The following is a 60,948-nucleotide window of genomic DNA, read 5'->3' as shown; positions in this document are numbered from 1 at the left end:
TATGCATCGCTCTCAGCACTGCAGGACACCGTGCAGTTACTTGAAAAATATAAACTCCAGCAAGGCTTGTAAGAAAGTTAGTTAATATTCCATGACGAGTACAGTTGATATGCAAAAGAAATAGGAGGACGATAGGAAAGGCGTGAACAAGTTGTTTACTTCCAGCTAAATTTTATTGAACTAAATGGTGTAATTGGCCCCACTCATTGTTTTTCATGGTTTTATTGTTCATTATACAGTTTCTGGTATAATCCCTGTGTACATATTAATTCAGTTTTCCTAAAAAAATTTAGTTTATGATAGCGTTTGTTCATGTCTGCCTTGCCCGCGTCTTTATTTCGCGGTTCAACTTTATTCTTGTTAGGGAACATAAACTTAAGGCCTGAATCAATTTTGCACAGGGATGCTCTAGAGGGAAAATATAGCGGGAAAAGTGACAACCACAAGGACGCCTCCATGTTGCTACTTCTAATATTTGTAATGCTAAAAATAAAACAAGATGGAAAAGCAAGCATTTACACGTAGCACGTACGTATGCATAATGTGTAAAATTCATTCCGTATACTTTTGAGAAAGATCCTATGGTTATTTATAAAATTTCTACGTAGAAGTTACGGTGCGTGAAAGGGTCCGTTTGAAGGCGCCAGAACTAGATGGCACCACCATAAGAAGGAGGCTTGGGATCGCGTTGGTTATACGTCCCTTCTGAATCGCATCTCGTTGTCCGTGCCTGCGCTGCTGTCTAGAGTAGCAACATGGTGGCTACCAATTTCAAAGCATAGATGCTATGGGAAGCTTTGCCTTTAGAGTTGGTTACAATAACTCTGCTATTTTGTAATAACTCTGCAGTTTTCTTCAACATCTATGCTTTAAAGGAATTGTTTGCCCTAATTTCTCGTTTACTGTGAAATAATTATATGCGACATTACGTGAAAATCCGTCGGCGTAGTCGGCGGTATCGATATATGGTACGAAAAATGGCTGACCGCGCCAAGAATAAAAACGCGTCATGAAATGCTTGGATTGTCGTTAAATTTCACCAGGAGGTTCCTGTCAACAAAGTAAATTAATGCTTCGAAAATAAAATTTGGTGAATTTCGGCCTGGGGGGGAATCGCGCTCGAGCTTCCGGGGTGCGAGACGCGCACGTTTGGCCGACGCTACGGTGGCTCCATGGTTCTGGCAGAACGGGACAAAAGAAGACACACCGGGAAACACACAGCGCTGTGTGTGTCCCTGTGTTTCTTCTTTTGTCCCGTCTTTTTATCACGCTACATGCTAGATGCATTACCAACAAGCCCGCATTGCAACTCTCGTGGCAGACTAAAGGTTTGCCTAGTGCCTGCGTGGTGGACACGTGACGGCACAGCCAATGAGAAGGAGGTGGAAATGGATGCTCAAACCAAGGTACTAAAATGACCGCACTACAGTCATCAGCGACGGCAAATAGTGACAGTATTTTTGCCATGTTATGTATATGCTTGAACACGCAACAAACATGACCGGCAGCTTCGTGGTACGTTATTCTATCAGCCTTATGACGTTGGATTCGTATGTACTGAACATAACGTGCTTGATGTGCGCTAGCTCATTTTTTTTTTCATGCAGATGAATGGCACGCCCAACTTCAACAACTTTCGTTGCGGGCTTATGGGTCGAATGACACTGCGCACGCCTCTTCTGCTGCCCTCGAACTGCTCAAGCTGATAACTGAGCCCGAGTCATGGCCGAAAGGCCGTCAGTTGATGTGTTGGAGCCTCATCCGCCAACTGGTCAGTTTTGGTAGGAACCCGCTACTGGCTCTGCTGGCTGAGAGTGACTTGAAGAGCCATTGCATCCAGAAAGTTTCTGAAGTCATGGAACCAGCAATCCAGGGACTTATCCTTTTCAAACGTACGTCTGAATGTCTCTTTCCTTCTCTTATATAGCGGGAATTATCCTACCGATCATTCAGCGACAATCAGATGAAAATATATGTTGTTCCCAGGTGAAAACACTAGCTATGTAAAAAAAAAGGTACAAAACGTGTACTCAAACAGACGATCTGGCGTTTTTAAGCTGAGCGTTATAAGCACTGCCTTCTAGCCGATATGCTCAAGCTAAACTTCAATTCGGGTGTATTGTGTGCCAAAACCACGACTTCATTATGAGGCACGCCATATAGCGAGACACACCAGATTATTTTTGACCACCTGGAGATCTCTAACGTGCACCTAATGCACGGTACACGGGCGTTTTTGCAAATCACTCTGATCGAAATGCAGCCGCCGCGGCCGGGATTCGATCCCGCGCCCTCGGACTTAGCAGTGCAACGCCATAGCCACTACGCCACCACGGCGGGTACCCACATGCGAAAACATATAGGATGATAAAAAATGCAAAAAAAAATCGGAAAAGATTGAAAAGAAGTTCTGACACTATACGCCAATTCGCCCAACATTGTACTCTGAAAAACTAATTGGTGCTCACAGAAGACGTCGCGTTTCGGTCAGAGTATTTCCGAACGTCCGTACCACAATGGTCGACCTTGCACTGCAGGGTGCTGTATGCTGAAGAAGATTCGGTGATCCTATTTTATCTTCTTTGCTGTCCCTTAAGGAGTAGCTCTTACCCGGTTTTAGAGAATAGCCAAATATAAGACCGTCTCAGTGAGACGGAAGTCGCGCTAACAGGCAGTGTCTCGCATGTCCTGCTTGAAAATGGTCGGTGCTGCAGACAGCACACGTTTTTTATGCTCCTTCAGTTTGCAGGGAAGTCTATTAGCGTTTCCCTGGACCGACCAGGGTTATCTTTGCATCACTGGAGTTCTCCCAGTGTTCTTTAGAAATAACCAAAGGCTTTCTTCAACACCACGTGCAATTCTATGAAAACACCTTTGTGCGCTCTCATCATTAGAAGCGGGAACACCTTAGCAGTTATACTGTTGCTTTGTTGCAGTGGCAGATTAATTTAATAGGTTCTTGAATTTTATATCTTGCCGTTCAATTATTATAAAACGAATAGCCCAACAAAAAGCACAGCGAAAGAAGAAAACTAATGTGGCAGTAGTGGCTGATTTTTTCACGACGAAAATCCTTGTTTAGAGAAGCCTGCTTTCCTTATTACCTTCGTTTCGGAGGTGATAACCTGTAGTAATCTATTATTCGTACCCGTGTAGGTAGCATCGAATGCTACCATAGCAGCTAGCATCATCATCAGCAAAACAAGGTATTTAATCCTGCATTTACCATAGCTGCTGTCCCGTCGAACATCAACAGGCACTGAAATTATCGCACTGGCATGGCATTGAGAGCGGCCTGCACTAAGGCCTAATGTTGCAGCCACCTTGAATGGATTTTTGTCATATTAACGGTGTGGCGCCACCCGAAATCTACATTTGTACCTTACGTTGCACAGAGAGTAGTCCTGGCCAAAACATGTTACACATGGTTAAAACTAAAATGGATACCGAAAGGTAGCTAAAAGAGCATTGAGCGCGAAGGGAATACAAAGACACACTTAGAAACATGTTTGCAAGACGGCATTTGTCTCGTGTACGAGTTCCAACTTTCTTTGTATTCATTCCGTCCTCATCCTTCTTAATAGGTATAAATTAAATAGGCTAGCGAGGAGCAGTCTTAAACCTCAGGATAGGCACATCAGGCACCTTAGCCTCCATGAGAACCACGGGCGACGCTGGTTATTGCAGCTTCGAGATGGAGGAAGAGAGAGGACAGTGGAAATAAGGCTTGGCTGCCACCTGCAGCATTAAATATGTCGAATACAGCAGTCACCACATCTTTGTATGTTTGTGTATCCCTATCTGTGTTCGTTTGTTTGTTTTCAACGACGCTTTTTCGAATGCAGAGTTCACGTCAGAAGTACGGGAGCAAGTGGAGGCGGTAGCCACCGTTGTCCTCGAGACTTTCACGAAGCATCTGAAGGACCGCGGCAATACCTCCAGGCACCTACACGGCTCTGTTCGGCTTGAAGCGCTGCACAGGCTAGCCACGCTGAAGCTAGACGTTGGTTTTCCCGATCATATTCGAGAGGAATCAGATTTGGAAGCAATATACAGCTCATTCCCACAAGCCAAGGGAACCTTCTGGGACGCTTGGATTCGCTATTCAAATATTGTGCAAAAGCTGAACCTAGAGCGGGTCAGTCAACCGAACGTGACCTTCGAGGCTGCGGGCATGACAGCTGCCTACTCTCCTTGTCTCAACAAGATTGTCATCCCCGCTGGCGTTGGCAGACCTCCCTTACTGATAAGCAAAGGCCCTCCAGCGTATCACTATGCAACACTCGGAATGGTTGGTGCCTTCAATAATTTACGAGTTACTTTCTTTGACTGCTGTGGGGCAACCTGCTTCGATGACTTAGTAGCTAGGTCATTCTATTGATGACGTCAAGAGCCATCCGGCTATCTGCTGCGACAGGCGCATTCCAGTGAAGACAGAATTCAAGAACAGTAGTACATTTCTGAAGCACCCTATCGTGTCACCTTCCAGAAACATTGACGCTGTACTACAAATTCAAGTCTACATACCTAGAATCAAAGTTGTCGTGCTGTAGACAGTCTGGAGGCAGTTGTCAACTTTTATTTACAGTATGAAAAAAAGACCTCTTTCACTGAATGTTTCTACAGCTATTGCTTATAAGAGCTATCAAAGGTGTGTGTACATGTCCGATATTACTATCTTTGCCTTTACTTCTCTCCGCAATGGCGTTTCTTATTGACAATACCTACGATAGGCGAATGTTTACATCCACCGAGCATGATCTTGATACATCTCCTGTTTACTTTTTTGTTGTAGTTTTGAGAATTGTAGAAGGATATTTTAACTAAAAGTAACGACCCTGATTTATTACACAATGGTTAACATAGGTTAAAGGGCATACAAAAATAATGTGTCACGTCTCACGCCAAATTGCATTGAGGGTAAATGCTTATTTTCACAGGGTAGACTGATTTCTTGTTTACCTAACTCGTCTTGTCGTGATATGAGCGCAGATCATCTCTCATGCATTGTTTCGTGGTGACTGCGTTCGGGAGGCGAGAGGCATTGACGCCATGGCAACCGACTGTGAAAACTGGTGGACAGCCGCAGCGCAGTATTATTACTTGCAAGGAACTCGATGCCCTTCGACTGAGCCTCCACCGGTAAGACGTCGGATTTAATGTTAACGGCTTTCAATTTCCTGATCCTCAAACGCTTTTCACCGCCTTGAACAACATTATCTTGTATGTGGCGTCTTTGTCAAAATTTTGGAAGCCAAGGCGCGCGTGACCGCTTCTGTCCTGGGTACGTTTATTGGAACCTCTGTAGAACACGAGTCAAGTTGAAGCCCAAGATATTCAGAGAGGAAGTGCTTTTCTCGTTCCTGAGCTTCGTGACGCCTGGAGTTTCATACACGCGCCAGTACAAGCTCTTGCACCAGATCTCGACCCTCAGTAGTTGTCGATGACACTTTTTGCATAGACTGTGTGCATGAAGCCACACAACAAAAATGCAGCGGCCGCGTGGTTACATCTGGCCGAGCAAACTTTGTACCCGGTTCTGGAATGTAGAATTACGGTTGATGCACAGGTCCTTGAGACCTCTATTCACCAAAGTTGCTTTGACTTTACCGCTACGGATATTACAGTTGTATTTATTTTTCTTCAATTCGAGGAGAAGTGCCTAGAGAGCTAGTAATTCAAGAGAGGCTATTCTTTGCGTCAAGTTATTAGTTCTGTGATGTAATTTAGCTTTCCCAGCTACCTCCTAAGGACGAAAGAGAAACAGATAAAAGGCAGCAAAGTTAGCCCGAAGACTGAGCCCAGTTGGCTAGGTTCCATTTTGATGCGGCAAGACGTGAAGCACCCTATAGAATGTCAACATTGCACCAAGAACATTTATGATGGACAGCAAACATCTCGGATCGCTATGAGTTCGAGTGTCATTGTGTTAGCTTGGAGAGCCGTCATTTATGACTGAATTCTTGACGCCAACATTAACCAAACATTATGCCTCTCATAATGATTTGTTATCTTTTGCACAGCTGAACTACAAAGTCCTACTTTTTTTTTTCTTTCAGCTTGCTGACGACTACGAATACATTCCCAACCTAAATGTGGAACCAGAACTCTTGCACGCGCTAGCAGCGACATCCGCAGCCTACGAAGCCTTCCGCTCGCTTCCCGAGCCGCAGATGAATCGCGTGCTCCCTACGCTCAACTATACGGCAGAACAACTCTTCTTTGTGGTGAACTGTGCTTTACAATGTTGCGACGGTGAAACTTACCGTTCCTACGCTTCATACGATGACCATTCATTTTGCGAAGAAGGCGTTTCTTCCTGTCACTTATCGTCGGGGTGCAACAGCGTCGCCAAGCGGCTTCCAGAGTTTGCCGCTGCCTTTCGCTGTCCAGCAGGATCCAAGATGAACCCCCGTGACAGGTGTACGATGTGAACAGAAACGTTTGCTTTGTGAACGTTTTGAAAAATGCCAAGGACGGAACGGCTGGGGAGGGGACACAGTTATATGGTATATGTGAATACTTTGTATTCTCATTCTTATTACCATCCTTCAAAACGCAATACATTTACATTAGTTCGTATTCCGCATTACGTAGTGACGCCAGCAGCTGCCACGCTACTTGTAAAGAGCCACCGCCACCTTAGTAGCACTGCATGAAAGTTTAATACGCATCTTAGTTCAGCCATCCAGAGGGTGTCCTTAGGTATCATTGTGAGAAGACGTACGCGTCTAACATTAAGCTTGTTTCCTAATGTGAACAAAAAATCACACGAAATTTATGCGTAACATAGGAAGACCATTTGCTGTTGTTATCTGGCTTTTGTCTAAAAATATTACCAATAATTTTTACACAAATATATTTTGGACGATTTGTGCCGAACTTTGTATTTCGCGCTTCCTGGTAGGTGCTGGCACACGCGCTAAGAATGCGCCACCTGATATTTCATGTGTGATTCTTAGAATAAACAAGTCAACAACAAGTGAAGTTTCTTTTTTTGTTGACGCCTAATTGTCTTTATGTTTGCCTGTCTACATAGTCACATCACATATGGCATTACTTCGTTGAAGAATACATATAACTGCCACATTTTATGCATACATCACATTCAGAACCAGACCATTCGCATTATTACCAAGAGTTCTTGTACTCTAATGCTTCTCCGGTCCATCAAGCTAACTAAATTCTTCCTATATCTGGTTTGTTCAAATTTCATTTGCTTATCATGTATAAATTTCTTAACAAAGAGCTCGCGTATCAATTAATAGTATCTAGATTGCTCACAAATACTAATAGCACTATGTTTGCCCATAATCACAACTTTCTATTACCTAAATGCAACATGAACTATGGCAAAACGACATCCTCCTTGTCGGCGATTAAATTGTGGAATTGCTTACCCCGTTACCTTAACTCATCAACATCTTTTCATGCATTCAAATATGAACTTACAAATTTAATTTTGTATAACTAGTTTTCCTGATTAATTTACTATAAATTGTGTACTTCATTTGTTAAATTGGTTTACACAGGTTAGATTGATAATGTGCGAATTTTTTTATCTTACATCTATGACTCCTTGTACAAAAATCGAATGTATTCCTTTCCACTATTTCGTTCACTTTTTATTTACTTGTAGATTGCATAATTTTACACTCCTGTATCAATTAATCATCTTGTACCAATCTTCTTATTAACGGAGGGTGCCGCTGCAGTCGTTGGACTTTGGGACCCTCGCCCGTATACTACGAACAACCAACTATGCATCTTGAATGAACAACAAACAAACTGAAACTAAACATTGGTGCCCTTTGAGAAGACTTCTTCGGCGAATGAATATTTCTTAGTGGAAACCCCGATTATCTACTTCAGATAATACGGTTACGAAAAGCAAGCTAACGTCTTGTTTGCGCAACCACCAATCGGAAGGTTTGGCACTGCCACACTTTGCATGAAGAGCCGAAAGAACCTTATAAACATTAAAAAGCGCACGCACTATACTGATGTTGCAAACGCGCACAGGTGCATAGGAGTTTGTGCCTCAACAGTAGGCGCTTGAAAGGTGATATTCCATTTCATATCAAGAGCGAGAAATGTAGCTGGGCCGACCATGTAATGCCTAAGGCAGATAACCATCGATTTATTAGATTTAACCGACTCGGTGCCGAGGGAAGGGGAGCGCAGTCGAGGACGGCAGAGAATTAGGTGGTGTGATGAAATTAGGAAATGTGCTGGCATGAAATGGAGCTACCTGGTGAAAGACAGAAGTAATTGTAGAAAGCTTGGAGAGGCGTTCTTCCTGCAACGGAGATAAAATAGGCGGTTAATTAATTAATTAGGCGGATCACTCTCACCGTGCAGCATTTGTCTATTTGGTTGCGGACTTGCCATAAGAAGCCTTTTCCACTGCTGGGAGGCTGAAGGTGAACGTTGTGCGGAGAAAGATGTGTTTATGAAACATGTTCTCAGCTTAAATGTCACGTAAGCTTAACCTACCGTGGTATTTTTTCGTTCATGTCTTTACAAGAATCGTTTTTTTTTTTTATAGTCTGAGTCCCTACTCGCCAAAAAACACGTTTTGAGGCACGCCGTAGTGAAATATTCCAGATTATTAATTACGACCTGAGGCTCTTTAACACGCACCAAAATCTAAGTACGTGAGCGTTTTTGCATTCCACGCCCTTAGAAACGCGACCGCTATGGTCTGGATCGTACCCGCGACTTCCAGCTGAGCAGCAGAACATCTTAGCCACTGGGCTACCACTACGGATCAAAAAAAGAAAGCTTCCAAAGTTCATATTGTATGATTTGGTCGCTCACTTTCTTTCTATGCAAAATATTTAATCGCAGCAATTGAAATGTTGATTCCCCAAATGAAGCTCGTATAAGCCGAGATAGACAAAACCGACATGTGAAACTTGCACCGGTTTTTGGCCGTGGCTACGTCTCGGGACGGCTGCGCCAGGTCACTTGCTGGCTTCATGGCCCGATGCAAAGGCTAAAACTACTGCGTACTAAAATATTCTAGTGCACTGTAGTAGAACTAAAATTCATCATCATCATTATTACTTAATTCCACAGCTCTCTCTGGAAAGAAGACAATATCCTCCACCTCATCGAAAATTAAGCAAGGAAGAAGCCACCGCCCTCCGCAGACTACAAACAAATACGTATGTACATGGAATTATCATGCACCGAATGCACCCCACCAAATTCTCATACCTATGCCGGTATTGTGACGTACCAGACACGCTCCCACACATGGTGTTGGTGTGCCCGCACCGCGAGAAAAACAGTGAAGATGATGCCTCAGAACCGCTACAAGCGATCGAAGAAACGTGGGAGGCAATGTTAAAGGCACAGAGCCTGGAAGATCAGCAAAGTCTGGTGGACCGGGCCCGGGCTGCAGCATTAGCCAACGGCTTTCTGGACTGAGAGAGCCGCCCACCTAGGGCGAAGAAAGGACACTTTCTCGCTGTTTCTTACAATAAACGTTCATTCCTCCTCCTCCTCTCTCTGGAGGGATGACTATGCGCCATGTACGATTATGGTAATTACTTAAAAACTATAATTTCTGGTAGGACGCACTTTTCATATTGAGGGATCTCCGCTGGTAAATATTCAGTATTTAGGAATCTTTAATAGTTACGGAAGTTCTAAGACTTATTAAATAAGTATGAAGAAAATTTTCTTGTCACCACCTTCACGATTCGAAGCACTAGTCATTTACGTCTCCACACCCTAAGCTTAGAGGCGTGGTACTGCGTCACATGTTTAAATGTATGGTTACGAACAACGCTTTTAAATTAAGCGCAACACGTGGCCCCTTTCCAAGTCCACCGCATACGCCCACAGCTGTAGGGAAAGTCACGTTGCGGTAGGAAATGGAAAGGGGTGCTTTGATAGGCAGACGAGGAAAGGTTCATTTTAAGCGCTAAAGTTATATGGTCTACTATTATGAACTTATGGGAGGATTGGCCAAGTAGATAGAAATTTTGTTTATTTGTACTTAGGACGAAATTGTCTAAGATAAAGAAAGGACCGATTATAATAAGGAAAGAACTGCAGTAATTTATATACGAACCCCACAGACGATGCCTTTAACTTTGTAAGCTATTAAATGCGACGGCGCTAAGAATAGCAGTTACAGGAGCGTGTTTCAACGGATACAACTAAACAAACTACGTCACGTCTAGCCTACCTTCGTTGCCTTCGGTGTGAGGCAGATTTGCTAGGCGGGCACACTTCGGTGGCAACCACACGCTATGCGCAGGCCTCCCTTAAACGCCCGATCTTGAGGATTATGCTGCCTTGGGCATACATCACTGCCGCAACATTAAGAAAATATTCTGTTCTTGAAGAAAATTCCAAATCATCAATCTTAAACAACAATGAGCTTCAGCATCTGACTCCCTCGGTAATGCATGTTATGTTTCACTAGAACATTTGAAGTTTCCTGATCAGAATGCGTTGCCGAATGCCAATGCTTAATTTTTTGTCACACATGTCTGGTTTGGCTCCTCGCCCTCAATGTTAATACGGTAGTGAGCATTAAACCATGAAAACTTTCTTTGTCGAATGTCGTGGGTTTAACATTCAAAGAAAGCTTTTTCTGAAAGTTCCGCTTCGCCAGTTTGGGCTGTGCCTTATGCTTCCCCTTTACTTCCCTATAGTAACGTATGTGATGCCAGTTTTTATATTATAAGTGAAAGGAATGGACTGCCATGTTGCCTCAGTATGTTGTCCCTCATTTTAAATGCCAACATCGCTACCTGCACCTATATATATATATATATATATATATATATATATATATATATATATATATATATATATATATATATATATATATATATTAACAACAATTATCAACCCTTTTTATCTTTTCTGTATTTAACAAAAAGATGTTTTATTCTTATCGCTACTACCGCACAATGCATACCCTATTCCTCCTAGAGAGTATAGCAATAACAAAAGTATGAAACCAAGCTCATCGTGTAGGCGATCCAACATGTTGTGGCCCAGTTGCCGCGGCGCACAACTGCAAGTTACGTCGTGGAAGCACAAAGCGCCTTTATATACTGTCGGGTTAGCATTTCTAATTATAAGTCATGCAATGAAGGCTAACAGACGCAGCAAAGGAATACGGGATGATCGTTCAGTGGCAGGGTTGATGGCAGGCGCTGTCATCAGCAAGTTTTAGTTTTAAATGTGGCCTCCTGTCGGTCTTCATGCCATGAATGTGTTTGCGCTGGCAGTAGGTTATGGAGCTTCTTCAAGAGATTGGCATTATGATTAACACGTTGATACTATGTCCTCTTATGCGACATATCAGGCATGCATGATAAGTCAAAGAATATCATATAATATAGCCATACACTGTGCACAGTTTAGTTCAACTAGATGTACAAATGAGCAGAAAACACACAGAGACACACAGAAATGACACACAGAGACAAACGACGTGTAATATGAGCCCAATAACAATAGTTTCGGATGGACAGCTGTGTTAGTACGGGATTTCATATTGCACCTTATGAGAGTGCTAGAGCATATTAACAAAAATTGCCAAGAAGGCCATGATGAATCCTTCAACGATGCCAAGGACCTAGAAAGGAAGACATACCGAAAACCAGGATTACGTATACTTTCATCGGCACCATGCATTCATGCATTCTAAATTCCCCCTGTCTTGTTATATAAACCCGTCGACAATGAACATTGCTGTTTGTTTGGAATTAATGGAAACAAACGAGGCTACAAAAGGCAGCGGCTGCTCTGTACCATTTATTACTGTGAATTCACCAGCTGAAGAGAGACGAAGTAAGCCTTTAAGGGGTAAATGCTGCTATCACAGTCCTAACAAAATCAGTATAAAATGCGCACTCAAATTGGAAAAAAAAGTAAGCGCATTCGCCGCCTTATATGCCATGATGACAGAACTGATGAGAACTTTTTCTCGAGCCAAGACGGTAGAAAAGACTACATATAATTTCTCGATATATAATTTCCTGTCGAATGTCGAATTACCGGTAGCCTGATGTGTCAATACACCATGTTCGCAATCTCATGGTAAGCTGTTAGCAAGAGTTTTAAGTTTGTTCCCGTGGATCATTTGCGCTGTATAAGTTCTACTTTATTCGTTGGCGCAGACCATGTAACACCGAATGCCCGGCACAGTAAGTCTTCCATTTGCACTTCCGTTTCAAGATCACCGAGTAGTCACGATGGCGAGGCGCATGTTAGGCCATGCACGAAGGGGTATCAAAGGATTGTAATCATTACCATAAAATAAATAAATTAAGAAATTTATTTTACTTTGAAGTTGTTAAAGCTTCTGCTCGTATTCATGATTCAAATTCACAGCTTTCTCTCTGCGTTTTTCAATCCTCCGTAGGCCTCCATTGTACAAGATTTCAGAAGTCATGGAAAACCAGTGTTCGACCTCTTGGAAGACTTCATCTGCATCATCAAATTATTCACACCACAGCAGATTTTTTATTTTTCGAAGCAAAAAGTAGTCTTTTGGGGCGAGTTTGGAAGTGATGTGGATGGGGGGAATATTTCATAGCTACATTATGCCACTTGGACTGTCGCAGCTTGAGATGAATGATGTGGTGCATTATCGGCGTGAAGACGGGTGCCTTTAGAGAGCCTTAAAACATCTCGTAATTTATTCAGAAGTGAGCATTAATATGTACTGCTTATAGTCAGACCTTTCCTGGCCTGTTCCCAGCATGTTCTTGGTAGTCTACGAGGAACATGCTACGACAATCCCAGAATACCGATATTATAATTTTCGCTGCAGAGATGAGCCCCTCGAATTTTTCTTGAGGGAAATTATAGTGCTTTCACATTTTTCTGTTCTTATTGGTCTCTGAACCAGTGAGGCAAATACGACACTCGTAGATAGTTACCAAACTACAAAAAATATTCTTTGTCGCTCTCCAAAATAGTTAGCAACATCATGTTTGACTGCGAAAAGGAGTTAGCAGACCAGTTACCCAGCATGTAGACACGTTAGACATACGCAGCTTGTAGTGAATTATGTTTTACACACTATAATAGAGTATGCATGTTTCATGCATTATTATTTGAATGGTAACTCATCGATGTTGCAGAATGATATCTTCCCTTTTCTTCACTCTGACCACAGCATCACCGAAAGAGGTGGGCCCTACACTAGACTCGTCAGTGAGAGACACGTTACGGGTAGCGAAATATTTCTTCATCTCGTAGCAGTTTCATATGATTGATAATCATCGCCTTATACAGCCTTTTTTTCATTGTGAATTCGCTGGGCGCTATAGCCCTGCAAACGTAGAAATGTTATAAAGCTGCGAGTTAGAATATTCTCTGTATTATGGTATACTAGCTTCTACCAGCACCCGCAAGAATATAAACTATATATTGGGACTGTACTTTAACAATTATGTACATAGATTTCAATGTCTACACCGGCAAAAATTCATTTGCGTAGCTGTAATAAATAAAAACTCTTGCGTACTCCCACAATACGCGTCAATTTTATTTCCGAACTAGAATGACTGCGGCAGTGGTCAGCATACATTAGGGAATAAAATACTCACACCAATGGACATCGTAAGTAACTGCTGGCCTTGGGTATTGGACACGGAGAGGATTCCTGTGACGAGGAACATGAGAGCACCGCTGCCGTAGTACGTCACAAGCTGTGAAAAGCAACATGGAGAAATAAGTACGTATAGTGTGGTAGTCATGGTTTGAAATCACCGCATTGTCTAGTTGCTGATCGAACCGCAATCAGTGCGACTATCTGAAGGAATACTTCCGTAATGTATCTCGATTTACCAATAAGAAGTCTTGTTCTCCTTTATTGCTTCAAATTGTTGCACCATGCTCTTATCGCCGAGAAACGTAACAATGGCCGACTAATGATGTCACAACTATAGCATACAGTGTCCACGTATTTAATTCCAGAGTCATTGGAAGCTTTCGCCGCAACAAGTGCGCCGCCTATGCTGTCTGACGTCGTCGTCATCATCATCATCATCATATTTATATGTCCACTGCAGGACGAATGCCTCTCCCTGCGCCCCTGCAATCTCCAATTACCCCTGCCCTGCTTTGACCGATTCCAAGTAGCGCCGGCGAATTTCTTAATTTCATCACCCCACCTATTCTTCCGGCGTCCTCGACTGCGCTTCCCTGCTCTTGGTACCCATTCTGTAACCCTAATGGTTCACTGGTTGTCTATCCTACGCATTACATTCCATGCCCAGCTCTATTTGGCTTTGGGTCTGTCGTGTTTCAGAATGCTGTGGGGTATACCAGTGGAAGGGTTCACGAAACTTTTACATCTTTATCTAAACTCGACCTATGCGAAATGAAATCATGGTGTGTATTTACAGAAACGTGGTGTCTGCATAGGGTCTTGCATAGCGCCGGTTTTTAGCGATTTCTTTTAGCTCACAGTGACAGGACGGTAGCCACCGATCTACAACATGTTAAGGTGTTAAATGTTTAGATTTGTTGATGATTTTTTCAAAATTTTAATAGAGAACAGCATAGCTAGCGTTGGACAGGACCTTACATCCTTTTAACACTTTTTAAGCACTGTTTTAAGCCACTTGATTTCACCCATGAACTACCGGCTGACAACGAATTGCAATTCTTGTATTTAAGGTTAATTTTCGCAGAAACCCACATAAGCTCGTATTACCACCCTAGGGTTAACAATCCACTCCTTTCGTATTCATCCTCCCAATCGAAGCTTGTTAAACGGGCAATTGTGAACATGTGCTTCACCAATGCCATGAAAAAATTAGGTCTTGTCATGATATCCGTCAGCCTAAGCGAGCTAACCAGTCTTCTTTGTGCGGCTGGTTATCCCAAAGATGTGCTTGTTTCCGTGGTGGAAGGCTTGGCGAGGAAGTGCAAGAGCCGCGGTGAGCCATTAACCAAAAGGAAAAGGACTAAAAAGTCCTTAAAATGGATATGACATGTATTTCATGTGTAGTTATTCTGCGGCCTCAATTTTCACAATGATATGGTAAGAAAAGTGTTATTTCGATAGCATTAGTGAATTTTTCGCGCAGTTCTGAAATACACCACATCACTCAAAGCTGAGAAATTACGTTTGTAAATTTAGGAAACCTAAGATGAATGGCTCAGGTATGGCTTCAGCATTTTCACACTACCTTGGGCCGGGTACTATGTAGCCTTATCTAGTCCCAAGCATATGCATGGTTTGCGAACTTTGCAAATGAACTCATGTCATCTCGTAAAAGCGCGCCCAACGCCAAAGTTTGCCTCATTATCAGGGCATGCATCTTTGTCTGATAATCGTAGTATACAGTTTTATTTACGCGCATCTCACGGTAGCTGAAAAAATTGGCAGATCTTGTAGCTGAGTAACAGATGCGAAACTTACTCAACCATAAAAGCAATACTTTTCGACTTAACAATCATTAGTTTGCTACCTAAGTACCTCAAGCTGTAAGGATGCTAATGACCGTAGCGGCAACATTGTCTCAACAGTGCACTGAACTCTCCGCAGTGGCGCAGCAGCTATCGATTTCTGCTGCACAGCACTAGTTCCTGGGTTCCACAGCTGGAGGAGGCGCACGCATTGCAATGGGTGCTGAATGCAAAAATGCTTGTACCATTCTTAGAATGAACGTTATAGAGCTACAGGTGGTCAAACTTTTCCCGGAGTTCCTCAGTGTGGCGTCACTCAGAGGGCCTTGTTGCTCGGTAAATTTCTTTTGCCTTAGGAAGTTTATCTCACTCACTCACTCACTCACTCACTCACTCACTCACTCACTCACTCACTCAATTGATCTATAGGTCAATAATAAGGTCATGGATGAGTTGGGGAGGCTCGACTGCCTTGTCCCAGGACGCTTGACTACAGTCCTAGAACTGAAAAGTGCCCCGCATTGGCCACGCTCAGGGGGCCGAACCCGCTCCCACCACCACCAAATTCACCGTTGAACATAACATGCATGAACTGCCATTTCATAAAAATTATTTTCGCCGTTGCTCACCCGATACTCACAAACTTGTTGGTGGGATCCATGTCATTCATGAGGCCGTGCAAAATCAGGAACGAACCATTGAGCATGTAGGTAAAGCTCAGGTAGTGCATCATGTGAAAAGGCCCGTGTATGTAGAACCTTCCCACGTTCAGCAACAAAAGTATTGTGAAAGACATGATCTGCAGAACGCAAAAGGATGGCGCTAAAGAACGCGATCTGACTTCAATGTTTTTGTTCATGAGGAAACCTTATTCAATGCAAGTTAATAAAGAAAAGACATCCTTATGCTCTCAAAAATGTGGGACAATATGCCACTTCAATAATCGCTGGCATCTTCAGCTGCATAGAGCCGTCATTTCCACGTAATCACTGCTTATTTATGTTTGAAGACTGGCGAAGCAATTAGTCAGTAAGACATTTTACTGGCAACCGCTTTCTTCTTGACCGCTAATACAGGTATTTGTCTGCCGTTTATGTTCCCCTCAGAACACATAACGCGTCCCTCCGATTCTTTCTCTGTCATTTGTTGTATTAGACATCAGTATCAGGGCAACTGGAGGTGCAACTTGTGTTAGCTTTACGCAGTGTAAGTTATGCAGCATGTGCGCATTGCCAGCTGTTCCCTTCAAAATACGTGCAGCGTTGTCACCACGTCTTTCACAGGTGGCACACAGCTAGAATATGTTCGCTCAAAAAGCCAAGTGCGCAAGTTGCGCGATAGATGCAGCACCCTTTCACCATCGTATTATAACTGCGGCCTGCGTTAGCCTCTCAGTGGTGGCGGTGAGAAACATTTTGCTTTTCTCATGTTTTCACCGCGAGGTCAGCACTACGTAATTGAATGTCATCCGCGCGCACGACCCAATCCTATTTCGGCCACGCTATGCTTCCTTTCCCATGTCGAAGATAGCTCTTCACCATAACATATATTACAGCTTGAATGCAACATGCACTCACATCCGGTAATGTGAAGTCATCGAAGCTCAAGGTGCGTAAATATATTCAATGCACACTTAAGAAACTTAGGAAACTGAGGAAAATCTGATCACATGCTTTTTATAACCATCGTGACTACGGAGGCTGAATTTTAGCTAGGCATTTCTTTCTTCGTTGAGCACCATGTAGAGACTTTGTCGTACAGAAACCCGTCCACAGGTGACGAAAACTGGCTACGAAGAGCACAGTGATTCTACCGAGTAATCGTGGATAGCAAAGCGGGAGTGTTCGCAAAGCTTCCGCGATGACACCCGTATGCTCTTATACCTCAGGGAATAAAATCATGCGTCTACCATGCCATAATAAACCAGCCCACGCAGTGGTCCTTGGTTTTATTTCTCACTATTCAATGGGCAAATATGTTGGAAGCCTATGGCCCATTGCATATAGGATGGCTGAAAGCAATGGATTACTCACCGTGGTAAGAGCACCTGCTTGGCCTCTCCTTGTCCTGAAGTAACCATTTGAAGTTCCCTGGCGAAAGAAATGAATTGCAAACCCTCTTCAGCAAAGCAATCGTCATAAAATACGATAGTATTGGACGTGCAGCCATGTCGAAAGAACAGAATGCACTTAAGAGTGCAATACTCGTCATACTGTGATTAGCAGTATGACGTAATTAGCAATGAGATGTCACCTAGGTCGCGGTAGCGCTGCATTGATGGTCTATACGAAGGGTAAGACTAAGTGGCAAGCACGTGAACTTAAACCAGGATACGCAAAAAATATCAGTCACATGTGTTGGCATACTGGAGTATTGAAACAAACATGATCTGGTTGTATTACGAATCCTAAGAAATCTAGCATTTGGAGCACAACCAACGTAACCTTATTTCATAATTCTCCACCAATTAGGAGTACTTGCCTGTTTGTTAAAGTAGACATGTCCTCAGCCATCAACTGTTTCAGTCCATAATTTCTTAGTATGTGAATGGCACTACACAATCTACCGCAACATCGGCTGTGAAGCTCAGTAGACTCGCGGAAAATACGCGTGTATAGAAAGCGCATTTTCACATGCAAAATGCTAGCAGCAGATAAAACATCTCTTATTTAAAGCCCAAAACTGATGACTTGAAAAGAGAAGAGTATCTTAGGCCCATAAGATGTTACCTTTCCCATTTTCGAGGCGATGTTGCTGGTTCGTTCTTTTCTTTGTCTTCAGCTGCAATTAGATGGCACGGCGCGTTCTGTTCTTTTCTTCTTCTTCTTCCATCTTTCAAGCAGATGAGAAACATTAACTTTGGGGATGGATAGAAACGAGGAAGCGTGTAGGGATATATAACCTGATAAGCTAGCCATGTTAGCTATTACACAAGCTGCTAGCTAGCGCCCCCTACCTTGTACACCACGATCGGTGGCCGAGACGCGCCTAGTGGTGAGGTGGCGGCAAGGAGGTTTTTCTTTAACCTCTTTGGGTGGCGGTGGGATTTCGTTGCTGTTGAGAGTTGGCGTTCGATCGTGCGATGACGAGGCTGAGGGAGTGTGAGCGCGGGAGACCGTCTGCGTGTTCGACGGACGCCATGTGGTAGTTCGTGTGCGACAAACTTGAGCCCCTGCGTTGCTTCCTGTGAGCATCCTTTCTTTTTTTTTTCACTGAATAAATTCACTTTGAATTCCATCAAGCACCACTACGACCTGTGAGACTCGGCTTGACTCCAACAGTTATGTAGACGCAAGGGCTGCGTGCACAATGGTGCTGAGTGTTGAGGAAAAGTGCTGAGAAAGTTCACATGTACGTCGCGATGAATCACTTATAGCTCACTCGGCACGTTCATTTAAGTTCGACAATTAAAATACGCAGCAGAAAGTAAATTGCTGAGGGCAATCCTAAGGATGCTCCTGTGTGTCACTGAAAACCGGGGTTTTCGTCCCCATGAAAAAGACAACGCCAACAATGGCAAGACTGCTCACATGTCACAAAGCCTACATCTAGAACTCGGTTGACACATATAGATAATTCTTCCGCGGCAACCACTGCCAAGAGATATAATGTTTATACCAGCAATATGGACATAATATAAAGCAAGGCTGAGCTTATTTGAACGTGATTACTGTGTGATGAACATGTCTCAAATACGCATGCCCCTGATAGACATCAGATGAATCCACACAACACCACAAGAGGTACATACACACACAGAGCACACTTTGTATGAGTATGCGACTCTCCTTTTGTCTTGTGTAGGTTATTGCGCTATCTATCGCCAAGTACACTATACAAACTCGTTCAATCTTCAACATTCTCAAGTGTGCGACAATACAAACCAATGACTCTATGAACTGTTAGGTTGTATGATACTGAGGCTATAAACATCAGTATCGAAGGGCTGAGAGCAATGCATTGTTTATTTAACGTCATGCGCTTGCCTATTTAGTTTCAAAGAGACGTACTATCAAAAAAAAATTTCTTCCACCAACGACGTCGTGCATATTCTAAATATCATGCGCTGTGAAGTGAGCCACCCAGTTCCGTTCACTACATTTCAGCTTGAGTGAAGCCACTCATCTCCTAAAAAGCGCGAATATAATTCAACCGAAAATATCCGTACAATACTAAAGAAAACCGAAACGCGGATACCGTGAAGAAACCATGTAAAGAAAACGATGGCTTTTCTTTCTTTGCAGCTTTAGCGTTTGTAGGTAAGCTCGTTGAGGCAGCCTTACTAGACAGGTCACTCTCGCGAACACTTTGCAGGTCTAGACCCCTAGGCTTAGTTAGCCTTAGCAGACGTACCATACACGTAGAGGGGCCTACACATGGATGAAGGAAAAAGATAGGAGGGAGCATTCCGTCGCGCAGTCAGCCTTGGCATGCAAACGCTCCGTCAGTGGTGGCCCAAGACGTGACCTCTTGCATCGAGCACGGAGCAAAATCGAGATTTGCCGAGACGCTTGGTTACCGGTAGCTATTATTTTATTTTATTTATTTGTTCGGTACGCGCTCGGCTTTTGACTCGTTTGAAAGGCCCCCTCTCTGATGCGGTTCGCTGAGCGGACACACATAGCGCAACACTGTGATTCGACAACACAATCCAGAAACTTGAGCGCAGCATTAATCAAAAGTGCCGCGGTGTTAGCCATGTTTTTGTTTATTTGAAAAGTTTCGGATGGTTTCCAATTGGTATCTAAAAGAAAATCTACCGGAAGTACTAAAACCTACCGTGCACTCTGACGTTTTCACCACGTGTTGGGCCACTACACTGGCCTCAATGGCCGTTGCCATATGCTCCCTCTTTTTCCTTCCTCCATCGGCCTACTGGTGCGGCGCGCGCTGTCGCCGCCTGAACTCGGAGGCCGTAGACACGGAAAGTGTGTCGACTTCCACCTAACAGATGGCGCCGCAGTATTCAGCATCGATGAACGCTGTAGCCATGTGAGCCACCTTTTAGATGTTCCGTGTCGATGGCGTCCCTCTAGGCCTAGCAGCGTCAAAATAAACAATCAATCTGTATAATAATGACAGAAGAGTCCTTAAACTTTGTCCACAGCGTGAGATGAGCTTACGCGATGGCTGATTTTATATTGATTTCTTGCTCTCCCAAAGAAAAGCCCCTGTCACTGGCAAGTCAGTATCGACACGGGCAGCTTAACCGATGTCATATTGTTGCCCAAATACGATATAAGAAGGAGAGTTTCGGTATACTTATACCGGAACGTGCTGTGTTTAATGGTCATCGCCTCTGTAACGTGACAACAATGAATTTCTTACATTTATGGCCCTGCTTGCGGAAGAGGTAAAACCTTTTAAGCGCTTCATATAACGCTTTTAACCGGCCTGAAAATGAGCGTTTAACAATTTTCATTTAGGCTAGAATTGATACAGACATTTGAATATGTGGCTTATACACACCCGCTCACAATTCCCGAATTTCCTAAAATAAAGAGTTTGAGTCTTTATATCTTTCATAAAGTTGTGAAAATTGACATATAACGTTGATGAGCGCTTCTACTCGTATTAATGGCTTTGCTGTAAAATCACACCATGGTCAACCACTTCAGTGCTCGCGAATACAGTTTTATGGTAGGACAAGCGAGGTTTCATTTGTTTCATGGAGTTTCCAACAAAAATTACAATGAGAAACATTGGCGCTGCGATGTTTATTAGAACTAGATCTGACCTTCGTGCTTGTGGCTTCAACCTTTATTTTATTGAGTAATCATTCTGCATTACTAAAGACTCACAGGATCCAAAGCATCTTAAGCTAATTAGTCTGCGCACAAGCGTAATCAGTGCAGATGATGAATTTCAAAGTTAGAAAGCCTTCTCAAGCCATAGGAAGAAATGTTAGCCAAATCCACAAACTTACCCATATTCCATTGCTGGCTGAACCGCCACATAACTTGTACATCCCATAGACAATATCTTCATAATACCGTCTAGTAATTTCTGCAGGAAACTGATTTGTTTCATTCTAGTCCAGTCTGTACGTACAATTTTCAGTGCAACTCTAATTATATCCGCCGATAGGTCAAATCCTACGTCACAGTTCGCTTATTTCGAACTCAGGAGTGCAACTCAGCTGGTACCGAATTCTAAGAATAAAAAGAAGATTTTCTTTTGGTTAAACGGCAGGCTCCAGATATTGCAAGGAGCTTCAGAGTGTAAACGAGTTGAGGGGAGGAAATCCCACGATTTCGCAGCCATTATTTGAAACCTCTAGACTTCCAGAGGGTATAATGAACAATCTTTTCGAATAAAGCAAGAGATAGTGGAATAAACACACGAATGCAAGGTATGTTCTCACGAGCGTTAAACAAAAGAGCGTGGATATCTATTATTCTTATGCACTAATGTCTAGGCATGCTATTATTTGGGCCCAACATTAGGTTTATTTGAAATCCCATATATATTGGCTGAAAAAACGGTGCAAATGTGTGTTGGCACCGGAAAAATAAATCTAGAATGATGTGAATTATAAGAAATTTCAAACCTCTTCGTATACGTCAACTACGTATACTCGAAATACATTTAACCCAAATAATTTTTTGCAATGCATGGCACAAGAGCACATCAGAAAGAACGAGCCTAGTCATCAACGAAACATTCAAATGTTAAAAAATATGGCAAGACTGGCGGTAACCAATTGTTCAACAGCTCCAGCAACGGTTCACGTAGCACAGTTTCAACAGAAGTTTTCAACCCAGTGTATTCAACTGAAACATTTTCTGCGAATACACTGGGCCCTGCCATGTCACTTCAACCGCATTCAGGTGGGTTGCAGTCCTTCCGCGAAACATTTGAACTCGCAGCTTGTGCGGAAGACTTCGTGATTATTTCTGCTACCGCTGCTGCCCTGGTCGTCACTGCCTCTGCTGAACACTGCACATCTGCATCCCCCATGGCCACCGATTTAGAGGACATTCGTGGCCTGCACCAAAGGGGGATGAAGCCAGAAGATTCAGCTTTCATGAGGGAAACAGCGATTGACTTAGCTCAAAAAAGACAATTAACACACGGACTGGTACAAGAGCGTTCGTGAGACCGTGCAATAATTTAGATTTTATATAGTTTTGCGTATTGCGTTGACCATTGTGAGCCTAACTAGACGAGAATTTTAGCCCAAAGCTGTCATCGGAATGCGACGGTCGCGAACAGGTACCGAATTCATGGCCTCAATCTCGTCGGTGAAACTGAGAAGTGCCTGAGGTACCACGGTGACTCAGTGAAAACGGACTACAAGAAGCAAGAAAAACAAAAGCATACGCACCATCAAAAAGACAGCCCTCGCTTCCCAAATCAGCCCATAAGGAGCGTGCCTTACTGGAAGTTACAAGCCTGACGAAAGCATCGATACCCCTAATTATGTATGTGTAATCCACGCTATTGATATGTGTGTATCCTATATTTTATATTTTATGATATGCTAACGTACCGCTGAGCAATGTATGGGTGACAGGGCCTTAGTCAGGCAGTCTATGTTCTGCCTTTAGCCTTGCCATCCAAGACAAGCTTCACTGTGTCTAAACCAATGCTGAATACATAAACAAAAATAAAATTATACCCAGGTTTGAAAACGCTGTGCTAGGAGAGCAGGTTAAGTTTACGCCCCTGTTTCGGGATATAGATTGCATCAAGTAGTCAATATAGTCTCTACCATCAAACCACTCGACGTATGCTAGAGTGGAATGTAGAAACACGCACGGATCTTTACAGCGGTGTTTTGCAGTTTTACGCGGGAACGATAAAAACTAAATACTGACACGTATACTTGTTTATCATTTTTTTTTAGGGTGACCGCTTTTCGCCGTCTAACAAATGTTATCGCTCAACGCGGAACGAGCCCGCACGTATTGGAAGTTTCTCGAATGTTATCGATGGTTCTATATGGTGTCTGTTCTAACCGAAGCTTGTGTAATCTGATTGCATGTACGACAGGAATTGTGTAGAACTTCCTGGAAGACACGCGGGTGTGAGCAATTACTCTGAAACCTTCGATGGCTCATGTAGAAAAGCCGATGTCTTTGACCGGCAGATCAGATTTCGACGATCGTCGACCATGTTCGCCGCTATCGCTGTGCTTTGAGTGTAGCCTGTCTTTGCGGGCACAACTTCGCCAATAAAAGTTATTTTCGTCAATCACTTATTCACTGTCACTACTACGTGACAATACTATATCTTACGTTGATAATATTCACGGAGTCCCTTTGGTTCGATATTAAGCGTAACTCAATATGCATAAGTTCGTCACAATGCCTCCTTTACTAGATGCCTGCCGCGTGAGCCGAGAAGCTGGTTCCTGCCCCTCTCCTCTTTACTCTTCCCCACCCGGGTCAACCCGGGTCGGCTGCGAGCGCTTGCCGCGGTGGCCGCTGGAAACCTAAATTACGTAGCCCTGCCTCCGAGATTTTAGCGGCGTCTGTTGCGATCCCGGAGGCAGGACCCGCGGTCTCTCGTCAAGCCATTGGTCGAGCGCGTGCCAGCCTAGCAATCGTCACTTCCTCCACAACAGGAGGTGGGTCGGCTGCGAGCGCCGTCTCTCCGCGACTACCCTGAACTACGGGAACCTCCGCTCCAATGGGAAGACTAGTGACGCGGCAGGCATCTAGTAAAGGAGGCATTGGTTCGTCATAACCGGCAACTGGTCACTGACCTGTAGGATTTAGCAGATGCCGCAGACACAGTGACGTTCTCCCCATAGGCGACGAGCTGTGCGAGCACGGGGCTGGCAAATTCTTGCGGCCTGCTGGCGCGGTGCCTGACTGCGACCACGTCGGCGCGAGCATGGAACGCAAGCGCGACGAACACGAAGAAGGCAATGACGATGCTCGTGGACGACACGACGGCAGCCACGATAGCCCAGTGGGCTTCGGACACGCGCTCGTCCTCGTCGTCAAAGTCACCACGTTCCAAGTGCTGCCAGCGGCGACGAAAACCGCGGTCCACGTCTTTTGCCGCTGGAGAGTCGAGCAGTGGGGTGGTGTGCGGTGAAGGAGACGCCGACAGATCCTCCAGGGCGACGGAACGCTTCTGCGACGTGAAATTCTGCAATTGTTAAGGCTACAGCTTTCTTTGTTTCTTTCGCGGAGTTTCGTGGTTGTTTAGCTAACCGAATAGCAGCGGGAGAGGAGTGGTGGGAGAGAGCGACGGGATATGGTGTGAGGTTAGCACCTGACGAGGCGAGGAGTGGTGCGAGTCGCAGTGGCGCCAGTGCGTGCATTGGTGGTGATCATGCCACCTGAATCCCTCTTCTTCCCTTTATTTAGGCACAAGTGTCGTACAAAGCGGTTGAAATTACTGACGTGCAATATGCTATGTTCTATCAGCGTCAAATGAAACGTGAACAAAGGAGCGTGTGGCCCGAGCATTAGTGAAGCTATTAGTGAGCGCGCCGTCCAGTCATCACCATTGACAGGCGCACACATCCGGTTAGGCCACACTAAGCGATCTCCCTCTAGTGAGATAATGTCGCTTCTCTTCTGGGCCCGTATTCTGAAACATTCGCCTCCCGCGAAACTATCGCCTTGGCCACGCCTCCGCCAAAGGCTCATGCTGATTGGCCGTTTGAGCAAATACGGAAAATAAACAGCGGCATCTAGTATTTTCGGCCTACGTCATTTTTAACGTCATGGAATCGATGGGTACACTCTCGACGTATATTGAATAAACGAACACGTCTTTTGGCGTCTTATGGCGTCTTTTCGCGTTCGCTTGGTGGTGGAGCGCAGTAGAGATAAGATAGGGGTAGTTTATAGTAGTCTTTTTGGTGGCGTCTTACACGCGTTGTTTCGCGGCGATATTTATTGATTCAGTTGAAACATTTCACACTTCCTTATTCAATTTATTTTACCTAAAGCGGCCGTAACCAACCGCAGTCAGTGGGCAGAACCCGTACTGCGGCCACTACACTCGAAAACAACACAACCGAGCCGCTCTGCACTCGCACGGTGCGCTCTCATGCGATGTGAAGCGTTCGACAGCGGGTGTAAAAAAAGAAATTATGGGGTTTTACGTGCCAAAACCACTTTCTGATTATGAGGCACGCCGTAGTGGGGGACTCCGGAAATTTCGACCACCTGGGGTTCTTTAACGTGCACCTAAATCTAAGCACACGGGTGTTTTGGCATTTCGCCCCCATCGAAATGCGGCCGCCGCGGCCGGGATTGCAGTGAAGCCTATGCAGAAAAGCCTATGCGCGTGCTTAGCCTCAGTATGGCGGGTGATTCACTAGATGGCAGAGCGAGCAGCGGTGGAGCGAGCATGGCGAGCTGCAGCAGCTCGCTCTGCCTTTCGCGTTGTCGGGTACCCGTAGACGCCGTCGCCGGGGCCCATGGACGACGAATACGATGCAACGCGCTTCAGGTACCAAACGGACGATGACGGCGATATCCACCCAGAGTATAAGCGGAAGTTCGCCTACAAACCCGATGAAGTGCCAGCACCATGGTGCCGCTCGAAAAAGTGCGTTCATCACTCGGCAGAGGGGGGTCATCGCGCTGAAAAGGGGCGTTGTCATCGAGAGTGAACATTCAACGTAATGTGCGTGAAGCCGTGCTTTAAAGAGAACTGCGCGAATAAAACTCAGCTGAGAGATCGTAATATGGTCGTTTCGTCGTCTTGCGTTGTTGCGACATCGTAATCAGCAATAGTACACTCGGAAACCTAATTGAACAGCACGAAACTCAGCAACATTTCGCAGCAACACGAAACTCAGACATAACTCAGCGACACACTCAGCGACAGGTTATGCACTCTTATTTACACACCACAAGAATTGCTCATGAGCCTCCATAGTGTTTTAGTTGAGTTCATAAGGCACTTCGATTACTTATACAATGCATTGCAAGTAATATGTGCCTGTTCGAGTAAATGAAATAAAAGAGTGGTATCTCGCCCAGGCAATTTTCTAAAACTACGGTCAGGACTAAATCAAACAGACGGTATTGGTTTACAGCTTGTGAAACATTGTCAAAACTTTTCATTTAAATGTGTGTACAAACCTTAATAAGGAATTAGCGGTTTATTTCAGAAGAAAATTTGTGCGCGTTTAGTTCAAGGACAAAACGCAAGAGCAGCCAGGTCACTGCAGCACCTTGAGATCCGCGATACCCAAAAGAGATGGAAACACGGAGGGAGCACGCACTCTAAGAAAAACTTGCGCCCTTGCTGCTTATCGTGTTCATCAACTACAATCGGCATATATCTTTAAGGCTCCACTCTCGGTACTTTCAGGCCACAACGCACGCATGAACGTGACATTGCGTTCCCGACAGGAAGGTAGCGAGTGCAGTGTGTTAATAAAGCAATTAGGTGTACTATGCAATTGAGTCCAATATCCATGGCGATTATCGTTGGGGCGCTAGATCAACCCCGTAGAGTGTGAAAATGTTTAGCACCTGTACCTTATGAACCTCTGGCCATATCTTGAACCGTTTTCCGTCTCTCCTGCTTGCTACATCGTACGTCCTCTTTGAAGGCTGCAAAATAAATAGATTTGACGCAGGTACCTGTGAAATGATAACAGACTGCTTAAGGCTAAGATTTTCAATGTAATGTAATTACGGAGGAAGCTTATGTTATTAAAATTTCAAAGCCCAGTTATATAAGCGTAATATATCAGCAAATTGCGTGGCCTAAGATAATGACAGTCACCTTTACAGCGAGCTGTTTTAGCCGCCGACTCCATCCAATAATTTTCGTGCTTCTTTCGTGCTTATATGCATTACTGAGTGCGCTTCTTATAGTCGCTTTACTAGAACCCACACGTGAGAAAGTGAAGCGTTAAGGTCCGTTATGCACTAATGTAAGTGCCCATTAATATAACCTTGGAATAGCTTCGACGCTTTCACTAAACACATCACTCCTGCTCATCACATCATCAAATTTGATTAAAGAATCATCCATTCTCGGCCAGCAATTACCGCTTATACTGCTAATAATATTCACAAAATTATAATCTGGCGAAATATATTTCCTTCCTACCTTGCGCCCCGACGAGAAGCTTCTCAGCGTAATTGTGGTCATCTTTTTCAGGAAATCTTGTTTGCTCCCTAACAAAGGCGCGTAGATTGGACAGGATTGGGTTTCCCTCTACGATGGCGCATACCCACTGGAGGGGATTGGCCATAATCCTCTTGTTTTCTTCTATACCTATCCAAGCTAAACTACGAAGCTTGCTTCCATGGATGTACCACGGCACACATATTATAAAATAATCCAAAATTTTAAAACAAATCTATTAAACATTGCTCTGACTCGAAAACAGACGGCAACGAAACATATTTATACAGTCGTCGTCAACTGAGAGCTTCTGCCTCGTGTAACGATATTTTGTGCGAGAAGTGCGCTGCGTAAAGAAGGATGCATTCTGTATTTCCTTTTAGAAAAACAGAATGCCAAGATATAAAATATCGCTTGAAGATAAAGACAAGCAAAATCAAATTCAGATTTTAAAAAAAATATTGAAAGTAACGCCACAGAAGCTGGTGTCGAATTCGCAAGATATCTTTTTTTTAAGAAAATGTTGACTATAGCTCTAAGGCAATAAAAAAAAAAAAAGATGGACTTTGCACGACACTACCGTGGAGGACTCCGGATGAATTTTCACCACTAGGATTTGTTTAATGCGCAAAGTAATGCACAGCAAATTGTCATACAGCCAACAAACACTGAAGCACAAGCAGCATAGGGGAAAAAACTGTTCATTTATTTCAGATATACGAAATAGGAAAATGGCAAATAAAATTTTACGAAAGGCAACGTTGCACCAACTGAGACTCCCGCGTTACGTGCGCGATGCTTTACGAAGTTGTTTTTTCGTTCACTTTCATTTCCTTTCATCTTACTGCGTTAATATTTTCAATAAAAGACTTAATTCCTCAAATTCTTTCCTGGTACCCAGAGAACCCACAAGACCTCCATTCGAGGTAGTAACGAACAGGTTACAGAGGCTCCTTCTAAGTCTAGCGATGAAGTTGTAAGGACCTTGCGAGACATGAAACGGGGGGAAAGCGGCAGGAGAAGATGGAATAACAGCCGATTTCATCAAAGATGGAGGAGACGTAATGCTTGAAAAACTGGCGGCCCTTTCTACCAACTTTCTATCGACTTCAAGGGTCCCAGAGAACTGCAAGAATGCCAACATTGTACTAATCCACAAAATGGGAGTCATTAAAAAATGGAAAAAATTTTGGTCCATCGGTTTACTTCGAGTATTATATAAAATATTCACTAAGATAATCTCCAACAGAACAAGGGCAACACTGGGCTTCAGTCAGTCAAGGGAACAGGCTGGTTTCAGGAAGGGATATTTCCTTTCAGGAAGCCTTTCATTTCCCTCTTGGCTCTTGGTGAATGCCGAACAAATAGATCCATCTGATGCCCTTTGAGGCAGTGAAGGCCACTGAGCAGCCCAAGAGGTTGGACTCACATTGGAGGAAGGCTCATTCATTGGTGGGCGCGGAGCTGCTGGAGGAGGCATACCTTGTGTGTGCGGGCCTTGCGCTCTCTCTCTCTCTATCTCTATCTCTGTGGCATCTTTGTGACCAAGGACGCAAAGGAAGAGCCTCTTTGAACTGGGACTTACTCTGGGAGCAGTGACGCCGTTTCCACAATCGGGCCCTTTTCTTACGGAAGGCATCCGCAACCTCGTTGTCTGTGGAGTTCTCTCCGACCATTTTTCTCAAAATTTGTCTTTCCCCTGCCACTTTGGGACAGTCCTTTTATGTCACTTCATGGGCTCTGGAGCAATTTGCACATTTCATGGTTTCAGCCGCACAGGATTCATACACAACACAGTCCTCACAGCACACATATAATACACATATACGCACCAAGAATTATGCCTTAAGGGCAGGTCTTTATCGCAATAAAAAAAATATATGATGGGTACCACCGCATCTTCGGCAAGATGCAGGATTCCGACACACAGCACTCACGTGGCCCAGTCTTAAACACTTGTAACACTGTAAAGGTCGTGACACATATGGTCGTATTGAGTGCCTCGCATACCCTACTTTGATCGATGCTGGCCAAGAGTCCGACTCGAAGACCAACTTCATGCACCGAGAGCGGCCAAATCGTTGGATGTCGAGGATTCGCCCTGTCGATGCTAGTAGAGACTGCATTTCTTCATCCTTGATGACAGCGTCCATGTTTGATACAACACCAGTGCAGGAGTCCTTCCCGTACGCTAGAAATGAGTGAATTGTAATGCTGCCAACCGCTTGAATAACTTTCAGAGCCTCCGACACTGCTTGACAGGTCGCGTCCACCGTCACAATGTTCTTCCGAGCATTAATGCAAATCTCCCTAACATGTGCTGAAGCTATTCGACTAAATATTCTGTCCGCGATTGCCTATTCAACCAGTTCATATTCGCTCCTGCTGTAGTTGGCGTGTAGCCAATGGAGAAGATCTATTCGCCACATTTGCTTTTATGAGTGGAATCACTATTTTTACGGCGTCCTGCGAAGGTTGTGCGTCAAATGGCGTGGTTGGATGAGCGTGTAATCATTGTCCGAATCCATCTCTGCTGCTGTTGAGCTGTCAGATGAGTCGGGAAGCCAATACTCCGTGATGTCACGGTTTCCCAAAGGCTGGGCTACCACAGTAGGACTCGCCATGTCAAGGGGGCGCGGAGGTTCTCCGTCTCCCATCCCGGAGGACGACGTCTTGGGTGAAGCTCCTGATAGCTAGAAGTCGCACAACTTCATCGACCCACTTACATTCAAGCGGCTCATCGAAAATACGCCTTTGTAATTTGTAGTATATTTCTTTGCCACTAACTCCCCACTCCCTCATGTAATGCCTCAACAAGAGACCGTTGAGGAAATAAATTAGTAAATTTCGAAGAACCACAGAACCAGAACGTTCGTTCCGCACTTCTACCTATTCTACATTATTTGTACAAGGTACAAATAATGAGCTAGCCATTCAGTCAGCTAGGTTTTTAAGCGGATTTCCACTGTGTAGGTGGTAGCCGGACACAACACCTGTGATGTAGCGCAGCATTGGTGAAGAGCAATTCTTTCGGTCTGTGCACGTTGTTCGATGGCCGCAGTAGCCATTACTGCAGCGCAGAAACATGACGTTGCGTGCATTCAAATTTCCTTCGTGAGTATAGGCCATGTGACAAAGAGAGCAACTCCTTTTGTACAGCGAAGCTGTTTATAGCTAAGATCTGGCGGATCGCACCCCCGCGTAGACTATTTTTCATACGAGGACCGATCCCGAAGATAGTGCAATACCGGGCTTGTGGCGGAGGTGAAGCAGGCACTGAGCTCTCCCCATACGTGCGCCGATCCCGAAGGTAGTGAAATACCGGGCCAGCCCGCGGCGGAGGTATAGCATGCGCTAAGTGCTCCCCATACATGGGCAATCCCGAAGCTAGTAAACGTCGGGAAGACTCACCCTGGAGGTGAAGTAGGCGTTAAGCTATTCCCATACGTGGGCAGATCCAGAAGATAGTGCAATGCCATGCCGACTCGCGGCGGAGGTAAAGCAGGCATTAAGCACTCCCCATATGTGGGCGCATCCCGAAGATAGTTCCATACCGGTCCGGCCCGACCCGAAGCGGACATCAAGTAGGCTTAAAGCACTCCCCGTACGTGGGCCGATCCCGAAGGGGCCCACATACACAGCTTCGCTGGCCATCGTTCCTCACAGAGTCGAAGAGCATCGAGTTTTTTTAAAGCTGGAGTTTCTTCACGCTGTTTCCGCCAATACCGTGTTACCATATGAAAAAAATGACTGGCGTTATCTGCTGTAAAGGTAACGGCCGCAGTCGCAATTAGTTCAAAGCAGGAGGAAAAGCAACAGTGATTTCGCTTTTTCATTTTTAAGGCTTGTGCCGACTGTAACGTTCGCATCGTTACAAGTATCCCAGAGTCTTTTAAAGTCGTCCTGCGTTTACAGGCAACACTAAATCTACGACTGCCAGGGCTAAATATTCCTTCGAATAATGTCTGACTACTTAGTGTGCCCTCAAACAACACCTCAACACTTTGAGTACTTGTCCTACACAAACCCATCCTTAACGCAGGCGAGTTCCTCGACAAAACATAAGCCTGTTTAGGGGGCAACTGAATGTGACAAAAAAAAAATGAGACAAAAAGATCGTGGTTACGGACATGGCAGACACCGTGCATAGATATACAAAGTAAAATCGGAACAAGGCCTGTAGCTTAAAGATTCACGTTCGATGTTCGCAATGTCTACAAACCAAGGCAAGAATTACCTTGTAGCAATAAGCAGGTTTTTTCGCTATATTCAGCACAAAATGAAAATCTGACAACTGCGTAACTAGAATAAACAAGGAGGAAGAGAAATAAGCGGAAAGACAAGGAGGTTACCTAGAATAAATGTTTTCTACAGAACAATAAGCGCGGCTAAGTGCTTAAACACATCAGCTTACAAACCTCGAGAACATCGCTCAAGACAATCATTATAGCTGCTTCAATTGTCACTACATGTTCTGAATATCGCACTTCTTACTATGATTTATTATACACCGTTAATTTCAACGTTCAAGCTAAAACGTTGTTTCCAAGTAAAGAAAACGCGCTGTTCATGTAGTTATATTGATATGTGGGCGCAGACCGAAGATACAGTCATTGATGTTTGGTAGCAACACCGTCGTAGGACAAGCACAGATTGAATGAAAGGAGTTAAATGTCCAAGAGAACTTACCACAGTAAAAAGCTCGAATTTTCAATATTATCTACATATGTACTGCTCGCTCCAAGCAAAAACTTCGCAGAACCTAGATGTATTGAAACTGTATCACAACTAATGGACTACAACTGTCAACACAAATATTGTCACAGCGTCCCAAACAAGTAGCCTAATCTGAATTTCCAATATTTTGCACGGCAACAGCTCGCCACCTTAGCAAAACGCTCAACGTGTACACCTTCAAGAGCGGAACGTCATGCACGGTTGGTCAGCTCTCATTTGGTCACCAGGTCTGCAACCGAAAGCGTCAGAAAAGGCCCCGATGTGACGCAGTGGCAGGTTGACCCTCATTTTCGGCGGCGGACGTTTTCGCTGAAGTAGCTGCCTTCGCTCAAACCCGTCGTAGTCCCGCTGGCAATGGTCAAGGGCGTAATACATGAAGAACAGCTGCGTCGAAGTATAGTCAGGCAGGGTGACGAAGCGATACTGCAGCTTCCAGATGCGGCGCATATCCAGAAGTTCACGGAAAGCGTGCAAAGCTAGTTCGATCGCCAGCGTCTGTTCGAGCAGCCATCGACGCAGCCACCAGGCTCGATGATCCAGTAAGCCATAGTGAAACGGCAGGCCCACAGCGTCCTGATCGGAGAGCGATCGCCAGTCGTCTTCCAGACAGCGCCTGACGCCCTCGAGGAGGCGGTCCGATTCGCGGCCCAAGTCCAGCGCAGCTTCGCGGTCCCACTCGTAGCTCGTGTAGAGAAGAGGGACCATGGAGGCGTAAAACCGGACAGCCACTCGGGAAAGGTGGAAAGCAAATATGCTGCTGTTAGCGGGTATGGAGTCGTTAAGCAAACCTTGAGGAATGCGAATGCGGCGTAAGGTAGCATCGAAATCGGGCCACATGGTTAATGGAGACAGCGGGTGCCAGCCGGGACCAAAGCGAAGATCGCGAAACGTCCGCCGAGTCCGCATTTCCCGAAAGAGGCGGACGATATCTGCCAGCGAGTTGCCAATGGTCAAGTCTGCCGGGACACACGCCACCTCTTCTCGGACCTTGTCGAAGAAAAAGGGAGGCTGCACGCGTATTCGCCGCAGTCGGAAGGCAAGCGCGAACAGTGCCCGTTCGTCAAGCCATGAGACACGAGGCAGCCCGTGAAGGAAAGTGACCTCGAGATCAGACAGCCACCGCCGCTGCCACAGAGCGGTGCCCGCCTGTATCAGTGGCAGTGCCGCAGCCTTGACCACGCAAAAAGGTATGACGAGCTCCATAACTCGAAGGCACAAGCTGTCGGTATCGGGAACCTCAGATCGGCCTGTTGCCTCGAGGTAAGACAGCTCACGGAGCACACGCAATGACTCTGGCATAAATGCAGCCAGCCGAACCACAGCGCGGAACCCTAGGTGGTTGAGAAGGGCGTTTGCTTCAACCTTCCGGAGTTCCTCTGGCAGCTTCTTAAAGTAGTCCGCAGAAAGCAGGAGAACGTACGTGGCTCCATTGCACTCCATTGGGCTCGCTCGTTTTGGTTCGAAGTTTCCAGCAGAGCTCAGTAGCCTAAAGACGTCATTGTTAAGCTCGCAGTCTTTCAGCATGGTAGCGTTTTCGTTGTATACAGCAAGGCGCTCGAGCACATCAAATACCACCATTATTTCATCTGCCAGACGCTCTACGTGCTTCGCATCGTTGATATTAAATGCACGCAGAGTCTCTTTGACCGCACGATCGACAAGATCAGACTGCGTGTCACGCGGGAAGTGAAGTGGCTCTGGACACTTAAGAGTTGTTACGCCTCTTTGCGCGTTGACAGGGTCCACTGCTATGTATATATCTGCAAATACTGCTAAACCAATGTCGCGCAACAGTTCCCCCGCGAAAAACAATGCATCTTCATGGTGGCGCTCTTCAAAGGTGCGAACTGGCCACTCTCGAATTCGCCAATGCGTGAAAACTTCTCGCATTTGATCAACAGACGCTGAAGCTGCGCTATTTTGGCATGTTCTCATAAATTCCACCGCCGGCTCAACTTTCGCTGCGTTCTGATTGAAGGCTGAGAGTACGCTGCGCTCCATGTGGTCTTCAAGAAACACATCTTCGGATAATGTCCCTCCTCGGGTCACTTCTGCACTTCGCTTCTGTGCCCAGCGCTGGCAAACGTGTTCATAAAAATCCTCGCACGGATAGTCTGCTTCGCTCAGCACACTCTTCAGAAACGTCCCTTCCTTAGCGCAGTAGTCACTATCGCAGATAAAAAAGCTAGGGGCGTGAGTCGCCTTACTGAGCGAAGTTCTGTTCCGATTATAGCTCAGAACTGATGGTCGAGGAGTTACTGCAACGGTCTCCGTTTGCACATGCGCGGTTAGTTTGGGGCCCAGGAATGTGGTGGTGCTTAGTACTATAGTTATCCACAGGAGCGTAAGCAAGCTCACCAGTGAAACAAAACTACGTTCAGGAAAAAAGTCTTGAGGAGTTTCCGCAATTTCAAACATTTCTTTTTCGGCAGCGGCTTCCTCGGCACCGGGAATCACCACTTCACAAACAAGAACGCTGCCACGGTGGTCAGTAGAAAAAGTCTTGGTGTCAGAGTCAGGTGTGCTTTTCATCCTAGAGAATGGCTTTTCGGGAATATCGATGATAACTTCTGAAGCCGACTCCGCTGATTGCTCATCTTTATCGCTCAGATCAGGAACTGGTTCCGGCAGTTGTAAACGCTGCTCCTGCACCGACTCTTCCACTGACTGCGCCTCGTCCTTCACATCCTTATCAGTCGCAGGCTTCGTCGCACCTTTCAGCATTTTAGTTCTTGCTGCAACAGGTGGTGGCTTTGGAAGCCTTGCGTGCAGCGCATCCTTGGAGTCAGTAGGCATTGATTTTGTCGTGTCTTTGACCGAGTCATACGCTCGTGAGCTTCCAAGCTCGGCAGTACTTGAGGAAGTCGCCCCTCTCATTCTTTCAGCACTTTCTCCTGTCATCTGGTTGATGAAGTCCTCGGTTGTGTATGCTTCCTCAATGACGCTTTCCTCCTCAGACAACTCACCGGGTGGCTTTTTGGGAGCTGCTGCGTTTGGTTTCCTTGGCGCGATGGAAGGAATTGGCGCCACACGTGGCATCTTGCGTTCAGGATGCGTGTTTGAGCTTGTTGGCTTCAGTACGCCCAATAAGCGGCTGCTTGCCGTGCTCCAGCTCCACCCTTTATTCGGTTTAGACAAACTGCTGACACTCTTACTGGATCCCCTCTTGGAGTGCACAGACTGTGCTTTGGCGGCATTGGTTGCATCGCTAAAGGTGGCCGAGCTGCTATCTTCACTATGCTTTTTACCGCTTTCTCGTGTATTTTTCGACTTCACCTTTGGTTGCGCCGGCTTCAGAGTATCAGTATCAGTATCTGAGAGCGCGGACATCAAACTGTCAATCTCTGTCGAAATGGCGTTGTGGCTTGGCAGGTCCATCCTGTCACGCATCGCTTTAGGTGATATAGACTTCCTATGCTTTACGAAAACGACATCAGGAATTTCTGGATCTGGTAGCACCGTGATCATGCGCTTCTCAGGTACAGGAGTTTTGCCATAAAGAGACTTCTCTGTCTTGCTGGTTGCTTGGTCTTCCGGCTGCCCACCTGTTCCTTGCTCGTTCAACGTAGACTCTATCGCAACTTTCCCAGCTCCTACGACAGCCTCCGAGTTTTGCTCAGACGGCTCCGGTCTGTATGACACGTGTTTTGTTGTTGGCTTTTCGGCGCACAATAAAGATGAGGAAAAGAAGGGGATCAGCCTTCCGAGAAACGGCATGTTCTCTTGAGCCTCTTGTTCATCTTGTTTCTGAGAGGTCGCGCATTTCTTCGCATCTGTAAATATGGTATTGGAATTACAAGCAAAGGACTCGCTTGCCTTCCCTCCCGCTCCTCCTCCGTCAGGATGGCCGGCTGAAGGCTTACGAGATTCTGATGACTCACTCCCAGCATCTGAGCACCGACGTGCACGCCGACCCCGATGGCGTGTCCACCAAGATGGAATGTCTGTAGGCACTTGCTGAGCCGGGAAACCGCAAGGTGGCACTGCATAGGGCCACGGCAAAACAAACGGCACCGTGGTTGGGACGCCGTCTCGAGTCCATGAGGAACCCTTCCTGGCCACGTCCTGTGCTTGTTCCAACAGCCGTAAGCGCTCTTCAATTCGAGATATTTGCTCTGCACCCAGATCTTGGCGCTGACGCCATACATCCGCGTGCCTTCGCTCATTCAGCCGGTCCAGCTCACCCTGTAGTAACTGTCTTTCCAGCTGCAGGGCTTCCTCTTCTGCGCGCAGTTCATCGAAAAGGGCTTTTTCCTCTTCACGTCCCACTTCCAGAAGTCGCAGTTTGCTTTTGAGAAGCCGCGCCTCCTCCTCTGCTCTTATTCTGGCCTCAAGGTCTTCACGTCTCCAACCTTCAGCGTGTAAGGAGTGTCCCCTATGTATCACATCTGCGTCTTCTAATGGCCTGTCACTTTCGTATCCAATTAGGCTTGTTGAGTAAAGTAAACTGGGTTCCGAAGGCTCCATAAAATCGCTTTTCCTACGCCCAAGGCCGATACAGTGATCTCCGCACTTGACCACACAAGTGCACATCGTACTCACACTCTTGCTGGAAGGCAGCTGTATGCGGCCATCTTGTGGTGGACTACGCTCGAGCAGAGGTTGCTCGGATGCTGGCCTTGGCGGACTGTAGTGGACATGACAATAGGGTACCTGCTCAGCTCCTGTGTAGTACCCCAGACCATCAACAAGTGGCTGGCGTGTGTCCCAAGGGCGTAACGTGCGCGGCGTCCACCAAGGTTGAAACGGGGGTGGTGGAATGGGTACTGCCTGCGGTTTGTGAGCTCCCCCGCTGACTGTCGGAAAGATATGGCCATGTGCAGTAAATTCAGGCTGCATAGCCCCATCCTTCGTACGTTCGGTGGCGGCCTGCTCAAAGGGCATCCGAATTTCGGTGCGTGTTGAAAGCTCATCGATTAACGGTTCCGGTCGAGTTTTCCACTCCCTGATGCAACTTGGCTGTGGTTCTATCTGCCGTGAGACGGTCCCTGAAAATAATGGGTTTAAAGGCCTTACTACCCGCGTCTTTCGTAGCCGGGGTCCCAATGCCTGTCCATAAAAATTTCGTTCAGGTTCCATCATTTCCTCAGTTATTTCCTCAATGTAACCCATGCCCTGCACTCTTTCAGCAGCTGCGCCAGCGCTGTCAACGGCGCTCGCTTTCGCCTTGTCAAGCTGATACGTGTGAGCACGCTCACGCGGATCATACATTTTGCCGGATGATCCTCCATCTCGCCGAAAATCATGACGCTGAGTTCGCTTTGACTTTTTTTTACGGCCGCTTCGTTTCTTCCGTTGTTTCCGGGTGTCGTTCTCTTCACCTTTTGCATCTAGTTCATCTGGGCTTAGCTCCGAATCGCTGCTCTCTGGCGATTCGTCATACGCGCCTTGTCTGTAAGTTCTCTTTCCACCCTTTCGCTGGCGGCGATATCCTTCTCCGTAGCGCACCGGCCTATCTAGCCGGTCCTCATAGGGCGACCATATTGCTGTAGGTTCCACAAACTGGTACTCAATAACTTCTGAGTCTGGTTGCTCAGGCGAAGCTAGACCGAAGAAGGATAGCAGCCGTTCCAACCTGGTCTCAGACCGAGGCCTCTTGACAACGTAGGTGGCAACCGGCCGCTTGATTAAGTCTGTCTCGTTTCGCGTATCTACTTGCTCAGCTCGCCGGTAAAATGTGCCGCCATCTGTTTCCGTACTCACTTCCACCGTAGTAGGCCGTTCCGTCTTCAGAGGCTTGGTAGCCATCTTCTCTATATCGTCGACGACGTCTTTAATCTGCTGCGTGATGGGCCCAAGCGAATGGGTTTCAGCGGCCATTTGGATCACCGGGGGGACTTCCTCCTTCGATGGAGGCTTTGGGGTGGTATCCTGTGTCTCTCGCAACTTTCGCTCTTGTTCAAGTTTTCGAAGGACATTCTCTTCATCCAATCGTTTTCGCTCTTCTTTAAGACTACGAATTGCCTCCTCTTCTTTCCTGCGCTCTTCAAGCCGCCGGCGGAATTCCTCTTCCTCTATGTTTGGCTCTTCACGCCGCCAGCGCACGTCCTCTACCTGCATCCGTTGATCTTCGCGTCGCCGCCGCGCGTACTCTCCGTCCATGTTTTGCTCATCACGCCGCCGCAGCTGCGCATCTTGTTCCGGTATCTGATAACCTTTACGCCGCCGGAGGGCTTCCTCCTCTTCCCGCTCCTTCACCACTCCTTCAGTAGGCCGCCTTCCGTCCTCCTGCCTCTCTGTTTCCTTTAGCCGGCGGGTTTTTTCCTCTTGTTCTATCTTCTCCTCCGCTTCCCTTAGCATGTGTGCTTCTTCCTCTTGCCTCGTTTGCTCCGCCTTTGCTTCGAATGGCAGACCTTCGTCGTAATCTACGCTAGTGCTACTTGAGCCATGATCGAGTGCGTCCGCGATAGCAGCCGAGGACCTCTTTTCCGCTTCGCGGACGAAGTTCATGTCGTCCCGAGCCGCCTCTTTCTTAGTCAGGCGCCGTTCCTTTTTTGCCTGGCCTCTCCTGCCGAGCGGGCGCAATATCCCGTGCCCTCGCGGTCGACGTTTGCCGTGGCCTCCACGTTGACGCGCTCGACCACGCGCACCTCTTCGAGGCCGCGCCCTCCCACGACCTTGCCATTGGTTTCCTCCACGGCGGTGTGCTCTACCACGGCGGCCTCCGCGGAAGTCTCCACGATTGCCTCCACGATTGCCTCCACGAGACCTTCTTCCTCTGCGAACCATCCGAAGTTGTTATTTAGGAACAAATTAAGACTGCTTCGACTAAGCTTGCTTGATGCTGCTCATCAAACGGCAGGGCTAGCACGCATCCACGCGCAACAATCATCTTCGTAGTCTTTCTCGTCCAGCTTGGCCCGTGTCAAGTGATAAATCAGCTGAGTAGGTATCTTTATGATTGCAGTTTAAAAAAAAAATATCTACAAATTTTTTTACTTGTACATTTAGAGAGCGTGGTCAATATTACGATACAACGAATTACTCTATGGCAAACAATCTGAATCATCTCCTACGTCTTCTTCTATCTCAAATATTACACAATCACGACGGGATGCAGGTGTAGGCCTAATAAATAAGTGATAACTGTCGATATAGGCCTATAAATTAATAAGTAAATCAATAAAAATATGAAAGCACTGCAAATCCTAGCTGGCGCAAGGATTGATCTCAGTTGGCAGACTAGGCTAGTTTATTGACGTAGTCTGCCATAATGAACAAAGGAAATTACAGAATATACCAGCACTGCGCTCCAACGCGTATTGGAATTCACGGCTGTTTTTGTTTCTGTTGTACATGCCCCTTTTTCGCAGGGAGTCAGTCATCATCATCATCCTCATCAACCTGGTTACGCCCACTGCAGGGCAAAGGCCTCTCCCATACTTCTCCAACAACCCCGGTCATGTACTAATTGTGGCCATGTCGTCTCTGCAAACTTCTTAATGTCATCCGCCCACCTAACTTTCTGCCGCCCTCTGCTATGCTTCCCTTTCCTTGGAATCCAGTCCGTAACTGTTAATGACCATCGGTTATTTTCCCTCCTCATTACATGTCCTGTCCATGCCCATTTCAGTATTATATCCCAAAAGGTCCTGGTGGTCTCAGTGCCAACATTTTCTTACATAAACAACAAGAGCTTTGTTGATATGGCTCACAAAAATAATTGAAAGCAACTCGGAGAAGCAGAAAAAAAAACTAAAACTAACGGGCTGGGTTACACCATCCGCCATACTCATTCAACGAGGGGACTTAACTCATCTATTCATGTACCGGCTAGGCTATTAAGAGCAGAAAACAGCGCTAACGAAAGGACGAAGAGAGAGAGAGAGACGCAGACCACAGCGCTGCGTTCCTCTTTGTCCTGTCGTTTTTTTTTTCGTCTTGTCGTTTAGCGCTGTTTTGTGCTCGTAATAATGAACCAACCAGCTGAAATGCTCACTCTTCGGTAGAATATTTTAATTAATAATCATGTGAAAATATCAAACATCATGAAAAATTTGCACGGAGACACGATGACAATGCCGAGAAAAGGCAAGAACGAGTGCTAACAAACCTTTTTCTCGCCAATGCCCTGGTGCCTCCACGTAAACTTTTTCAGTATGCAATTTGAACCACCTAGCCCAACTATCGGCTCTCCTATGTATAAAACATCACACTGAGGCAAAGGTAAGCGAACTGTTAATTTTCTCCTAAAAGGAGCACAACAAAGGAAGTCCACCATCCCGAATTTAGTTTGACCACCCTGATTTTATTTATTTATTTTATTCTGCCCCCAAGACCGAAGTACTACAGAGGGGAGTGGGCAAGAAACATATACATAAGCAAATAACAAAGCAGCAACACACGGTTAGTTATTACAGCAAAATTGATTAGTTAATTGTATCCCGGAGTGATGATGTCTGATATGGCCGAACGGAACTGATTGCGACACCTGCTCCGGGAAGGTGGGTCTATTCTTGAGAGGTCCTAAATATAAATGATTCGTGAAAGGTTTTGGTGTGGTATTGAATTTTTGCAACCTTAAGCCTATGATCAATGCGAGAGGAAATGTAGATAGGAGGTGATATAAGATTATCACGCAGGTAGGCATCGTGGAAATATAATTTATGAAATAAAGCAAGGCGAAAGCACTAACGTCGGACTGGGAGAGGAGCAAGTGACAAACAGTTTTTCATGACAGTTACGCTTGATGTGCGGCACAATTGCTATCAATAAAACGCGCGGTATTGTTTTAGATTAGTTTAAGTAATTGAATAAAGGTTTCAAGTTACGGGTCCCAGATGGATGAGGCTTACTCCATTTTACTCCTAATAAGCGTTTTCTATAAGATTAATTTTAATGACGTAGGAGCAGAAGAAAAATTTCGGCGAAGATAACCTAGCATGCGGTTAGTATTGTTAATTACCTTATCGATGTGCAACGACCAGGAATGTGACGAGATTATGTGCATGCCTAGGTATTTGTTGGAGGATTTCCGAGTACAAACTTGGCCAAAACGGCGCGTCCAAATGTTCCAACTTATCCATTTTTAGTCTGATTAACAGAAAATAAACCAGATTTCCATATAACGGGTTCGCATTTTTTTTGCTTATATTGCATTGTCATGTATGTAACTGTTGTTTCCGTTTTCTCGCGTTTCTAAACCTGTTGTAGGCCCTAACCATTCACAGTACCTCTATTCGCGTTGGCAGCTGTGTTAATGGAGTTGGCCAGGCAGCCAATGCGCCTTTCTATAGGTAAATCGGTATGGTATCGGTATGGTAGAACTGAAAAAAAAATCGCGCAGCATTGCTGTACGTGCAGACCGCCGGCTCCTGGCACTGGCGGAGTCGGTCGTCGCCAGCCACCCCCCTCCAATACACCCGGCGCCCCATACGAAATTCATCCACTCGAGAGTTGGCAGCACTAGACACTACTCCTGTCCGTTTGAATGCCAGCGAAAAAATGGAAATAGAAGGTGCCAATGCAAAAGAAAGCATAAGGTGCCACCAGAGCACGTCACATCATAAGCAGAGCGCGAGCACTACAGATGAGAAGTTACTCCCCTGGCATAAAGCGCAGCTTTGTGAACCTCATATCGAGTTTCCAGAAGTACGACTTTCGGAAAGACCAAGTCATTAGGCGCAATTTCCAGCAAGACAAAATTGCTCTAAAATGCCCAGCAGCACACAGCGTCCACTGTGGAACGTTGGACATGCTAACAGAAAGCGCTCGGGCATTTCACTGAGTTTGGTGTCCGCCAGCTGAGCACGCAGGGTTCGACGCATGCCCATTTAGGGGATGGAGATGTGCAACATTACCGCATACAATGTACAATGCTGTTTTAACTCAGTACCCTCCAACTGCAGTGAGAGATCCAGCAAAATTGTATTGGCGGTGTAGATTTAGCGGGAATCTGGTCTCATTCGTGAGTGTCATACACTTCTTTAAGAAGCGAGTGCTCAATTTGTATTGCTTCAGTAAGTAAGCCTATCGCACGTCGAAGTGTATAAGGTGCCCTAGAAAGTTCATTTGGTGCTCATGACTAAGTCTCGCAAACTACGTTTTTGAGTGTTTACCATGGCTAAATTTTCTTTTCTAACCCTTTTCTTTGCTGTGTCATCGCAGATGCGTGCCCGACGACGTTATTGGAAGTGGTAAAGGGTCGAAGCGTCGGGGTTGGCCTCGTCAACAATGCCCCTCGACAGTGAGACGGGGCGTCCTACTTTCGGAAAACGAAAAGATTATGCTGAGAGCATGGGCACCTATACTAGCATATGGCAATGAGTGAAAAAGTTCGCATGCAGGCATTACAAAGGTGTACACTTGTACACTAGATCAAGCCGCCGTGGTTGTCTAGTGGCTATGGTGTTGGGGTGCTAAGTACAGGGTCGCGGGATCGAATCCCGGCCACGGCTGCCACATTTCGATGGGGGCGAAAAACACACGCGTACTTAGATTTAGGTGCCCGTTAAAGAACCACATTTGGTCAACGTTTCCGGAGTCCCCCACTACGCGTGCTTCATTATGAGAAAGTGGCTTTGGCACGTAAGACCCCATAATTTAAATAACTTTTAGCACTAAATCAATTCGAATTTGTAACACATTGCCTAAAATACGTACAATATGATTTCTTAAAGCTAAGCTGTCTGTGGCTAGCCGATTCATCCGCCCGTCGGTAGGTCGCCCGAAAACCATGTTTGATGAGTTGCTGTGTTTATGCCTTGGTTATGCAGTAAACGTCAATCTAATGTAACATTTCACAAGGCGCTAACACCGACAGCTTCACGATGCATTCAATGCCATTGGCAGGGCTAATCAAGCCAGCGTTGCGAGACTTCTGGTAACTGCCAGGGCGCTTTCTTCTACCCAGTTGAAAATAGTCTTGTCTGCTGCATTTCGTCAACGTTTTGGGGCCTTCCAGATACATTTTGATCACCGTCCGCCAAGAAGCAAATTGCTGTAATTTGATCGCACTTCGGGACAAACCACTATTTTTTTTTCTAATGAAATAACTAAACCCCTTTTAAAAAGTGTATAACTCAAGATTTCCATGAACAATGTAACGCTGGTCTCATTCCTCTAACGTGAACCGGCCTCTTTTTGAAGTTTGGTTTTGCAGTGAAGTGACAAGCGCGATAAACAACATATATATGCCCCACTCACTGCAATTACCAACCACTATTATTTTGTTTTCCGGAAGACGTGCCTGTCAGGGCGCATGCGTGGACGAGCTTTTCCTAGCGAGTAATGCGTGCTTATCGCTTGCTGTAACATTATCGCTGACTCAGAGTAAGGGGCAGAGGGGGGGGGGGGGGGGTTGTAGCATTCTATAATGCGAGATTGTAGGCACCCTGCTGTATCCAGTAGAATAATATTTGTCTTGCATGTTCACGGCAGCAATGAATGTTTAGATCAGGAATGTTTACAGACCATAATGGGTGCTTCAGTGCCCTTTGAATGCACCCGGCCCGTGCGATACCTGCTCCTTCTTTTAGCACACGGGCACTTTTTCCAAATGCCAGCCTTAAATAGTTCCCATAAATCCGCTTCGAAAAGAAGAAAAAGAAACGAAAGAGTAGTAGGCATTATGCAGAGGAGTGCTATTAGCGCAACCCCTATTAAAAGAAACTGGGCTCGTATTCACAAAACTCTATCGCGCTACAGTTGTTCGTAACAACGAAATCAAGCCAATTCTGATGCTCGAAATGTTATTAGTGACGGTAGTCCAACAATGGCATGAGCACTTAGGAACGAAGAGCTGCGTGAATTCGGCCTCTGCTGGGTTAAGAGACAATGCAGAAAGTAGGTCCTCTTAAACAATTATTTCCGCTATATATCTATTGCAAGACATCGTACGCGTTACAGCGTGTTGTCTCAGACATCAAGTAAAATGTTTCAGCGTCCTTTTAAGATTGTATACAACGCATACTTTTCGAGCGCGTCCATTTTTGTTGGTTGATGTGGTATGCTATGCGTTATGCGACAGAAGTGAGCCTTTCTAGCGTAATTCTGCCTTATTTTGCTCATTTGACTAATGTAGCAAGCGTGTGATGAACGCACCATTTTTTAGTGTCGTTACCGACCTGCTGTTGATCGGCGTTGTTCTGCACCTATTTACACAATTCAATAGCATGCAGGAAAATAATATCCTCACTGATACACAGAGCCGCGTCCAACAACATATTGTTGAAGAACGATGGCTGCAACACTAAATAAACTGCGGCTGCAACACTAAGGGCGACCTTTGCTTCCAATCTAGGAGTCGGCGTCAGGGTTGCGACTAGCTCGGCTCAACAAAACCACGCAGCGATGCTATGCAACGAAGCCAGCGAAACGCGCTTACACCGGGACACCGTAGAGTGGTGTTTAACGCCTCTTCTTTCCGTTCTACAGTTTAGTTCCTCGTCCAGAAGAAATAATAGAAGGAGTGCGAGAATCGGAACATAATCCAATCCTTCAAAGGCCCTTCGTGCAACAGACGCACACCGCTCTGCAAACGCAAACGCTGCATACAATCTGTAGACTTTCATGGGCGCTACATGAGTCCTCCATGCACTAGCGTAGATGGCAGGTCTAGGCACACACACAAAGCATGTGCAGTGGGCAAATATTGATACGTATAGTGATCTATTTATAAAAATAGCGTGAAACCATGTACTGCAATTCGACAGAGCCCGATCGCCGATAGACTGCTTTGCGTATATCGCTGTAACTGTGGCTTCAATAAACATTTGTTTTCTTTAAGAAGTCAAACTTTAGCTCGAAAAGCTTCGGAGTGAAAAATAGCGTGTGGTTGGCACTAGGTTGAGTCAGAAGTGTGATACATTTCAGGGATCAGACGAAGAAGCGGAATAATCTCTCCAGCATATGTACGTGCATGGTCGTGAAGAAATTAATTTGCTTATTCGATTGGTTCGTCGTTATTATTTTTGCTAATTTATTTTTCAGCACCCCTTTTTTGCACATGTTTTTATTATTGGTAATTCAGACTCGCTGACCAAGCAAACTATACCTTTTCCGCTTGCATTCGTTCACTTAGCTACAAAAATATTATAAATAATTTTGTTATTGCTTGTAATTCCCTTACAAACGCAACGCGGCTTTAGGCGAATAGCCAAGGGGGATGACGCAGGCAGATAAAACCCTTCAAGGGCATCGTCACCAGAACCACCACTATCATCATTATCATTATCATAATCATGGTGATCAAGAAAGTTGCCACTGTTCTTTCGTGTGGGAGCTCCTGCGAAGTTTGCGATGAAGACGCGACGCGGTTCGCCTAAATTGAATGCCAAACCTACGCGAAGCAGCTGCACGATGCATCCGCTGCCAATGGTAAATATAATTTATGTTGAATTTTTTTTTATAGCAGCACTCTAGAAAACACTGCCTTTTTGACGCCCTCTGGTTAGGCAAGAAAATGCAGTTGGGTGACTGGTTCCTGGGCAATTACAGGAAAAGCACTTTGCCACTATTTTACGTGCCTATTTATACCTACTTACTATATAGTTCTGCGGCCATGTACTACGTTGTTATGAAACATCCCGCGCAGCTCTCTGAAATATGCTCTAGGTGTTCCTTTGGGGAAGAAATGCTACACTGCGAAGGCTTCATACTTATACGCAAGACTCACTCCTAATTTGGTGGTTAAACTCAGCTTGTAGGTTTATTTATTAGCACCTTCACCCCAATAATTATGGACGTAAGTGTGGTATACTCCCATTAACTCATCGACTAGAACACCCCATAACGGTAGTGATCGAGCACCATTGGCTCCGCCTTATGTTCGTACTACTTATACATGTTGAACTTTTATTAAAACGAGACTTTACGTTGGTTTTTTCGTGAGTAGTCTCCTTACTACCCTGTCCTGAGACACCGGCCTGTGGCGCGATCCCTCTTGTTCTACGATGCGTGTACGCATGTACGCGAGTGGGCGTGCGTGTGGAAAAAGTACTATAGGAACTGCATGCATATAATACTAGTTATATGCTTCTGGAGATGATATCCATAAAGTTAAGCGTCACCACCACCATCTTACGATGCGAAAGAAAAACATTGATGGAGAAAAGAAATCGCGTTTCTCGTATTCCCTACGAGTTTAATTATTTATATTTTTCAATTTTTCTGTTTAAACGTTGCTGGACATTCAACTTTGTGTCGCTGATTTCAGGATTAAGCCGGAACGTTTGGGCAAATTTTCATATCTGTACTCAGCCAAATGAAATACATCAGCAGAAAACAACCAGCTCTTGTTCTCTAATTAGCCTACTAGTTGCATTAACAAAGCAGCAGCGGGCACGGAAGTATGATGAACGGAAGAACCAAAGGCTTACGCACCTGTTTTTTCGTCCTGCAGTTCGTCGTTGTCATCGCGGTGGGCACGTCGGTGGTTGGCCTTCGGGATAACCTTTCACCCTTGGACGGAATTTGTGATACCGCCCTCCTCTGAACCCAGATTTGCTAGCGACATCTAGCGTGGATCTGACCGACTGCTTTGAGCGCCTCCTGCAGTTCTGCCAGTGCGCAGCTGCGATGTAAACGTCATCAACCCTGGAAAGGATAAGACCCAGCATTGAACACTATCTCTTCAGTGGGCATGGAGGCACGATGAACGGAAGAACCAAAGGCTTACGCATCTGTGTTTTTCATCTTCCAGGTTAGTTGCTTATCCAAATTACCTTGTCGAAGCTTCAGATCAGATAATCCCTTTACTATCGCGCTTCCGTGCCCTGAAGTAGTCATATTGCCCTTTTTCTCCTTGCTACTTCTTTGTGAGAATGTTAAAAGCAACCTGGGGCCCGGATAATCTTGCAGAGGCTTTTCAGACGCTGAATTACTTGAATGAGCGTACAAAGTATCTTAATTAAAGCAGCAACAGCAGCCTGTTTCAGAAGCGAACCCCAGGTGGCCGAAATTTCCGAAGTCCTCCACTACGGCGTGCCTCATAATCAGAAAGTGGTTTTGGCACGTATAAAATCACATTAATTAATTAATAGATTAACTAACTCATTAATTAACTGTTTCAGAAGTGATGTCCGAAGTAAAGGACAAACTAGTGAAAGCTAAAAACCAACCTTCCGTTTTCGAGCAGTGGCAGCAATATATGAAAGAGCTGTATGCCACAGTAGACGGCCTCAAAATAGACACGTGTGCATTTCACTGATGCCTTGATGAATCAGCTGATCGGTCTCGAAGAAACAATCTGAGCTTTTGTGGAATACCAGATGCCGCAGACGAAACTTCGTACGAATCAGAAAAAAAATACTGCTGAATAATACCATGAAAGTTGACATCAGAAGTTTTGGCATATGCCGGGCGCACAGAATGGGGCGCTTTGATTCAGCGAAAACTCCACCACTCCTAACTAAATTTGAAACCCATAGAACCAGGGAGCTCGTCTCCTCTCGGCGAGGATTGTTTAAAAACATGACATAGCAACGAGCGAAGATTTCTGCCAAGCAACGCGGAACAACAGGAAAGAAGAATCTATAGAATATGCCAAATCGAAAACCACGTTTTTCAAACTTCGATATAAAAACTAACTTTCGATGGCAAGTGATACGGGTATGACGAAGCCGAAGACAGCATTTATGAAATACACAGAAAAGAGCATACACGTGACGCAACTCTTCGTTCTGCTGACAAGTTAGGGCCATCCGAGGGGAGGTGCCAAAGAAAATTGTGGGTGCTCAGTCTTTTTTCACTAACATTCCTAGTTTTCTTCTCAATGAAAACAAATTTTGTGCTGTTATTAACCACTGTAATGATGACATTATTGTACTCAAAGAAACGTGGCTAAATAGCAAAATAACAAACCCCGAACTGTCTGAATGTGAGAACCGATAGATTGTTAACCGAAGTGACTGAACAGGTAGAATTGATGGTGGCGTTCTGTTCGTTAAGAAAGAATCTAATATATTTTTTCTATGCCCATTAGTACAAATTTAGAGCTAATTTGGTGTTGCCGAAGCATAATTAAAAGAAATAATGCTAGGTGTATGCTACTGATCCCAATAAAGCGACTTATCCTTTTGCGATGACTTATATGGCAGTTTAAATGATATTACGATGAGTTTCTCTGGAGCTGAAATTAGGCTCTTAAGCGATTTTAATTTTCCTAGCATTGTGACACATAGATTTGTTCATCTTTATGGGTGAGCGCTTTTCACCGTCTAACAAATGTTATCGCTCAGCGCGGGGCGCTGCCGCATGTATCGGAAATTTCTAGAATGTTATCGATGGTTTGTCACAGAAGCTTGTGTAATCTGATTGCATGTACGACGCGAATTGTGTAGAACTTTCTAGAAGACACACGGGCGCCATTGATTACTCTGGAACCTTCGATGTCTCGTGTATAAAAGGCGATGCGCTTGACAGGCAGATCAGCTTTTCGAGAATCACCGACCGTGTTCGCCGCTATTGCTGTGCTTTGAGTGCAACTTGCTTGTGTGGGTGCAAATTTGCCCAGTGAAACGTTACTTTTGTCATTCACAGTTCTACAGCTGTGTTATTCACCGTCACTACTACGTGACAATTGTTTGGTCACATGCCAACCCTTCTCCTAATACTTCGTCGGCCCAGGCCACCGAGAAAGTGACCGAGGCCAGTCGGTTCACTTCGATTTGCTCAGACTTCGGCGTATGACAGATCGTCAGACTTCGAACACGTTTAGCACAGAACGCATCATCACTCCTGGACCTAATTCTAACGTCATCGGCCGGTGACTTTTCTGCAGTGACGCACATGCCCGGACTGAGCGATCTTATCTTGCATTTTGCAACAACACAACAAAAAACACGCCGACAGCAACAAGATTCCGAAATAATAAAGAAAGCTAACTATGAAGCCATCAACAGTGAACTCTGCATATTTCTATGCACTGTCCTACCACTTCGTCTACAACGCTCCACAGAAACTAACTGGTTCGTTTTCGAAAATGAAATTATTGAGCTAATCACCCAAACACGTCCCTCTTCGAACCTTCTACGCTAGCAATAAAAGGCCATAGTATACCACATGTTCGAATAAATTATCGAAGCAGAAAATTGTTTATTCTGCACAACGAAGCTTTCTGCGAAACTGACACATTGCGTAGCATATAATTACGCTGAAAATTCATACCTTAGGACCCTAACGTCTCCCTAATTTTAATTGCTCAATTGTACACTTCCAAATTTACTAAAGGCTAATGCAAAACGGTTTTGGGAAACTGCACGAGGAAATAGCCATACGACTAGAATGTAATTGCTGACAAGTTTTGGGGAACTAGTACTTGCCCTATTGTGTTCTACTGTGCTGAACAATACCTTCGATGAGTAATTCTCATCACCCGAGATCCCTAATTCGATGCCTGGGATAAGTTATACTAGCGACCATTTAATGGATACCGTATTTGTCAAATCAACCAGTATCAAAGCCAGAATAAATAAATTAAAACCTAAAGCATCATGTGGGGTAGACGAAATCAATACTAAGTTCTTACAAAACGCAGTGGAGTACTGTTCAATCATACTAGAAAGTATTTGCTCACAATCTTACAACTCTGGCATTTTACTATGTGATTGGAAAGCTGGCAAAGTATACCCTATTCCCAAAACTGGACCAACGCATGATTCACAGAACTACAAGCCTATTTCATTTAGATCAGTACCATGCGTCTGCTGTCTGCTGTCTAGTATGCGGCACGGCCTCCAAACTAATATACACTGTCGCTCTATCTTGCAGAAAAAAATAATACGCTGGATATTTAATAAGCCTTACGATGCCGCTACTCAGCCACTATTCAAGACACTTGATCTACTTAGAATTTAGAATCTCTTTTAGCACCGTTTGGCACTGACATATCGCAAGAAACTCAAGCACGCAGTTAACGGTATCCTAAATATAGCTTGTCTACATAAACATGTTGCAGTTTATGACAGAAGTGCATCTGGGGAATAGAACATTCCGCATACAAGAATGAATTACGGCCAACCAATTGTCCTGCATACACTTCCGACTTTGCTAAACAACCTCGCCTTACAAAAAATAGATGTCTTAGCTGTCCCTACGGAGCTTGCAAAACTACTTCCAGTTAGAGTAATTTCGTTTTTGTTTATTGTGTTTGTCCATACGCTATGCTGTGTAAGACTTTTTGTTCAGAGTATTTAGTGTACGGAACGTAGTGCTATGTTTAGTTATTTTTTCTTGTTTGTTAGTATCTGTTTCTTTCACCTAAAAATCGTTTTAAACTAATCTATCTTGCTCATATTTTAAATTTATTTTTTCCTTGTCCACACAAAGTACTTCTTTTTGCAATTATTAAAATGTATTCCTTATTGTATACATGCATTTTTGTAAGTTGATGTCTACCGTCTTGTGTAATCACATGTGAGCGCCCGCTGTCTCCTGTGGCCTTTCATGGGTTTTTGGGCTGGTCAAGTTGCCTGCGCGAAACTTTTACCCAAAACCCCGCCATATAACTCGTTTTGTGGGAAATAAAGACATTCATAAACCCACGATCTGATTATGTGGCCCACCGTAGGGGGGGGGGGACTTTGGAAATCTGGACCCCCTGGGTTTCTTTAACGTGCACATAAATCTAAGTACACGGGTGTTTTCGCATTTCGCCTGCATCGAAATGCGGCCGCCATGGCCAGCATTTGTATCTATGATGAAGTATGTGTCATTTGCCTCTGTATCTACATTTGCTCCACTCCCCCCCCCCCCCCCCCTGCTATATAGAACTGTACCTGTAGAATATAAATAAATAAGTAAATAAATAAATAAATAAATAAATAAAGAAAGAAAGAAAGAAAGAAAGAAAGAAAGAAAGAAAGAAAGAAATAAGAAGCGCCTGAATTAAGCGCGGAATCCAGCCGACGCGGCTCTATTTCAGAGTTGAAGTATGGACAAACCCTGGATTCACCTTCACCTGTGCTGTAAAAGAGCTTCTTAGGCTACCACTCTAGAGTGAGTGAAAATTTCCTTCAAAATGTTCGTCGATTTCGGCGGGGTGGAGCCATCAGCACCCATGCCTAGGTGACGGCCTCGAGTCCTTGGACACGGCCGGCTTCCTCGGCGTGCCGGACGGCCCGCAGTTGATCGGCGAGGTCGTGGCTGAGCAGGGCCGCCTCCCATCACGCCAAGCGGTTCAAGACTACACCGTTCCTCGGGGACTCCTGCTGCTCGCTACCGGTGCATTCCCATAGCATGTGCTGCAGCGTCGCTCTGACTCCGCACGCTTTACACTCGTCGGATGAATACAGGTAAGGGTAGCAGAGGCGAAGGATAGCTGGGTTGGGATACGTGTGTTTGCAAGTGCCTCAAGGCAACCGCCTGTTTCTTGCTTAGTTTGGCGTGCGATTGTGGGTATTTGCACCTGCTAAATCTGTAGTGTTGTGCGATGTCTCTGAAAGTGGTCATGTGATCCCCCCAGTATAGCAAATTTTTTTTAAATCTCACCATTCTGGTCATGACTTGTGCTTACCGCGTTATGCATTTCTGAACCAAAGTATGGAACTACGAACGTTGCTGGGACAAAGCATAAACGACAAGATCTGTAAAGTCGGCTTTGATACAACTTCAGCAAGGCCACTTCTCTTGCCCGTCATGAATAATTCATTGATTTATAAGTAGCACCACGAAATTTTGCAAGATCAGCACGACAAGAGAGTAAAGGTTTCTCTCTTGGCTTTCAATACCATATTGAACTTTCAGACTTGAATTTTGCTGGCATTGTCGAGTAAACTTTCAACTTTGTTACAACATTACGCGTTGTCAGGTGAGCGTGCATGGTATTCGAATAACCCATTTTGCAAACTAAAAGAAGAAGGTAAAAAAGAAAGTGTATACAAATAAATGTGACTGTATAACTCATTATTATTCTGCGTGTTCTATTTTGCGGCTGCTGAGATGAGAGCCACCGTGTCGTGGAGACCGTGTTACCATTTATGTTTTGTCTTAGCAATTCACCACACCAGAGGAAGTGGAACTTTTCGCCGATGCTTGTTTTTGGACTAGTTGGTGTGTGCAGGGCGGCACAGCTTCTCGTTTCACTGCTTCTTTGTTATTAAAGAAAGAAAAACGTTTCGTCTTTCTTACGTTAGCAAAAAAAAAAGTATTTTTGAAAGAAGTATTGGCTATAGTATCTGCCTTTGTCTTCACAAATGCGGGACCACGGCCAAGTATTCATGAAGTGATTCGCGGGCTGGAGCCGTGTCTAAACAAATGCGCGACAAATTGTTATAGGGATGCATATTCGTAGAGACAACTAACCGATAACAAATAGTTGTTACCAAAGCAAGAGTTTTACTGATCGAGGCAATAAAGATAGCGAGACGGAAAGCCAACGGCGTATATAAGAGCTCAACACAGAGCTATTATGTTGCATGGACGCTGTTATGCCTGGTCATCCCATTTTTGACGAATTGCTGACACAGGCTAAAGTTCATTATAACGGTTACAAAAATAACACAGTAACAAATTATCGCATGTAACCGGACTCTAAGCCACAGTTTTCGAACGAGTACTTTATTCCTGCGTGGATTGTCCAATGTTTACGCGAAATTGTATATACCCACTCACCTGGCGTGCGCTTACGAAAAATACGTCATGTCAATTAATCACGCCACGACTTTCTGCCTTTGTTGCACCGAAAATAACGAAGTCCTCTCTCGCCCATCTACCTTTATCTCGAAATACTCCTTCTTTTCCAGCTCCGCGGGGGACCTTCAAAACGGAGTTGTTTGAAATTTCATGTTCGGACCAACTTTAACATCGCTCTAATGATTACTCGTTCCAATTAATAGGTAAACACCAGGATCTTACATTACAGCGCTTGAAATAGTATATTCTGAGTTCAGGAATAAGAACAAATTAATATTTTTCTAAAAATTTAGGAGTAGCTATCCATCCCCGCAGATTGGAAGTGAATAAAGTGAGTAAAGTAAATTGCATACCTATTTACTGACGGGACGCACGGCCTGTTGAACACAGTAAGAATAGCTCGCTGAGCGGGATGCAGATGCATAAATATACGTTCGTACGAGCGTTTCGTATAAAGAGATGCCATTCAATCAAGATGACGTATATAATACATATTAGTAATGACGGCCTACAATAGATAAGCATGTCTTAATGGAAAGAAAAATACTTGAGAACTTGACTTTTAGACGGTTACATTGCGACTGATTTTAAGAAGTCTCCTCTTCCGTTCACTCGGAAAACGCGTGATGAGACAAGTTGTGTCTTGTCTGGTATACGTGATTGATCTGAACTTCTGTATTTCTATCTGTCTCAATTCCTCGTCCTGCTGCTGAACAGTAAAAGCTCATGTACACGTTCTAATTTTAAATAGAAGCTGCTAGCAACGTTTGAACAATACGTTTCTTTGCTATGAAGAAATTGCCTTTCTCTAAAGTACTATTACTGACATAGCTAGACGAATAAATAAAAAAGGACCAAGACTAGCTTGCACGTGCCACATTATAGAAGCGGCCTCAGTCAGCGGAGCGTCCCCACGAGGAAAAAAAAGAACATGTCGCACTGACCTCACTATTGTTTCATCGTCATTTCATTATGTTTCGCGCATTTTTTGGGGTTCTTATTGGGCCATTTATTGCTTGCACTGACGGCGCCCGAAATTTTTATTCTGCGTTATATGCCCTTTCACCTCTTTTATTTGAACTTGCGCTAACAACGATATGTGTCAGTCTCTTTTGTATTTGCTTAGGCACTTTCAATGCCGTGTATCGTCATGGAGTTTACGGTCGTCGTTGTTTTTAACTGCATCCTAATACATTACAAAAGGATAGAAAGTTGGGGGAGTTGGTACGGTAACATGATCTTGCATTGTAGCGCGAAGTGACATGGACAGAGACTAGCGCTAATCCTGTTTGCGTCCTGTCTGCTTCTAGTCTTTGTCCGTGTCACTTCGTGCTACAATCAAAGATCTAATATTTTACGTTTATCCTAATCTACGCAACAGCAAATAATCACAACGAAAAATAATTGATGTTTGCTTTCCAAGCACGACGAGAAAGTGACCAAATTTCAAATGTGGGAGCAGCGTGAAACGCCAAGCTTCAATGAGATGAAAGAGCTCGACAATAATGGGTCGAGAACTCCGTTTCTATTTGAATTGTGCAGGTTATTTAAAGCCAGTCAACCGCATCCAGAAAATAACAAGCAGACCAAGAGGAACGGGAGACAAGAAAGCAGCAGTGGAGAAAAAGCAGCCAGCGCAAGCGCTTGCAAACGAACCATGCTTCTTCTGAACTCAGCAGACAATGATGTGAGTCGGCCTGTGAAACGTAATTTGCAGGCAAATTGAATGGATTCAATTTCTTTTTCCTTACGTAAATTTACTCCAGTCGCTTCCACGGCTACTGCAAGAAGACTTGCATATAAGAAGCTCGCATCAACGGCGAGTATTGCTTTCATTTCACAAATGGTGACTTCAAATTGAAGTCATCGAATAATTTATATCTGCAAAAGGAAAGGCGCCCAGTGCACACAACGGTTTTTTGTGGAGCCGGTAAACGCTTACAATTCGGAATACTCTGTCGTATCTCCTTTCGATTGGCTTGAAATAGCGGAAGCTTCTTTACACAATGTAAAGTTGAAAAGGTGCTCTGGCCGGTTACTTGTCTTTTTAGGACCAGTATTGCTGGGAGCACGTCTAACGAGCTGCGGGCGCAGTATCGTGTGCCCGCGACTCGGAACAGTTGCCGCCAACGCCGCTGCTTTGATTTCCGGTCTCGCAGAGTCTGAGTCACTCCATTCACTGAACTAAAATTGCCTTTCAAGACAGATTCCCCGATATGCCGAAATGTATTTTTAAGCTGAAGTGAAATGATATTGGAAACAAACACCGTGAGCTTAGCGTTTCTTCATTCTCAAAGTGACTGGGGGCTACGTTATTCAGTGATCGTGCTGCCTCGGTGAGCACGCCAAACAATCGTCGTTAATAAGCATGATTACTTGAACCTAGCTGTAGTTCTTTCCAGTGTTCAGTACGGATGCGGTTAAAAGCAGAGCAGCGCTTCCACTAATCCATTCCGTTAACAGTCTTTTAGATAAACTACTTTCCTTTCGTTAGACTCCTTTTTCTGTGCGTTATTATTATTTTTTTTTGCACCGGTTCACAGGTAGATTGTTACTGATGGCTCAGCGAACGAGAGGCCAGAAGTGAGGGCCAGTGCGCCTGCTTGAGCGTACGACTATTTGCCAGTGCGATCGAAAGAATTTCCTTCAAAACCGCTTCAATGAGAACCAAAATAACAAACAAGCACGTTTGTGTAATATCCGCAAGAAGAAATGTATATGCCGGGTATGATGCGCGTATATACTTTCATTAACGCAGTTCTTTATATGGCTAGGGTTGAGAAAGTAGTACGTCAACCTCGATACACACATTAGACTTTCGGAACAGTTCTAAGCTTTTCTTTTTTCGTCTGACAATATTACCGTGAAAAATCAAAAGCTTTGCCGCTGCTCTTAAATTTCGTGAGCAGAACAATGTGGCGATGTTGATGCTATGGTCTGTTTTATTAGTGAGCCACAGGAAGCTCGTTCATACGAAACAATGAGATCCTTCCGACGCTAGCGTTGCTAGCATCGCCTTACTCCAGCCTGGTCGGCAAGACAAACAAAGAAAACATGCCGAGAGGAGCCATCCCAAATTAGCTACGAGAACCTGTAGCGTCCCTCGAGCGAACGAAAGCAGACAGAAAGCAAGCACAAATGAGCAATCGAGTCTCCTGCAGCTTTCCCTCTTTGCTAATTGCAGAAGACATCTACTGGCACAAGAGAAAAAAACAGCCGACGCCCTGGAGGAAATTGTACAGGCATTCTGACCATGCTATGTTCGGTTAGGTTGCTTAATTATGAAGGAAACTTGCCGGACCTTAGTGATGAACCACAAAAACAACTACGACAGCAAACACAGTGTTTAAATAGGCCTAATAATGCTATTAGAAGGACACGCGAGTGAATAAATAAGGCAACATGTCAATTTAACATCGTCGTAAACCTAAAGACTGCACTTGTACACATGAACACGTAGTCATTGACAGCAAAGTGGTCAGTTGGTATTGTTAATGTACATTCAGAAAACACAAGACGTACGGAAACAAGTACGAACACAACATAAGCGACCGGACAATGGCTGAGCTCCAAACTCGCTTTCAATAAGCCATCATCATTGACGGGCGAAACCACCAACTTGTGATTGAGATAGGTGAGGCATTTCATATTTGGAAGACGAAGGGGTTTTGTATTTGTATTCCGTAGGCATCATTATCAGAGAAAAAAATTGGCATTTATGAATATTACTTAAGAGCATCCGTGTTTTGTTTGTTCTTCGTATTTTTTGCCCCCTCTGCTGTAGGAGTTGGCCCACGCCTTCAGTGGTGCCCTGTGGTTCGTTTTATTATTTCGACCGCAGTTATATGGGCACTCCGGACGAATTTTCACTGTCGCTATAGCGGTGATGTTCCGTATAGAGTCCAAGTGCGATATGAATGAACGGCCCGCGCGCCAGCCGTATGCTGCAGATGCCAGGGCAAGCATGCGAGGATTAGCCGAGAAGAATGTTGGCCTCTTGCGCGCACTCCTATCGAGCACCCAATAGTGAAAGTCCCCGGACCGCGTGCCCACTAGTGGAGGAGTGCGCGCCTTTTCGCGCGGCATAGCACATACGCAGCCCGCACGCCATAATTTGCGGCAGGTGCCACGGTTCAGGTTGAGCCGGGATGGTTGGTGGATTCACACGCGCTTCTTCCCGCATGCGTAGTGTTTGAGGTCTCGTAATCTAAGTGTCCGAGACACGGTGAAGCAAATCGCAGCATGAAGTATTCGCTCTCAGCTGCCGACCTTCCTGATCACGCCAACGTTCTGGCTGCGGGTGTTCGCGTACACCTAGTGACACGTGTGCATGTTTGTCTATGCGCGCGTTACACCTTGCGAATGTTTTCTTCGAATTATAAGCCGATGAATCTAGGAATCAGAATTCGTGTGATTGTCCAACACTTTTCTAACGCTATGAAAGCTTTGCCCTTCGTGCAAAACTGCTATTTTTTTTCTTACTGCTGATTCTAAATGCATCTTGTCGAAGTCTTGTACCACTTATTTTTTTTTCACCCGTATTCGTGCGACAACAGTCTAAATGCCAAAACTGGGTTTGTTGTGTCCATTCCTCCGTGCATGTATGCCATTGCTGTCATGTCAATGTCGTCGTAATCAAGTCGTCATTATTATGTCGTCATATTCACGCCATCTCCTGATCCTCAGCTTCTTTCTCGTAGTATTGCAAAGAAAAGCAAAACTGTCACCACCATCGCCACTTGCGATTGAACTCACGCACTTGCGGCAATGCACAGAGGCAAGCCGCATGACGTAAGCACTGCGGTATAACTCAGCTCCGGAATCCAAAGGGTTGTTACTTCTGTGCACTTGTTTCAAAAGCCAGAACAGACAATGCTGTAGTGGGCAAAGACAACGTTGCATGCAGTGGAAAGAAGCAGTTGTTCGTGAGAAAAGTTGATTATAACATGCATCCCTGCCGCCACGTTTCCTCTCTCTGCACATTGTTCCCTAAACTCCAGTCAAGACAACGAGGCTTAAACTTATCGATTACCATATTTTGTAGTTCGCTGCTTTCTAATTGGGTTCCCAGCAACGAGACGCGGTATTCGCGGCCGACAACTTCATTGCGTTCACTTGCCAAATAACCATTCTGGTATGGTCTCTGCTTCAGCTGTTTATTCATACCGGAGTATCAATATTATGAGAAAGTTATCAGGGAAAGATTACATATAGAAGTTACAAAGGCAAGTCAATCGGTGAATAAGAAAAGTAGCCTTAACATAACAAGGGAAGACTTTCTCCATCATTGTGTGCCAGAAAAATAAATACAGGAATAGTTGCAGGGCAAGCCAATACAGTTAGTGGTCTGGCAATGTCGCGTAAATACAGTGCTTCTACTTATTCGTCGGACTCCGCACCTGACATCCGCCATTCGTTATTTCTTGTGTATGCTGCTTTAGGTGGTAATACTAGCAATAAATTTCAGGAATTCGACATCACTAGCCGTATGATTAGGGGATAATTGTTCCTTTTCACGGGCAACTTGTAGATTCGCCGCGGAATTGTTTGAACGACATTTGTTTTACAGCGTACGCCCACCAAAAGGAGTTATTACGACTTTTATTGCTCTTTCGGTGCTGTATTTTTAGTTAAATCCAACCGAAGAAAGTGCAGTTGCCTCAGTCACTCACCGTTTATTGTTGTACTCGACCCAGACTACCATGTAATTTGCTTTATCCTCGGAGAACATCCTGCAATAGAACAACTTTGCCTCCTACAACCGAAGCAGCTACAGAAAACGGCAGCTAGTAAACAAAACTAAGAAAGAGGAGGGCATAGTGTTTCCTTAAGACGCTGGTGAGTTTTCCTTATTAGAGGACATTGCGCTCGTCAATTGCTTGCAGCCATGTTTTCTAATAACAGCTCTAACGTGTGTACCTGGTGCATAGTTTTCTCCATCGACTAACAGTAACATTCGCGCACCTTAGATTGCCAAATTTTCAGTTTCAGAATTTTATTTAACGCCTCTGCAACAGATCCATCAATGCACACAAAATCTATTAGACTAGCCTTGTACGCCAGGCAAAATTTTCGCCAGTCTTGATGTTGATCATATAATTAGTGAAGGTGGCTGGCCAGTGGCCAAGATACGAATGAAATGCTTTGTGAATTCAACCCCACAAGCCTTCGCTGAGCTGAATGGATTACGTTCCCACGTTCTCACCGGCCGCCATCACTGAGTGATCAAATTATTTTTATTTTTCTACTCTAAGTGTTTAGTCTGTTACTTTTCCTCATAAGACGCAAGCTAATTACGTTCTTTATGGCCCTAAGTGAGCTGAGGCAACCGTCGATTACCAAGACTTGAGTAAATTGCCTTGTGAGTCTTGGCAGAAGACGTCAACTCGCGATGCCAACATCCGTGATGAAAATCTTTGCGCGGTAAATAAAAGTGGCATGGCGAGTCACGGAACGATTTCTCCACATTACTTGCTCTCTCTGGCCAGCGAATTAAGCTGGCTGAAATAAAAGAGAAATACAGTCATTCTTTTAATATTTGATAATCGAAAAGAGGAATTAGGGTAAGATCAGGTCCCTTGAAAGATCTTGGAGTTAGCTGAACAGAGCAATTGTGTGCCACTTGACTTGTTGAAAAGTGAGTGTGGCTAGCTAACAAAGCGTTAGGGTTCGTATTCGCGGAACTTGTTTAAGTAACAGCTTATTCTCATTGGCCAGCGTCAAAGCTCGTGCCAATCATGATCGCGATGATGACGAGGCAACTTCACTGGCAATGACCAATCGTGGAGGTCATTTGCGTGAGAAAAGTTTTCTGAACATTGATTTGTTCCTCTGTGACGACTGAAGAGGAACTTTACTCGGGGCGCTTTTTTTTTTTTCAGATTCACGTGTTGCCGGCCGTGCCCGCCGACATAAAGCTTTCGCTAAGCAGTGCAATATGGCAGCACAGAAAAGACGCCGAAAATGACAGGCAATATCATGAGCAGAAATAGACAAGCAAAGTGTTTAGCTTACTTGAAATAGAAGAATATACCTAGTAGGAAAGAAGTAACCCCGGGAAAGAAGCTGGAATTGGAAAAAGCTACCGGAAGTGTGTGTTTCTTGATAACACAGCTGAATGCTCTCCCAGAGAAAAAGCTACTAGCATACAAAATAATAGGTATTCCAGTATATTGCAGACTTATGTTTACGTGCTCACATCTATTCTGACCGCACAAACTCCCATACGCTTGGGAAAGGAGTCCGAAAATATCATCCTAACGGCTAAGAGCAACTCATTTCCGCAATTTTCTTCTCCTCGTTTTAGTTGCAGCTAGACTTACATCAGATGACATTATTATATATAAAAGGGTCAGAAATTTGGCTTGTTCGTGTCGCTTCATTATGGAAAAGCAGCGTGAAAAAAAAAATCCCGACAAGATAAAAGGACAGGAGAGGCTCTGATACATCCTCTGTCTGACAGAATATTTACGCAACATTGCTATAGTGTATCTAGGAATTCTAGCTATGACATCCTTGCGATAAATTTGAGCGACTATTTAACGGCATAACTTGTATTGGAAACCATAATTTTATTATTCCTATAACATATTCACGTTTGCTCAGAACGTTTGGGTTCGATTGCAAAGCACTCGCATAACTAAAATGAGAGGTGACCGAACGGCGTCTCTCGCTTAGTGCTTCAAATTCTCCGCCGAAAGACGCCCACGTAGTTTCCGTCGTCTTCCACGAGATGGTAGCAGGGGTAACTTGGTCCTGCTTGGGCGTTCCGCCTTATAAGCATGAAGTTACGGCCAATTCAACAGAATTGTTACGTCTGAGCCGTCCTAAGATAACTTCATGTCGTAGTTTTATATACTATAATGGCGTTAAACGACACAAAATAGTCACATCATTTAACTCGGACATGTAGGATGGATAAGCGCATGCAATGTGTCGCCGTACACACCGTCTTTGTTGCAGTTTTCATATTGCTCTTGTCTTCTCTCTCTGCCCTTCACGGTGGTTTGCTGCACTGGAGTTCTGTTGCTAAGTGCGAGGTTATGGGTATATGCACCAGCCACGGAAACCGCATTCATAAAATGAGGGTTTGCGAAAATCCTCGGGCGCCGAACATTGGGTAGACGTCAAAGAATTCGTGCAAGTTCTTGTACTACGAAAGCGCTCGTAGCTCCTGTGTTGCTC

The 60,948-nt window shown here is 44.9% G+C and overlaps 1 protein-coding gene and 1 long non-coding RNA gene across 2 annotated transcripts; one reads left to right on the top strand and one right to left on the bottom strand.

Annotated features, from left to right (window-relative positions):
• Positions 1-1,353: 1,353 nt before the first annotated feature.
• On the top strand, positions 1,354-7,174 carry LOC129384825 (uncharacterized). The gene is made up of 3 exons (XR_011894670.1): positions 1,354-1,892; positions 3,846-5,142; positions 6,060-7,174. It is a non-coding gene; the product is annotated as an uncharacterized lncRNA (long non-coding RNA).
• Positions 7,175-11,403: 4,229 nt separating this feature from the next.
• LOC126531629 (uncharacterized) lies at positions 11,404-18,208 on the bottom strand. Its single transcript, XM_055070399.2, has 5 exons — positions 18,129-18,208; positions 17,433-17,489; positions 16,040-16,198; positions 13,590-13,691; positions 11,404-11,608 (listed from the first exon to the last, which is right to left on the bottom strand). Exons 1-5 carry the CDS (start codon positions 18,135-18,137, stop codon positions 11,546-11,548), a joined length of 390 nt encoding a protein of 129 aa, XP_054926374.1. The 5' UTR covers positions 18,138-18,208; the 3' UTR covers positions 11,404-11,545.
• Positions 18,209-60,948: the final 42,740 nt, after the last annotated feature.

This window comes from Dermacentor andersoni, chromosome 5 (assembly GCF_023375885.2).
Source record: "Dermacentor andersoni chromosome 5, qqDerAnde1_hic_scaffold, whole genome shotgun sequence".
NCBI classification, from domain to species: domain Eukaryota; kingdom Metazoa; phylum Arthropoda; class Arachnida; order Ixodida; family Ixodidae; genus Dermacentor; species Dermacentor andersoni.
This window is presented reverse-complemented; position numbering and strand designations above follow the sequence as displayed.

Bases quoted from the DNA above. Each gene is read 5' to 3' on its own strand.
- LOC126531629 (XM_055070399.2), bottom strand. The intron at 16,199-17,432 runs GTGAGTAATCCA...TGCGTTCTGCAG, and splicing joins AAGCAGGTGCTCTTACCACG to ATCATGTCTTTCACAATACT. The intron at 11,609-13,589 runs GTGAGTATTTTA...CTTCCTTTCTAG, and splicing joins TACTTACGATGTCCATTGGT to GTCCTTGGCATCGTTGAAGG.